At 42.9% G+C, this 72,089-nt stretch overlaps 1 protein-coding gene across 1 annotated transcript; it reads right to left on the bottom strand.

Moving 5' to 3' along the window:
• Positions 1–36,188: 36,188 nt before the first annotated feature.
• On the bottom strand, positions 36,189–38,405 carry LOC135551590 (protein FAM181B-like). Its single transcript, XM_064982791.1, has one exon. The coding sequence runs from the start codon at positions 38,055–38,057 to the stop codon at positions 36,678–36,680; it is 1,380 nt and encodes a 459-aa protein (XP_064838863.1). The 5' UTR covers positions 38,058–38,405; the 3' UTR covers positions 36,189–36,677.
• Between the last annotated feature and the right edge of the window lie 33,684 nt (positions 38,406–72,089).

The following is a 72,089-nucleotide window of genomic DNA, read 5'->3' as shown; positions in this document are numbered from 1 at the left end:
AGGAGAATGCACAACATGTGTTTTACTAGGTTCATAACCATGTGATTTACTGGGTTCATAACCATGTGATTTACTGGGTTTATAACCATGTGATTTACTGTGATTTACTGGGTTTATAACCATGTGATTTACTGGGTTTATAACCATGTGATTTACTGTGATTTACTAGGTTTATAACCATGTGATTTACTGGGTTCATAACCATGTGATTTACTGGGTTCATAACCATGTGATTTACTGGGTTCATAACCATGTGATTTACTGGGTTCATAACCATGTGATTTACTGTGATTTACTGGGTACATAACCATGTTATTTACTGGGTTCATAACCATGTGATTTACTGTGATTTACTGGGTTCATAACCATGTTATTTACTGTGATTTACTGGGTTCATAACCATGTTATTTACTGGGTTTATAACCATGTGATTTACTGTGATTTACTGGGTTTATAACCATGTGATTTACTGGGTTTATAACCATGTGATTTACTGTGATTTACTGGGTTTATAACCATGTGATTTACTGGGTTTATAACCATGTGATTTACTGTGATTTACTAGGTTTATAACCATGTGATTTACTGGGTTCATAACCATGTGATTTACTAGGTTCATAACCATGTGATTTACTGGGTTTATAACCATGTGATTTACTGTGATTTCCTGGGTTTATGACCATGTGATTAACTGTGATTTACTGGGTTTATGACCATGTGATTAACTGAGTTTATAACCATGTGATTTACTGGGTTTATAACCATGTAATTTATTGGGTTTATAACCATGTGATTTACTGGGTTTATGACCATGTGATTTACTGTGATTTACTGGGTTTATAACCATGTGATTTACTGGGTTTATAACCATGTGATTTACTGGGTTTATAACCATGTGATTTACTGGGTTTATGACCATGTGATTTACTGGGTTTATGACCATGTGATTTACTGGGTTTATAACCATGTGATTTACTGTGATTTACTGGGTTTATAACCATGTGATTTACTGTGATTTACTGGGTTTATAACCATGTGATTTACTGGGTTTATGACCATGTGATTAACTGTGATTTACTGGGTTTATGACCATGTGATTAACTGGGTTTATAACCATGTGATTTACTAGGTTTATAACCATGTGATTTACTAGGTTTATGACCATGTGATTAACTGGGTTTATAACCATGTGATTTACTAGGTTTATGACCATGTGATTAACTGGGTTTATAACCATGTGATTTACTAGGTTTATAACCATGTGTTTTACTAGGTTCATAACCATGTGATTTACTAGGTTTATAACCATGTGATTTACTAGGTTTATAACCATGTGATTTACTAGGTTTATGACCATGTGATTAACTGGGTTTATAACCATGTGATTTACTAGGTTTATGACCATGTGATTTACTAGGTTTATGACCATGTGATTAACTGGGTTTATAACCATGTGATTTACTGGGTTTATGACCATGTGATTAACTGGGTTTATAACCATGTGATTAACTGGGTTTATAACCATGTGTTCTCAGAAGCCCTTTACTGTACTCTACTGTAGGTGAATTGATAATAAAGCCATACTGAAATGACAAGGTGATAAGTGTCTACTTAATAGGTGTCCTTTAGATGCCTCCCAGACAACTATATGGACTCCCATCAAGAATGGTGTGTGTGTGTGTGTGTGTGTGTGTGTGTGTGTGTGTGTGTGTGTGTGTGTGTGTGTGTGTGTGTGTGTGTGTGTGTGTGTGTGTAGTGTGTGTGTGTGTGTGTGTGTGTGTGTGTGTGTGTGTGTGTGTGTGTGTGTGTGTGTGTGTGTGTGTGTGTGTGTGTGTGTGTGTGTGTGTGTGTGTGTGTGTGTGTGTGTGTGTGTGTGTGTGTGTCATGGCCGTCAGAAGGGATAGACTGACAATTATCAGGAGTGTGTGACAGTTAAGGGTGTTTCTGTCCGCTAGTCTGCTATAAGGATTATTCTGCCTCTCCAGAGAGGTGCAGCTGGCATAATACTTCTGCTATTCCTTCCAGGGATAAGGACTTAATTTATATCTTTAGATCTGATCTCGCCCACCCACACACACACACACACACACACACACACACACACACACACACACACACACACACTAAGACTGATACAGATGACGGCCGACAACCCCTCACGCAACGTTTTACCTCAGAACATCCTTGAACATTCGTTGGCGAGACATAATAATAATCCCAAAACGGTATCCTGTTCCCAAATACAGTGCGTTGCTTTTGAAAAGGTAGTGCTCTTTAAAAGGGAACAGGGTGCCCTTTGGGACGTAGCCCTTGAAGTCTTGGAGTTTTTTCGGGACATTATTACGCACGCTTTAAGACTGTTGAATAAAAGGATCATTAAGTTGTAAATCTGATGTAGGGTCAGTAGTTGAGTGAGAGAAAGGTTTGTCTACTGTCGGCAGCCACGGTCGTTGGGAATAGAAAACGTTAATAGAGGCTTTTTCTTTTCAGGTGAAGTGTGACACTGTCTTTTCTTTCTCTCACCATTTGCATAAAAAAGCGAATTGGTGGTTTAGACCCTTGTACATCCCAAATGGCAACCTAATCCCTTCATAGTACACTACTTTCGAACAGAGCCCTATCCTTGTTACATCCCAAATGGCAACCTAATCCCTTCATAGTGCACTACTTTCGAAACAGAGCCCTATCCTTGTTACATCCCAAATGGCAACCTAATCCCTTCATAGTACACTACTTTCGAACAGAGCCCTATCCCTGTACATCCCAAATGGCAACCTAATCCCTTCATAGTGCACTACTTTCAAACAGAGCCCTATCCTTGTTACATCCCAAATGGCAACCTAATCCCTTCATAGTGCACTACTTTCGAAACAGAGCCCTATCCTTGTTACATCCCAAATGGCAACCTAATCCCTTCATAGTACACTACTTTCGAACAGAGCCCTATTGACCCTGGTCAAAAGTAGTGCACTAGGAATGGAATAGGTTGCCATTAGGGAACCAGCCATTGTCCCTTGGGGGAAGAGAGAATGATTAATAGCTGTGGGAGAACGTTGATACGCTTTGTACAAATATATTCTGCTCCATTCAAACAGATGTTTTTCCACTGATACACCTACACACGTCCTGTATATAAATACTAACTTTTCAAAGGGACATGATATCTACCGGGCTATCTATAGAGCAAACAGGTAACATCAAATCACATTTTATTGGTCACATATGCACATGGTTAGCAGATGTTAATGCGACTGTAGCGAAATGCTTGTGCTTCAAGTTCCGACAGTGCAGTAATATATAACAAGTAATCTAAAAATTCCACAACAACTACCTTATACACTCAAATGTAAAAGGATGGAAAAATAATATGTACATTTCAATATAAGGATGAGCGAAGGCCGAGCGGCCGCGGCAAGATGCAATAGATGGTATAAAATACAGTATATACATATGAGATCTGTAATGTAAGATATGTAAACATTATTAAAGTGGCATTATTTGAAGTGACTAGTGAACCATTTTTTAAAGCGGACAGTGATTTGAGTCTGTATGTTGGCAGCAGCCTCTCTGTGTTAGTGGTGGCTGTTTAACAGTCTGATGGCTTTGAGATAGAAGCTGTTTTTCAGTCTCCCGGTCCCAGCTTGGATGCACCTGTACTGACCTCGCCTTCTGGATGATAGCGGGGTGAACAGGCAGTGGCTCGGGTGGATGTTGTCCTTGATGATCTATTTGGCCTTCCTGTGACATCGGGTGCTGTAGGTGTCCTGGAAGGCAGGCAGTGTGCCCCCTGTGCATTGGGCAGACTGCACCACCCTCTGGAGTGCCCTGCGGTTGAGGGCGGAGCATTTTCTGTACCAGGTGGTGTTATAGCCTGACAGGATGCTCTCAATTGTGCATCTGTAAAATATTGTGAGGGTTTTAGGTGACAAGCGAAATTTCTTCAGCCTCCTGCGGTTGAAGAGGCGCTGTTACGCCTTCTTCACCACACTAACTGTGTGAGTGGACCATTTCAGTTTGTCCGTGATGTGTACGCCGAGGAACTTAAAACTTTCTACCTTCTACACTATTGTCCCGTCGATGTGGATAGGGGATTGCTCCCTCTGCTGTTTCCTGAAGTCCACAGTCAACTCCTTTGTTTTGTTGACGTTGAGTGAGAGGTTGCTTTCCTGACACCACACTCCGAGTGCCCTCACCTCCTCCTTGTAGACTATCTCGTTGTTGTTGGTAATCAAGCCCTCTACTGTTGTGTCGTCTGTGAACCTGATGATTGAGTTGGAGGCGTGCATGGCCGCGCAGTCATGGGTGAACAGGGAGAACAGGAGGGGGCTGAGCACGCACACTTGTGGGGCCCCAGTGTTGAGGATCAGCGAAGTGGAGGTGTTGTTTCCTACCTTCACCACCTGGGGGCGACTCATTAGAAAGTCCAGGACCCAATTGCACAGGGCAGGGTTGAGACCCAGGGCCTCAAGCTTAATGATGAGCTTGGAGGGTACTATGGTGTTGAATGCTGAGCTGTAGTCAATGAACAGCATTCTTACGTAGGTATTCCTCTTGTCCAGATGGGACAGGACAGTGTGTAGTCTGATGGCGATTGCATCGTCTGTGGACCTGTTGGGGCGGTACGCAAACTGAAGTGGGTCCAGGGTGGCAGATAGGGTGGAGATGATATGATCCTTGACTAGTTTCTCAAAGCACTTCATGATGACAGAAGTGAGTGCTACGGGGCGATAGTCATTTAGCTCAGTTATCTTTGCCTTCCTGGGTACAGGAACAATGGTGGCAATCTTGAAGCATGTGGAGACAGCAGACTGGGATAGGGAGAGATTGAATATGTCCGTAAACACACCAGCCAGCTGGTCTGCGCATTCTCTGAGGACGCAGCTAGGGATGCTGTCTGGGCCGGCAGCCTTGCGAGAGTTAGCATGTTTAGATGTCTTACTCACGTCTGCCATGGAGAAGGAGAGGGGGGCCCGCAGTCCTTGGTAGCGGGCTGCATCGGTGGTCCTGTATTATCCTCAAAGCGGGCAAAAAGTAGGGGTTTAGTTTGTCTGGATGCAAGACGTCGGTGTCCGTGACGTGGCTGGTTTTCTTTTTGTAGTCCGTAATTGCCTGTAGACCCTGCCACATACGTCTCGTGTCTACGCCATTTTGTATTTTACGAGGCAAGTCAGTTAAGAACAAATTCTTATTTTCAATGACGGCCTAGGAACAGTAACTGCCTGTTCAGGGGCAGAACGACAGATTTGTACCTTGTCAGCTCAGGGGTTTTAACTTGCAACCTCAGCTCTAACCACTAGGCTACCCTGCCGCCTCTACACTCTAACCACTGGGCTACCCTGCCACCTCTACACTCTAACCACTAGGCTACCCTGCCGCCTCTACACTATAACCACTGGGCTACCCTGCCGCCTCTACACTCTAACCACTGGCCTACCCTGCCGCCTCTACACTCTAACCACTAGGCTACCCTGCCTCCTCTACACTATAACCACTAGGCTACCCTGCCGCCTCTACACTCTAACCACTGGGCTACCCTGCCGCCTCTACACTCTAACCACTAGGCTACCCTGCCGCCCATTGAATTGCGACTCCACTTTTTCCCTTTACCGGCATTTCGCTTGTTTGATTGCCTTGCAGAGGGAATATCTACACTGTTCATATTCGGCTATATTCCCAGACATCTTTCCATGGTTGAATGTGGTGGTTCGCGCTTTCAGTTTTGCGCAAATGCCGCCATCCTTCCATAGGGTAGGTTTAAATAGTCACAGTGGGTGTTAAGTCTGTCGTCAATTGAATGAGACCAAAGCACAGCGTGGAAAGTGTTCATCGTACTTTATTAAATGAACACCAAAAACAACACAAATATAAACGAGCGTAAAGCTCTGTAGCGCTAAGCAGCAACTATACAAAGACAAGATCCCACAAACTCAGGTGGAAAACAGGCTGCCTAAGTATGATTCCGAATCAGAGACAACGATAGACAGCTGCCTCTGATTGGGAACCATACCCGGCCAACAAAGAAATAGAAAACTAGAATGCCCACGCAAATTACACCCTGACCTAACCAAATAGAGAAATAAACAGGCTCTCTAAGGTCAGGAGGTACAACATCTAAAATGCAGTTCCTTATAAACTCACTCACAGAGTCAGCGTATAATTCAATGTTATTCTCTGAGGCTTCCCGGTACAATTCCCAGTCCACGTAATCATAAAATTCTTGAAGTGTGGATCCCGATTGGTCAGACCAGTGTTGAAGCCTTGTGTTAAGGAGCCTTGTTCTCAAATTAGCTTAGTTAAAATCCCCAGCTACAATAAATGCAGCCTCAGGATATGTGGTTTCCAGTTTACATAGAGTCCAGTGAAATTCCTTGAGGTCCGTCGAGGTATCTGCTTGTGGGGGGATATACATGGCTGTGACTATAACCTAAGAGAATTCTCTTGGGAGATAATGTTCAGCATTTGATTGTAAGGAATTCTAGGTCAGGTGAACAAAAGGACTTGAGGACCTATATGTTGTTATGATTACACCATGAGTCGTTAATCATGAAGCATTACCCTTCTTCTTCCCAGAGAGATGTTTGTTTCTATTAGGACGCTGGATTTCATTATTGGACTCCAAAACATATCCTGAGAGAGCCATGCCCTTCTTCTTCCCAGTTTTAACTGGACATTGCAATATTTTGTCACAAAAAAGATGCTGACCAGCAATGCATACCTCTCCTAATGTTGTTTTGGGTAGCTTCTGGGAATCCAGTGTCCTGGGTGGTGGTCAAACAAAGGATCTTCTTCGGGAAAGACGTGTCCAGAACTACGGGCCTAGAAGCATGTCATATCTTTGGGCCTTCTGGTAGCATGTCATATCTATTGGGCCTTCTGGTAGGATGTCATATCTATTGGGCCTACTGGTAGGATGTGATATCATTGGGCCTAGAAACATGTGATATCTATCGGGCCTAGAGGTAGGCTATTGGGCCTTCTGGAAATGATCGGGCCTAGAGATTTTTTGGGCCTAGGCATGTGATATCTCCATTGTCTCCTTATATGGCTGTGAATGCAAGAGAGGTAGTGTGATATCTATTGGGCCTTTCATGTGATTTCCTCACAGGTGTCTATTGGGCCTACAGGTAACATGTGATATCTATTGGGCCATTAGGTATTATCTATTGGGCCTAGGTAACATGTGATATCTATTGGGCCTAAGGTATGTGACCATCCGGCCTACAGGTAACATGTGATATCATTTACCAGGTGATATCTATTGGGCCATTAGGTGTGTGCGCCATGATATCTATTGGTAGAGGTAAAATGTGATATCTATTGGGCCCAGTATTTTTCCATACAGGTAACATGTGATTCAGAGGTAACATGTGATATCTATTGGGCCATTAGGTAGGATGTGATATCTATTGGGCCTACGGTAACATGTGATATCTATTGGGCCTAAGGTGATGTGATATCTATGGGCCTAAAAATATCTATTGGGCTTGAGGTATTGATTATTGGGCCTAAGGTAATGTGATATCTATTGGGCCTATAGTGTGATATCTATTCGGTCGATATTATGTAGTTATATCTCGGGCCTAAAAGTGTGATATCTATTGGGCCTACAGGTAGGATGTGTAGGTGACTGATATCTATTCCAGTATCTTTTGGATGTGATATCTATCGGGTAACATGCCATCTATTGGTATGCATATCTATCGGGCCTAAAACATGTGATATCTATTGATTTCTCCTACACACATGATATCTATCGGGCTACATGTAACATGTGAAAAACTATCGGGTCATGGTTGTGATATCTATTGGGCCTACAGGTAGAGATATCTATTGGGCCTACAGGTGACCTGGTGGGCATTCCAAGAAATCATTCAATTTCCTTTACAGTGTACTGTATAGCATATGGTTTTAGGTGGGACTAGTTTCTGTTTATTTCATCACCTGGTAATGTATTGATTTTTTTATTTATTTTGGTGTTTTATTGAACTGAACAGAATACCTTCCATTGTGATATAATATACAGTGCCTTGCGTATTCGCCCCTTGAAATGCTTTCAGGCTTCAAACATAAAGATATAAAACTGTATTTTTTTGTGAAGAATCAATAACAAGTGGGACACAATCATGAAGTGGAACATTTACTGGATATTTCAAACAACAAATCAAAAACTGAAAAATTGGGCTGCAAAATTATCTATGGTTCGCTTGGGGTATGTCTCTATCAGTTTTGCACATCGAGAGACTGACATTTTTTCCCATTCCTCCTTGCAAAACAGCTCTAACACTATAAGGACAAACAGATCTTACACTATAAGGACAAACAGCTCTTACACTATAAGGACAGACAGCTGCTACACTATAAGGACAAACAGCTCCTACACTATAAGGACAAACAGCTCTAACACTATAAGGACAAACAGCTCTTACACTATAAGGACAAACAGCTCTACCACTATAAGGACAAACAGCTCTACCACTATAAGGACAAACAGCTTTTACACTATAAAGGACAAACAGCTCTTACACTATAAGGACAAACAGCTCTAACACTATAAGTACAAACAGCTCTAACACTATAAGGACAAACAGCTCTAACACCACTATAAGGACAAACAGCTCTAACACTATAAGGACAAACAGCTCTACCACTATAAGGACAAACAGCTTTTACACTATAAAGGACAAACAGCTCTTACACTATAAGGACAAACAGCTCTTACACTATAAGGACAAACAGCTCTAACACTATAAGTACAGACAGCTCCTACACTATAAGGACAAACAGCTCTTACACTATAAGGACAAACAGCTCTAACACTATAAGGACAAACAGCTCTAACACTATAAGGACAAACAGCTCTTACACTATAAAGGACAAACAGCTCTTACACTATAAGGACAAACAGCTCTAACACTATAAGGACAGACAGCTCTTACACTATAAGGACAAACAGCTCTGACACTATAAGGACAAACAGCTCTAACACTATAAGGACAAACAGCTCTTACACTATAAGGACAAACAGCTCTACCACTATAAGGACAAACAGCTCTACCACTATAAGGACAAACAGCTCTTACACTATAAGGACATACAGCTCTAACACTATAAGGACAAACAGCTCTTACACTATAAGGACAAACAGCTCTTACACTATAAGGACAAACAGCTCTTACACTATAAGGACAAACAGCTCTAACACTATAAGGACAGCCAGCTCCCACACTATAAGGACAAACAGCTCTTACACTATAAAGGACAAACAGCTCTTATACTATAAAGGACAAACAGCTCTTACACTATAAAGGACAACCAGCTCTACCACTATAAGGACAAAATGCTCTTACACTATAAGGACAAACAGCTCTAACACTATAAGGACAAACAGCTCTTACACTATAAGGACAAACAGCTCTTACACTATAAGGACAAACAGCTCTTACACTATAAGGACAAACAGCTCTTACACTATAAGGACAAACAGCTCTACCACTATAAGGACAAACAGCTCTACCACTATAAGGACAAACAGCTCTTACACTATAAGGACAAACAGCTCTTACACTATAAGGACAAACAGCTCTAACACTATAAGGACAAACAGCTCTAACACTATAAGGACAAACAGCTCTTACACTATAAAGGACAAACAGCTCTTACACTATAAGGACAAACAGCTCTTACACTATAAAGGACAAACAGCTCTTACACTATAAAGGACAACCAGCTCTACCACTATAAGGACAAACAGCTCTTACACTATACGGGCAAACAGCTCTAACACTATAAGGACAAACAGCTCTAACACTATAAGTACAGACAGCTCCTACACTATAAGGACAAACAGCTCTAACACTATAAGGACAAACAGCTCTAACACTATAAGGACAAACAGCTCTTACACTATATAAGGACAAACAGCTCTAACACTATAAGGACAAACAGCTCTAACACTATAAGGACAAACAGCTCTACCACTATAAGGACAAACAGCTCTACCACTATAAGGACAAACAGCTTTTACACTATAAAGGACAAACAGCTCTTACACTATACGGACAAACAGCTCTAACACTATAAGTACAGACAGCTCCTACACTATAAGGACAAACAGCTCTACCACTATAAGGACATACAGCTCTTACACTATAAGGACATACAGCTCTAACACTATAAGGACAAACAGCTCTTACACTATAAGGACAAACAGCTCTTACACTATAAGGACAAACAGCTCTTACACTATAAGGACAAACAGCTCTTACACTATAAGGACAAACAGCTCTTACACTATAAGGACAAACAGCTCTACCACTATAAGGACAAACAGCTCTTACACTATAAGGACAAACAGCTCTAACACTATAAGGACAAACAGCTCTAACACTATAAGGACAAACAGCTCTTACACTATAAGGACAAACAGCTCTTACACTATAAGGACAAACAGCTCTTACACTATAAGGACAAACAGCTCTTACACTATAAGGACAAACAGCTCTAACACTATAAGGACAGCCAGCTCCCACACTATAAGGACAAACAGCTCTTACACTATAAGGACATACAGCGCTTACACTATAAGGACAAACAGCTCTTACACTATAAGGACAAACAGCTCTTACACTATAAAGGACAAACAGCTCTTACACTATAAGGACAAACAGCTCTAACACTATAAGGACAAACAGCTCTTACACTATAAGGACAAACAGCTCTTACACTATAAGGACAAACAGCTCTTACACTATAAGGACAAACAGCTCTAACACTACAAGGACAAACAGCTCTTACACTATAAGGACAAACAGCTCTAACACCACTATAAGGACAAACAGCTCTTACACTATAAGGACAAACAGCTCTAACACTATAAGGACAAACAGCTCTTACACTATAAGGACAAACAGCTCTTACACTATAAGGACAAACAGCTCTTACACTATAAGGACAAACAGCTCCTACACTATAAGGACAAACAGCTCTAACACCACTATAAGGACAGACAGCTCTTACACTATAAGGACAAATAGCTCTAACACTATAAGGACAAACAGCTCTACCACTGTAAGGGCAATCAGCTCTACCACTATAAGGATAAACAGCTCCTACACTATAAGGACAAACAGCTCTTACACTATACGGACAAACAGCTCTTACACTATAAGGACATTAGCATCCTTTTCACAAGTTCACAGTGTTATTCCAACCCCAGTGTGGAAATCTAAAACACAGGCAAATCCCATTTTTGACGACACTGGGCCTTTAAGGCGTAAGTAGGATAGGAGTTCTTTCAGGTTCTTTACTATTATAACCCCGGAGTTACTTCCTGTAAACATGTTTCATTGATTTGTTGTCTTAATATACAATGCAAGGCAGCTGTGTGTGTGTGTGTGTGTGTGTGTGTGTGTGTGTGTGTGTGTGTGTGTGTGTGTGTGTGTGTGTGTGTGTGTGTGTGTGTGTGTGTGTGTGTGTGTGTGTGTGTGTGTGTGTGTGTGTGTGTGTGTGTGTGTGTGTGTGTGCGTGCGTGTGTGTGTGTGCGTGCGTGCGTGCGTGTGTTGTATTGGGAGGTTGGATTGTGATAGGGATTTGCAGCGTGTGACACAGGCTGCTGGTATAGAGTGAAGGGATCCGTCAGCCGGGCTGGGAATGGCTTTTAGAATGAGATTTATTCACGGGATTTGCATGAGAGATTTGTGTCAGTCAATTTCAGAGGCATCTGCTGTACTTAAAGAATCTGAAGCTACACACCTCTTTGATCCGGAGATGATTCATGTCAACTGACAGCTTGCTATTGTTATCACAAAGTAAACAAACACACATTCATTTCACACAGTCACAAGTATGTGTGTCTAGGTTTCCTGCATGTACACACACCCACACAGAAAAATAAATTAACATTCTATCGCTGTTTACAACCGACTGCCATTTAACTGAATGTAATTTAACTTCATATTATGTTTTCAACTGTCTAGAGACGGCAGGAGTGGTAGAGATAGTCTTAATGATCGGCTATGAAAAGCCAACTGACATTTACTCCCGAGGTGCTGACCTGTTGCACCCTCGACAACCACTGTGATTATTATTATTTGACCCTGCTGGTAATTTATGAACATTTGAACATCTTGGCCATGTTCTGTTATAATCTCCACCCGACACAGCCAGAAGAGGACTGGCCACCCCTTATAGCCTGGTTCCTCTCTAGGTTTCTTCCTGGGTTCTGGCCTTTCTAGTGAGTTTTTCCTAGCTTCCATGCTTCTACACCTGCGTTGCTTGCTGTTTGGGGTTTTAGGCTGGGTTTCTGTACAGCACTTTGAGATATCAGCTGATGTAAGAAGGGCTTTATAAATAAATTGATTTATAATGTAACTGAATGTAATGTAACCTAATATAACCTAATGTAATGTAACCTAATGTAATGTAAATTAATGTAATGTAACCTAATGTAATGTAAATTAATGTTATGTAACCTAATGTAATGTAAATTAATGTAATGTAACTGAATGTAATGTAACTGAATGTAATGTAACCTAATGGTAATGTAACTGAATGTAACCTAATGTAATGTAACTGAATGTAATGTAACCTAATGTAATGTAAATTAATGTAATCAGTCAAAACATGTCAATAATTTTTGGGATTATATATATTCTTTATTTAACCTTTATTTAATCTAGGTAAGTCAGTAAAGAACAAATTCTTATTTACAAAGACGGCCTACCCCCGGCCAAACCCCGGACGACGCTGTGCCAATTGTGTGCCGCCCTGTGGGACTCCCAATCACGGCCAGTAGTGACAAGACATGGAATCGAACCAGGGTGTCTGTAGTGACGCCTCTAGCACTGAGATGCGGTGCCTTAGACCGCTGCGCCACTCGGCAACCCATTTCCTGTTCCTGTTGTTGGTAAATGTCTAATGCCGTGCAAACTTCTAAATAAAAGAGAGCCGCACGCTCTCGGAGCAAAACAACATTTTTTACCAATGTTTTTGACAGCCAAGATGTCTTCATCAGGGTATAATCACAAACACTGCGGGATGACTCGTTTATGTAGTGTCAAAAGACACAGGTGTCTGTAATCATGGCCAAGAGTGGCCTAATATCATTGGTTAATTCTCAAATATTAAAATGGCATACAAAGAACAGCATACAAACAACTAATGGATAGCATACGATCATAGATTCATTTTAGACTACACAAGCTTACAAACAATTACAATGGCAAAGTCACAATAATCACAAGAATGGCTTCAGATCAAAGTCTACGTTGTGTCTACGCTGAGACCGAAGGGAGCAAGGGTCTTTAAATTAAAGATCAAGGTAACCCCCTCTCCTTGGGAGGGTGACATGTTCGATGCCAATATAAAGCAGAGGAATCGAGTGGCCTGCCTCCAAGAAGTTTTTACACCTAATGGTGCTATGATGATACGTACTTTTAATTCACACTTTGTTTTACCCATCATCATTTTTACCACAAGGACAAGTTATAAGATAAATAACTGCCTTAGTGGAGCACGTAATAACACCTTTGATTGGGATCGATTTCCCTGTTTGTGGTAAGTCGCTCTGGATAAGAGCGTCTGCTAAATGACTTAAATGTAAATGTAAATCTACATTTATAAGTGCCATTGCATTGTGCACAGCCATTACACTTGTACTTTCCATCCAGGAGGGGCGTTGTTAGACGTTGTTCAGGAATATCTTGGGGTGGTAAATCAGAGTGTACCAACTGGTCTCTGAGATTTCTGCCCCGCGAGAATACGACCAAGGGAAGGTCCGAAAACACTTTAAGAGACGATCATCGGATTTTAGGATGTGTCAATGTTTCTGAACGATTCCCTTAATTTGTTCAGAACGCTTTGAATAGCGGGTAGTGAGAACACAAGAATGCGTTTTTTTTGCGAGACTGATCTTGAAAAAGGTCATGTCTCGTTTTGTTTTGAATTTTCTCTATGGCAATATTAATCTGATCATTCTTGTAGGCCCTCTCCTTGAACTTTCTTTGATTCTCGGCCAAACGAGTCATTCCGCAGTGTTTGTGATCATACGCTGATGAAGACAGCTTGGCTGTCGAAACGTTGGTAATAAATCTTTCTCATCTGAGCTCCTAGTGTGCAGCTCTCTTTAATTTTCAAGTTTTCGACTCCGCCAGCCAGCACCTCGTCTAAATAGGTGTTTCTTTTTCTTCTAGATAATCCAGTGCAAAAACATGCGACATGCAAAGTGTCTCACCGTCCTAACTCTGCTTTACACTGTCCTAACTCTGCTTTACACTGTCCTAACTCTGCTTTACACTGTCCAAACTCTGCTTTACACTGTCCTAACTCTGCTTTACACTGTCCTAACTCTGCTTTACACTGTCCTAACTCTGCTTTACACCGTCCTAACTCTGCTTTACACCGTCCTAACTCTGCTTTACACCGTCCTAACTCTGCTTTACACCGTCCTAACTCTGATTTACACCGTCCTAACTCTGATTTACACCGTCCTAACTCTGCTTTAAACCGTCCTAACTCTGCTTTAAACCGTCCTAACTCTGCTTTACACCGTCCTAACTCTGCTTTACACCGTCCTATCTCTGCTTTACACCGTCCTAACTCTGATTTACACTGTCCTAACTCTGCTTTACACTGTCCTAACTCTGCTTTACACTGTCCTAACTCTGCTACAGCTTAACACTGTCCAAACTCTGGTTTACACTGTCCAAACTCTGCTTTACACTGTCCTAACTCTGCTTTACACTGTCCTAACTCTGCTTTACACTGTCCTAACTCTGCTTTACACTGTCCTAACTCTGCTTTACACTGTCCTAACTCTGCTTTACACTGTCCTAACTCTGCTTTAAACTCTGCTTTACACTGTCCTAACTCTGCTTTACACTGTCCTAACTCTGCTTTACACTGTCCTAAATCTGCTTTACACTGTCCTAACTCTGCTTTTACACTGTCCTAACTCTTCTGCTGCTTTACACTGTCCTAACTCTGCTTTACACTGTCCTAACTCTGCTTTACACTGTCCTAACTCTGCTTTACACTGTCCTAACTCTGCTTTACACTGTCCTAACTCTGCTTTACACTGTCCTAACTCTGCTTTACACTGTCCTAACTCTGCTACTGCTTTACACTGTCCTAACTCTGCTACAGCTTTACACTGTCCTAACTCTTCTGCTGCTTTACACTGTCCTAACTCTGCTTTACACTGTCCTAACTCTGCTTTACACTGTCCTAACTCTGCTTTACACTGTCCTAACTCTGCTTTACACTGTCCTAACTCTGCTACTGCTTTACACTGTCCTAACTCTGCTACAGCTTTACACTGTCCTAACTCTGCTGCTGCTTTACACTGTCCTAACTCTGCTTTACACTGTCCTAACTCTGCTTCAGCTTTACACTGTCCTAACTCTGCTATAGCTTTACACTGTCCTTACTCTGCTTTACACTGTCCTAACTCTGCTACAGCTTTACACTGTCCTAACTCTGCTTTACACTGTCCTAACTCTGCTACAGCTTTACACCGTCCTAACTCTGCTTTACACCGTCCTAACTCTGCTACAGCTTTACACTGTCCTAACTCTGCTTTACACAGCTTTACACTGTCCGAACTCTGCTTTACACTGTCCTAACTCTGCTTTTACACTGTCCTAACTCTGCTACTGCTTTACACACCTAACTCTGCTTTACACTGTCATAACTCTGCTACAGCTTTACACTGTCCTAACTCTGCTACACTGTCTTTACACTTTATACCGTCCTAACACTGCTTTACACCGTCCTAACTCTGCTACAGCTTTACACTGTCCTAACTCTGCTACAGCTTTACACTGTCCGAACTCTGCTTTACACTGTCCTAACTCTGCTTTACAGTCCTAACTTTTTACACTGTCCTAACTCTTCTTTACACTGTCCTAACTCTGCTTTTACACTGTCCTAACTCTGCTTGCCTTACACATGTCCTAACTCTGTTCTGTCCTAACTCTGTTCAGCACACTGTCCTAACTCTGCTACAGCTTTATCCTACTGCTTTACACTGTCCTAACTCTGCTAAGCTTTACACTGTCCTAACTCTGCTTTACACTGTCCTAACTCTGCTACAGCTTTACACCGTGAGAACAGGAGCACACTGTCCTAACTCTGCTAAAAACAAGGTTATCAGAGTGTCCTATCTGCTTTACACATGTCCTAACGCTGGAAAACACTTACACTGTCCTAACTTGTTATGTTTGACTTGAAACTAAACTCTGCTGTATATTCATTAAATAACTCTGCTGTATACAGAACTTGAGTTTAACTCTGCGTGGATTCTTTACACTGTCCTAACTCTGCTACTTCTTTACACTGTCCTAACACTGCTACAGCTTTACACCGTCCTAACTCTGATTTACACTGTCCTAACACTGCTTTACACTGTCCTAACACTGCTACAGCTTTACACAGTCCTAACTCTGATTTACACTGTCCTAACTCTGATTTACACTGTCCTAACTCTGCTACAGATTTACACTGTCCTAACTCTGCTACAGCTTTACACTGTCCTAACTCTGCTACAGATTTACACTGTCCTAACACTGCTACTGCTTTACCCTGTCCTAACTCTGCTACTGCTTTACACTGTCCTAACACTGCTACAGCTTTACACTGTCCTAACTCTGCTACAGATTTACACTGTCCTAACTCTGCTACAGATTTACACTGTCCTAACTCTGCTACAGATTTACACTGTCCTAACTCTGCAATTGCTTTACACTGTCCTAATTCCTTGGACACATCCACTGTTCTGCAGGTTCACATCCCACCTGGACACATCCACTGTACTCCAAAAAAGTGACTATGCATAGATAATAAACAGTGAGAACAGGAGCAGTGTAAAAACAAGGTTATCAGAGTGTGCATCTGAACATTGTACGCTGGAAAACACTTTGGATTGTTATGTTTGATTGAAACTAAAGCGATATTCATTAAATACGAATACAGAACTTGAGTTTTTGCGTGGATTCTGCGACGAGGTTATCTTTTTAACAGCAAGGATCGCTATTTTCTTGTCCTGGAATCCCGCTTATTAACATACAGGTTGAAGCCTGCTGGACAGAGACGCTAAGCTGCTAGCCATCAAGCTAATGAAGTTGGTCCCAGATGAGTTTTCCTCTTTGTCTGGAGAGGTAAAGGACTGGTTCCAGAGCTTTGGTTTCGGGTCAAACCGGATCACTCAGAGTTCCACTGGATTATAGGTTTGAGGTGGCTTTGTTTCCGGGTCAAACCGGATCACTCAGAGTTCCACTGGATTATAGGCTTGAGGTGGCTTTGTTTCAGGTCAAACCGGATCACTCAGAGTTCCACTGGATTAATGGCTTGAGGTGGTTTTGTTTTTGGGTCAAACCGGATCACTCAGAGTTCCAATGGATTATAGGCTTGAGGTGGCTTCATTGATCATGCAGGTCGCCAGCCTACGTAAGAAACTGGGGGAAACGCAGAGCGGAATGATTACATTTTCTATGCCGGTGGCTGGACTTGTTGGATGCATCTCCGCCTTGTCATGTGTCGTTATCCAACTGGCCGGTGTTGCCCGGAGCTCCCCCATCTGATAGCGAAGTAGAAGGAGCTCGGCAAGAGGAGCAAGGCAATCAACGTTGCGTGTCACGAGCCGTAAAAGCAGAAGACTTCCCGCGAAGCAGTCTACACTCCCAACGAGAGGCCCGGATAGGATACAAACAAAAAATAGTTTTGCCGCCCTGGAGCCTGATCTTCCTGCACCTTCATCGCTGGGGGTACCTGTGTCTGTTTCCGCTGTGCCTACAACTACGAAGTCGACATGGACAACCTCCCATCCCTGTTCTGGATCGAGCAGGGCATCTCCATCTGTCAGAGGCCTACATCAGTTACCACAGGCCTGCATCAGGCACCGGGAACAGCGGGTTCAAGTTATCATGCCTATCGTCCATCCATAAAGGGTTCTCCGAATCCTTAGAAGTTTGAGAGTGGGCGGATTTCCTCGTCCTTCTAGCCAGCCGTGATCCTGGACAGCTCTATGGTAAGAAATGTGACCGTTCCTGGTGCAAAACAATGTCTTATCCCGGAGTTTGAGTAAATGACACTACTAATCTGCTCCCGAATACACTATGTCAGGACATGGACATTGATTCTATCGCAGTCCATGTGGGTTTTTAATTACATTATGAAGGGAAGCTCTGAACAGTTGAAACTGGATTTTAAAAGAGTTGATTGACTCTCTGCTAAACACTAACGAAAGACCCATCATATCTGGCCCCGTACCCTCTCTGAATCGCGGCATTAAATGCTTTAGCAGGATTCTTTCTCTTCACAACTGGCTACGTGATTATTGCAGCTCAATGGGTGTAACGTTTCTTGACCATTTCGACACCTTTTAGAAACAAAACAGGTTTTATAAGGAAGATGGGATCCACCCAAATCCTGTGGGCGCCTGGATCCTTTCACAGCATTATAAGGCTGTGTTGAGACAATGACTTATCAATGACCCAAGCTCAGCTCAGTTAATCTCTACCATTGTGACGCAGAGTTGTCATAATGCTTCAGCAAATGTACATTACACCAGGGGCATTGGTAGACACAATATAAGTAATCTAATTTATGTCCCTCTATCTGCCCTGAATGCCTCTACTGATCTTACAGCTGTTGTCTGCAGTAATCATGTGCCTACGAACCACATTTATGCTGTTAGCACCAAGCCAGTGTGCCCTAGGAGGAAGTCCAATGTGAACAGCTCACCTTGCACTAACATAAAGAGCATGAGCATGTCTACTGCTGCTAAGTTTCCCAGCAAAGCAATGAAAGCAATCAAGCATCCCGGAAGAAAAGTGCTCAAAATAGCCCACGTTAATACAGTTGAAGTCGAAAGTTTACATCCACCGTCGCCAAATACATTTAAACTCAGTTTTTCACAATTCCTGACATTTAATCCTACTAAAAATCCCTGTCTTAGGTCAGTTAAGATCACCACTTCATTTAAAAAATGTGAAATGTCAGAATAATAGAAGAGATAATGATTTATTTCAGCTTTTATTTCTTTCATCACATTCCCAGTGGGTCAGAACTTGACATACACTCAATTAGTATTTGGTAGCATTGCCTTTACATTGTTTAAGAAACAAGGTTCCTGAAATCAATCATTTGCTAGTAACAGATGACATCCATATTCTGACTATCTCTGAAACTCACTTAGATAACACCTTTGATAATAAAGTCATAGCAATACAAGGTTATAACATCTGCAGAAAAGACAGAAATGCCAAAGGTGGAGGTGTTGCTGTTTATATTCACAACCATATTCCTGTAAAGCCTAGAGAGGATCTCATGTTAAATACTGTTGAAGTAATATGGCTACAGGTTCATCTGCCTCACCTAAAGCCCATTCTGTTGGGAAGCTGCTATAGACCACCAAGTGCTAACAGTCAGTATCTGGATAATGTTAAATACTGTTGTCGTAATATGGCTACAGTTTCATCAGATGCTGCTGGTCTGTGGTGTGTAATGAGGAGCAACCAGACGCTGCTGGTCTGTGGTGTGTAATGAGGAGCAACCAGACGCTGCTGGTCTGTGGTGTGTAATGAGGAGCAACCAGACGCTGCTGGTCTGTGGTGTGTAATGAGGAGCAGCCAGACGCTGCTGGTCTGTGGTGTGTAATGAGGAGCACCCAGACGCTGCTGGTCTGTGGTGTGTAATGAGGAGCAACCAGACGCTGCTGGTCTGTGGTGTGTAATGAGGACCAACCAGACGCTGCTGGTCTGTGGTGTGTAATGAGGAGCAACCAGACGCTGCTGGTCTGTGGTGTGTAATGAGGAACAACCAGACGCTGCTGGTCTGTGGTGTGTAATGAGGAGCAACCAGACGCTGCTGGTCTGTGGTGTGTAATGAGGAGCAACCAGACGCTGCTGGTCTGTGGTGTGTAATGAGGAGCAACCAGACGCTGCTGGTCTGTGGTGTGTAATGAGGAGCAACCAGACGCTGCTGGTCTGTGGTGTTTAATGAGGAGCAACCAGACGCTGCTGGTCTGTGGTGTGTAATGAGGAGCAACCAGACGCTGCTGGTCTGTGGTGTGTAATGAGGAGCAACCAGACGCTGCTGGTCTGTGGTGTGTAATGAGGAGCAACCAGACGCTGCTGGTCTGTGGTGTGTAATGAGGAGCACCCAGACGCTGCTGGTCTGTGGTGTGTAATGAGGAGCACCCAGACGCTGCACTTGACACATTTATGAAATTGCTTATTCCAGTTACTAATAAACATGCACCCATTAAGAAAATGACTGTAAAAACTGTTAAATCCCCTTGGATTGATGAGGAATTAAACATTGTATGGTTGAGAGGGATGAGGCAAAATGAATGGCAAATAAGTCTGTCTGCACAACCGATTGGCAAACGTACTGCAAACTGAGAAATCATGTGACCAAACTGAATAAAAAGAAGAAGAAACTACACTATGAAACAGAGATAAATGAAATAAGGAATGATAGTAAAACACTTTGGAGCACATTGCATGAAATTCTGGGGAAAAAGGCAAACTCAGCTCCTTCATTCATTGAATCAGATGGCTCATTCATCGCAAAACCAACTGATATTGCCAAATATTTTAAGTATTTTTCATTGGCAAGATTAGCAAATTTAGGCATGACATGCCAGCAACAAATGCTGACACTACACATCCAAGTATATCTGACCAAATTATGAAGGACAAGCATTGTCATTTTATATTCAGTCAGTGTGGATTGTGGAGTAGTCCAGGTGCGACAAAACTAGGGCCTGTAGGACCTGTTGACCGTGGTGTCAAAAAGGTAGAGCAGCGTCTTATCATAGACAGGCAACATTCTGGATCAGTGCTACTCTAACATCCGTGACGCATACAAAGCCCTCCCCTCCCTCCTTTCGGAAAATCTGACCACGACTCCATTTTGTTGCTCCCAGCCTATAGACAGAAACTAAAGCAGGAAACGCCCATGCTCAGGTCTGTTCAACGCTAGTCCGACCAATCGGATTCCACACTTCAAGATTGCTTCGATCACATGGACTGGGATATGTTTTGGATAGCCTCAGAAAACAACATTGATGTATACGCTGACTCGGTGAGCGAGTTTATTAGCAAGTGCATCGGTGATGTTGTACCCACAGTGACTATTAAAACCTTCCCTAATGAGAAACCGTGAATTGATGGCAGCAATCGCGCAAAACTGAAAGCACGAACCACTGCTTTTAATCATGGCAAGGCGACCGGAAACATGACCGAATACAAACAGTGTAGTTATTCCCTCCGCAAGGCAATCAAACAAGCTAAGCGTCAGTATAGAGACAAAGTAGATTCGCAATTCAACGGCTCAAACACGAGACATATGTGGCAGGGTCTACAGTCAATCACGGACTACAAAAAGAAACCCAGCCCTGTCGCAGACATCGTTGTCTTGCTCCCAGACAAATTAAACAACTTCTTTGCTTGCTTTGAGGACAATACAGTGCCACTGACAAGGCCCGCTACCAAAGTCTGTGGGCTTTCCTTCACCGTGGCCAATGTGAGAAAAACATTTAAATGTGTTAACCCTCGCAGGGCTGTTTGCCCAGTCGGCATCCCAAGCCGCATCCTCAGAGCATGCGCATACCAGCTGGGTGGTGTGTTTATGGACATCTTCAATCAATCCCTATCCCAGTCTGCTGTTCCAACATGCTTCAAGAGGGCCACCATTGTTCTTGTCCCCAAGAAAGTCATCATGAAGTGCTTTGAGAGACTAGTCAAGGACCATATCACCTCCACCCTACCTGACACCCTAGACCCACTCCAATTTGCCTACCACCCCAAAAGGTCCACAGACGACGCAATCACACTCACAATTACGCTGGCCTAACCCATCTGGACAAGAGGAATACCTATGTGAGAATGCTAACACCATAGTGTTATCAAGCTGGAGACCCTGGGTCTCGACCCCTTGACCCCGCCCTGTGCAACTGGGTCCTGGACTTTCTGACAAGCCGCCCCCAGGTGGTGAGGGTACGAACCAACATCTCTACTCTGCTGATCCTCAACACTGGGGCCCCAGAAGGGTTTGTTCTCAGCCCCCTCCAGTACTCCCTGTTCAACCACGACTGCGTGGCCATGTACGCCTCCAACTCAATCATCAAGTTTGCAGACGACACTACAGTGGTAGGCCTGATTACCAACAACAACAAGACAGCCTGCAGGGACGAGGTGAGGGCCCTTGGAGTGTGATGTCAGGAAAATATCCTCACACTCAACGTCAACAAATCAAAGGAGATGATCGTGGACTTTAGGAAACAGCAGAGGGAGCACCGCCCTATCCACATCAACTGGACAGTAGTGGAGAAGGTGGAAAGTTTTAAGTTCCTCGGCGTACACATCACGGACAAACTGAATTGGTCCACCCACAAGGACAACATGGTGAAGAAGGCACAACAGCGCCTCTTCAACCTCAGGAGGCTGAAGAAATTTGTCTTGTCACCTAAAACACTCACTAACTTTTATAGATGCACAATTGAGAGCATCCTGTCGGGCTGTATCACCGCCTGGTACGGCAACTGCTCCGCCCACAACCGTAAGGCTCTCGAGAGGGTGGTGCAGTCTGCACAACGCATCACCGGGAGGAAACTACCTGCCCTCCAGTCACGTTCTGACCTTAGTTTCTTTTTTATGTCTTTGTGTTAGGTTGGTCAGGGCGTGAGTTGGGGTGGGTAGTCTATGTTCTTTTTTCTATGTTGTTATATTTCTATGTGTTTGGCCTAGTATGGTTCTCAATCAGAGGCAGGTGTCATTCGTTGTCTCTGATTGAGAATCATACTTAGGTAGCATGTTTTCCCCATTTTGGTTGTGGGTGTTCAATATCTGTTTAGTGTCTGTTCACCTGGCAGAACTGTTTGGTTTTTCCTCTTTGTTGTTATTTTGTGTAGTGTTCAGTTTTTTTCAATTAAAATATGACGAACACTTACCACGCTGCGTTTTGGTCCTCCTCTCCTTCTAAGCGTTACAGATTGCACGATAGACATGTAAGGTCATTTCCCATTGAGCTGACATCTGCAGTGTTTACCGTGAGTGCAGTCTCTGCTAACAGGGAACATTGCTTGAACAATGAACCTCCGTGGTACAGATTGAATAGGGCTCTTAAAATGATGCCTGCTGAGTAGCTTACGATGCGTACTCACATAAAGCTCGTTATGATGGGCTACTACATTTAGTGTAATGGGGGGAGGGGTTACTACATCTAGTGTGATGGGGGGAGGGGTTACTACATTTAGTGTAATGGGGAGGGGTTACTACATTTAGTGTAATGGGGGGAGGGGTTACTACATTTAGTGTAATGGGGAGGGGTTACTACATTTAGTGTAATGGGGGGAGGGGCTACTACATTTAGTGTAATGGGGAGGGGTTACAACATTTTGTGTAATGGGGGGAGGGGTTACTACATTTAGTGTAATGGGGGAGGGGTTACTACATTTAGTGTGATGGGGGAGGGGTTACTACATTTAGTGTAATGGGGGGGGAGGGGTTACTACATTTAGTGTAATGGGGGGAGGGGTTACTACATTTAGTGTAATGGGGGAGGGGTTACTACATTTAGTGTAATGGGGGAGGGGTTACTACATTTAGTGTAATGGGGGAGGGGTTACTACATTTAGTGTCATGGGGGGAGGGGTTACTACATCTAGTGTGATGGGGGAGGGTTACTACATTTAGTGTAATGGGAGGGGTTACTACATGTAGTGTAATGGGGGGTTACTACATTTACTACATTTAGTGTAATGGGGGGTTACTACATTTAGTGTAATGGGGGGTTCTAGTGTAATGGGGGTGTAATGGGGGAGGGGTTATTTAGTGTAATGGGGGGGGTTACTACATTTAGTGTAATGGGGGGTTCTACATTTAGTGTAATGGGGGTTACTACATTTAGTGTAATGGGGGGTTCTACATTTAGTGTAATGGGGGTACTACATTTAGTGTAATGGGGGTACTACATTTAGTGTAATGGGGGTACTACATTTAGTGTAATGGGGGTGTAATGGGGGGGGGTACTACATTTAGTGTAATGGGGGGTTACTACATTTAGTGGAATGGGGGGAGGTTACTACATTTAGTGTAATGGGGGGTTCTACATTTAGTGTAATGGGGGGGTTACTACATTTACTGTAATGGGGGTTACTACATTTAGTGTAATGGTGGGGTACTACATTTAGTGTAATGGGGGGGTTCTACATTTAGTGTAATGGGGTTACTACATTTAGTGTAATGGGGTTACTACATTTAGTGTAATGGGGGGAGGTTACTACATTTAGTGTAATGGGGGGTACTACATTTACATTTAGTGTAATGGGGTTACTACATTTAGTGTAATGGGGGGTTCTACATTTAGTGTAATGGGGTTACTACATTTAGTGTAATGGGGGAGGTTACTACATTTAGTGTAATGGGGGGGGTTACTACATTTAGTGTAATGGGGGGTACTACATTTAGTGTAATGGGGGGTTCTACATTTAGTGTAATGGGGGGTTCTAGTGTAATGGGGGGTTACTACATTTAGTGTAATGGGGTTACTACATTTAGTGTAATGGGGGAGGTTACTACATTTAGTGTAATGGGGGGAGGTTACTACATTTAGTGTAATGGGGTTACTACATTTAGTGTAATGGGGGGGTTACTACATTTAGTGTAATGGGGGGGTACTACATTTAGTGTAATGGGGGTTACTACATTTAGTGTAATGGGGGGATTCTACATTTAGTGTAATGGGGGGTTTCTACATTTAGTGTAATGGGGTTACTACATTTAGTGTAATGGGGGAGGGGTACTACATTTAGTGTAAATGGGTTACTACATTTAGTGTAATGGGGGGTACTACATTTAGTGTAATGGGGGGTTACTACATTTAGTGTAATGGGGGGTTACTACATTTAGTGTAATGGGGTTACTACATTTAGTGTAATGGGGGGTACTACATTTAGTGTAATGGGGGTTCTACATTTAGTGTAATGGGGGTTACTACATTTAGTGTAATGGGGGGTTCTACATTTAGTGTAACGGGGGTTCTACATTTAGTGTAATGGGGGTTACTACATTTAGTGTAATGGGGGAGGTTACTACATTTAGTGTAATGGGGGGGTTCTACATTTAGTGTAATGGGGGGGTTCTACATTTAGTGTAATGGGGTTACTACATTTAGTGTAATGGGGTTACTACATTTAGTGTAATGGGGTTAATACATTTAGTGTAATGGGGTTACTACATTTAGTGTAATGGGGGGTACTACATTTAGTGTAATGGGGGGAGGTTACTACATTTAGTGTAATGGGGGGAGGTTACTACATTTAGTGTAATGGGGGGAGGTTACTACATTTAGTGTAATGGGGGAGGTTACTACATTTAGTGTAATGGGGGGAGGTTACTACATTTAGTGTAATGGGGGAGGTTACTACATTTAGTGTAATGGGGGAGGTTACTACATTTAGAGTAAAGGGTGGGCTAATACACACACACAGGTACACACACACACAAATGTGCATGATCAGATGAGTGCAGCCTACAGATTAAGTCGTAAGCACGAGCCAATATGGTGGTGTATCAGACAAACCAAAACAATATCTTGGCACGTGCACGGTAAACAGACAGAGATAATCTGTTTTATCGCCGAGCAGACACAGTCTGATGGTGGCAGATATCTATTGGACACACAACAGTATCGTACAGTGATGTGTGGAGTATTGCAGTGCCACTGTTTGTCAAAGAGATTACCAAGATTTCCATTGGCACAGACTGGAATACCAAAAGCCAGATATGCAAGTGAGCAAGAAGATGAGGTAGGTACAGCAGGAGGCTTGTTGCATTGCGGTGTGTATGCATGTAACCTTTATTTAACTAGACGACTCAGCTAAGAACTCATTCTTATCTTCAATGGACGGCCCAACCCTGGGAGACGTTGCACCAATGGGACTCCCAATCACGGCCGGATGTGATACAGCCTGGAATCGTACCAGGGACTGTAGTGACGCCTCTTGCGCTGAGATGCAGTGCCATAGACCCCTGTGGCACTCTGGAGCATGTACCGGGTGGGATGTGAACCTGCAGAACAGTGGATGTGTCCGGGTGGGATGTGAACCTGCAGAACAGTGGATGTGTCCGGGTGGGATGTGAACCTGCAGAACAGTGGATGTGTCCGGGTGGGATGTGAACCTGCAGAACAGTGGATGTGTCCGGGTGGGATGTGAACCTGCAGAACAGTGGATGTGTCCAGGTGGATGTGTCCGGGTGGGATGTGAACCTGCAGAACAGTGGATGTGTCCGGGTGGGATGTGAACCTGCAGAACAGTGGATGTGTCTGGGATGGGATGTGAACCTGCAGAACAGTGGATGTGTGGGATGTGAACCTGCAGAACAGTGGATGTGTCCGGGTGGGATGTGAACCTGCAGAACAGTGGATGTGTCTGGGTGGGATGTGAACCTGCAGAACAGTGGATGTGTCCGTGTGGGATGTGAACCTGCAGAACAGTGGATGTGTCTGGGTGGGATGTGAACCTGCAGAACAGTGGATGTGTCCGTGTGGGATGTGAACCTGCAGAACAGTGGATGTGTCTGGGTGGGATGTGAACCTGCAGAACAGTGGATGTGTCCGGGTGGGATGTGAACCTGCAGAACAGTGGATGTGTCCGTGTGGGATGTGAACCTGCAGAACAGTGGATGTGTCCGGGTGGGATGTGAACCTGCAGAACAGTGGATGTGTCCGTGTGGGATGTGAACCTGCAGAACAGTGGATGTGTCCGGGTGGGATGTGAACCTGCAGAACAGTGGATGTGTCCGGGTGGGATGTGAACCTGCAGAACAGTGGATGTGTCCGGGTGGGATGTGAACCTGCAGAACAGTGGATGTGTCCGGGTGGGATGTGAACCTGCAGAACAGTGGATGTGTCCGGGTGGGATGTGAACCTGCAGAACAGTGGATGTGTCCGGGTGGGATGTGAACCTGCAGAACAGTGGATGTGTCCGGGTGGGATGTGAACCTGCAGAACAGTGGATGTGTCCGGGTGGGATGTGAACCTGCAGAACAGTGGATGTGTCCGGGTGGGATGTGAACCTGCAGACCAGTGGATGTGTCCGGGTGGGATGTGAACCTGCAGAACAGTGGATGTGTCCGGGTGGGATGTGAACCTGCAGAACAGCGGATGTGTCCGGGTGGGATGTGAACCTGCTGAACAGCGGATGTGTCCGGGTGGGATGTGAACCTGCAGAACAGTGGATGTGTCCGGGTGGGATGTGAACCTATATTTGTATTTGTTATGTATCCCCATTAGCTGCTGCCAAGGTACAACAGTAGCTAAGATGGAGAGAAGTATGTCAAATCAAATCTAATGTTATTGGTCACGTACACTATGGTTAGCAGATGTTAATGCGAGTGTAGCGAAATGCTTGTGCTTCTAGTTCCGACAATGCAGTAATATCTAACAATTCCCCAACAACTACCTAATACACACAAATGTAAAGGGGTGAATATATGTACGAAGATATATGGATGAGTGATGGTCGTGCGGCATAGGCAAGATGCAGTAGATGGTATAGAGTACAGTATATACATATGAGATGAGTAATGTAGGTTATGTAAACGTTATATAGAGCGTCTGCCAAATGACTTAAATGTAAATGTAAACATCGCCCCAAATCTGGCTGAAAGACGAAAAACACCGACAGGTTTTTATTTTAATAAAATTATTTACATTTAAACCTTTTTATTTAACGAGGTCAGTAAGACAAACAAATACTTATTTACAATGACGGCCTACGTCCCAGCCAAACCCGGACGGCGCTGGACTCCCAGCCAAACCCGGACGGTGCTGGACTCCCAGCCAAACCCGGACGGCGCTGGACTCCCAGCCAAACCCGGACGGCGCTGGACTCCCAGCCAAACCCGGACGGCGCTGGACTCCCAGCCAAACCCGGACGGCGCTGGACTCCCAGCCAAACCCGGACGGCGCTGGGCCAGTTGTGTGCCACCCTATGGGACTTCCAATCACGCCCGGATGTGATACAGGCTGGATCATGAAGCCATTTATTAATTTAATCACAATGACTCAATTGGTCACATTGTATTTTAAAAACGGGTAGACAACCTATATATCTCTCTGATTTAAGTGGAGAAAATGCATCCGTTTTCCTCCATGATGTTGAAGATGATTCTACATGCGTGACTGAAGCCGTCTGGTTTGGAGTGGCAACGCTGCCATCTAGTGGCAGAGTGGTGATACTAGACAGGTGTTGGTAGATATAACATAGCAGAGTGGTGATACTAACTAGACAGGTGTTGGTAGATATAACATAGCAGAGTGGTGATACTAACTAGACAGGTGTTGGTAGATATAACATAGCAGAGTGGTGATACTAGACAGGTGTTGGTAGATATAACATAGCAGAGTGGTGATACTAGACAGGTGTTGGTAGATATAACATAGCAGAGTGGTGATACTAGACAGGTGTTGGTAGATATAACATAGCAGAGTGGTGATACTAGACAGGTGTTGGTAGATATAACATAGCAGAGTGGTGATACTAGACAGGTGTTGGTAGATATAACATAGCAGAGTGGTGATACTAACTAGATAGGTGTTGGTAGATATAACATAGCAGAGTGGTGATACTAACTAGACAGGTGTTGGTAGATATAACATAGCAGAGTGGTGATACTAACTATGTTCATGCCAGTCACCATGTCCTCCTACGTTCATGCCAGTCACCAGGTCCTCCTATGTTCATGCCAGTCACCATGTCCTCCTATGTTCATGCCAGTCACCATGTCCTCCTATGTTCATGCCAGTCACCAGGTCCTCCTATGTTCATGCCAGTCACCATGTCCTCCTATGTTCATGCCAGTCACCATGTCCTCCTATGTTCATGTCAGTCACCATGTCCTCCTATGTTCATGTCAGTCACCATGTCCTCCTATGTTCATGTCAGTCACCATGTCCTCCTATGTTCATGCCAGTCACCATGTCCTCCTATGTTCATGCCAGTCACCATGTCCTCCTACGTTCATGCCAGTCACCATGTCCTCCTACGTTCATGCCAGTCACCATGTCCTCCTACGTTCATGCCAGTCACCATGTCCTCCTACGTTCATGCCAGTCACCATGTCCTCCTACGTTCATGCCAGTCACCATGTCCTCCCAAGTTCATGCCAGTCACCATGTCCTCCTACGTTCATGCCAGTCACCATGTCCTCCTACGTTCATGCCAGTCACCATGTCCTCCTATGTTCATGCCAGTCACCATGTCCTCCTATGTTCATGCCAGTCACCATGTCCTCCTATGTTCATGCCAGTCACCATGTCCTCCTATCATGTCACCATGTCCTCCTACGTTCATGCCAGTCACCATGTCCTCCTATGTTCATGCCAGTCACCATGTCCTCCTACGTTCATGCCAGTCACCATGTCCTCCTACCAGTCACCATGTCCTCCTATGTTCATGCCAGTCACCATGTCCTCCTATGTTCATGCCAGTCACCATGTCCTCCTATGTTCATGCCAGTCACCATGTCCTCCTACCATGTTCATGCCAGTCACCATGTCCTCCTATGTTCATGCCAGTCACCATGTCCTCCCTATGTCCTCATGCCAGTCACCATGTCCTCCTATGTTCATGCCAGTCACCATGTCCTCCTATGTTCATGCCAGTCACCATGTCCTCCTATGTTCATGCCAGTCACCATGTCCTCCTATGTTCATGCCAGTCACCATGTCCTCCTATGTTCATGCCAGTCACCATGTCCTCCTATGTTCATGCCAGTCACCATGTCATGCCAGTCACCATGTCCTCCTATGCCAGTCACCATGTCCTCCTATGTTCATGCCAGTCACCATGTCCTCCTAGTTCATGCCAGTCACCATGTCCTCCTACGTTCATGCCAGTCACCATGTCCTCCTACGTTCATGCCAGTCACCATGTCCTCCTCCCATGTCCTCCTACGTTCATGCCAGTCACCATGTCCTCCTATGTTCATGCCAGTCACCATGTCCTCCTACGTTCATGCCAGTCACCATGTCCTCCTACCATGTCACCATCCTATGTTCATGCCAGTCACCATGTCACCATGTCCACCATGTCCTCCTATGTTCATGCCAGTCACCATGTCCTCCTATGTTCATGCCAGTCACCATGTCCTCCTATGTTCATGCCAGTCACCATGTCCTCCTATGTTCATGCCAGTCACCATGTCCAGTCATGCCAGTCATGTCCTCCTATGTTCATGCCAGTCACCATGTCCTCCTATGTTCATGCCAGTCACCATGTCCTCCTATGTTCATGCCAGTCACCATGTCCTCCTATGTTCCAGTCACCATGTCCTCCTACGTTCATGCCAGTCACCATGTCCTCCTATGTTCATGCCAGTCACCATGTCCTCCTATGTTCATGCCAGTCACCATGTCCTCCTATGTTCATGCCAGTCACCATGTCCTCCTATGTTCATGCCAGTTCATGCCAGTCACCATGTCCTCCCATGTCCTCCTATGTTCATGCCAGTCACCATGTCCTCCTATGTTCATGCCAGTCACCAGTCCTCCTACCATGCCAGTCACCATGTCCTCCTATGTTCATGCCAGTCACCATGTCCTCCTATGTTCATGCCAGTCACCATGTCCTCCTATGTTCATGCCAGTCACCATGTCCTCCTACGTTCATGCCAGTCACCATGTCCTCCTATGTTCATGCCAGTCACCATGTCCTCCTACGTTCATGCCAGTCACCATGTCCTCCTACGTTCATGCCAGTCACCATGTCCTCCTATGCCAGTCACCATGTCCTCCTATATTCATGCCAGTCACCATGTCCTCCTATGTTCATGCCAGTCACCATGTCCTCCTACGTTCATGCCAGTCACCATGTCCTCCTACGTTTAGAACCGTCAGTCATCTAGTCATAATGTTTCTGATCGCTATAAAGAGATGCCTTCCTATATTTACACTTTGTTGTTCAGAGATTCAGAAAAAGACTAGCATACTATACTATACACTGTTCGTCTTGACTGGCATCCGTGTTCGTCTTGACTGGCATCCGTGTTCGTCTTGACTGGCATCCGTGTTCGTCTTGACTGGCATCCGTGTACGTCTTGACTGGCATCCGTGTACGTCTTGACTGGCATCCGTGTTCATCTTGACTGGCATCCGTGTTCGTCTTGACTGGCATCCGTGCACGTCTTGACTGGCATCCGTGCACGTCTTGACTGGCATCCGTGCACGTCTTGACTGGCATCCGTGCTCGTCTTGACTGGCATCCGCGTTAGAAAGTAAAATGAGTGTTAAATCCACACTAGCCTTGTGCGGCCAGTAGAGGGGGGTATTGTCGCAGCCTCTATGGTTTAGGGACTTTCTTGATAAAGCTTCTCAGGGTAAGAGTGCTGATCTAGGATCAGGTCAATCCCACCCTACCCCCCCCCCCCTGTCCATTCATCATTATCTTGAAAGCAAAAACTAATCTTGATACCTTTTGTACATGTGAGTAAATGATAGGTGTACGATATTGTTTTTCAGCTATCTTAAAGAGAAGCAAGTCATCACGTCTAGTTATGGTTAGGCCTTAAGTCTTTAACTTTACATGAAATTGTGTTTCAAAATCTTTCAAGTGTATTTTTTATTTTATTCACAAGATACACTGTTTATCCAACAACTGTGATGCTCAATTAACTTAATTTGTTCTGACAGCAAATAATGTAGAAGGTAGAGGTGGCAGGGTAGCCTAGTGGTTAGAGTGTAGAGGAGGCAGGGTGGCCTAGTGGTTAGAGTGTAGAGGAGGCAGGTAGACTAGTGGTTAGAGTGTAGAGGTGGCAGGTAGACTAGTGGTTAGAATGTAGAGGAGGCAGGTAGCCTAGTGGTTAGAGTGTAGAGGAGGCAGGGTAGCCTAGTGGTTAGAGTGTAGAGGAGGCAGGGTGGCCTAGTGGTTAGAGTGTAGAGGAGGCAGGGTGGCCTAGTGGTTAGAGTGTAGAGGAGGCAGGGTAGCCTAGTGGTTAGAGTGTAGAGGAGGCAGGGTGGCCTAGTGGTTAGAGTGTAGAGGAGGCAGGGTGGCCTAGTGGTTAGAGTGTAGAGGAGGCAGGGTGGCCTAGTGGTTAGAGTGTAGAGGAGGCAGGGTAGCCTAGTGGTTAGAGTGTAGAGGAGGCAGGGTGGCCTAGTGGTTAGAGGAGGCAGGGTGTGGTTAGAGAGGTGGCAGGGTTAGAGCCTAGTGGTTAGAGTGTAGAGGAGGCAGGGTGGCAGTGGTTAGAGTGTAGAGGAGGAAGGTAGCCTAGTGGTTAGAGTGTAGAGGTGGCAGGTAGCCTAGTGGTTAGAGTGTAGAGGTGGCAGGTAGCCTAGTGGTTAGAGTGTAGAGGAGGCAGGTAGCCTAGTGGTTAGAGTGTAGAGGTGGCAGGTAGCCTAGTGGTTAGAGTGTAGAGGAGGCAGGGTGGCCTAGTGGTTAGAGTGTAGAGGTGGCAGGGTAGCCTAGTGGTTAGAGTGTAGAGGAGGCAGGTAGCCTAGTGGTTAGAGTGTAGAGGTGGCAGGTAGACTAGTGTTTAGCGTGTAGAGGAGGTAGGGTAGCCTAGTGGTTAGAGTGTAGAGGAGGCAGGGTAGCCTAGTGGTTAGAGTGTAGAGGAGGGGGTAGCCTAGTGGTTAGAGTGTAGGAGGAGGTAGGTAGCCTAGTGGTTAGAGTGTAGAGGTGGCAGGTAGACTAGTGGTTAGAGTGTGGAGGAGGCAGGGTGGCCTAGTGGTTAGAGTGTAGAGGAGGCAGGTAGCCTAGTGGTTAGAGTGTAGAGGAGGCAGGGTAGCCTAGTGGTTAGAGTGTAGAGGTGGCAGGGTAGCCTAGTGGTTAGTGTGTAGAGGAGGTAGGGTAGCCTAGTGGTTAGAGTGTAGAGGTGGCAGGGTAGCCTAGTGGTTAGAGTGTTGTACTAGTAACCGGAAGGTTGCAAGTTCAATCCCCCGAGCTGACAAGGTACAAATCTGTCGTTCTGCCCCTGAACAGGCAGTTAATCCTCTGTTCCTAGGCTGTCATTGACAATAAGAATTTGTTCTTAACTGACTTGCTGAGTTAAATTTAAAAAATACATTTTTTTTTTTTTTTTACATCTTTTTAAACATATTCTGTTTTCATTAAGAAGTGTGGTGATTCTAGTATTTCAACACTTCACGATATATTCACAGTGTCGACTAATTTAACCTATTTGCGAATCACTCAACTCTCACACTAACTAGTCTGTCTGCACACAGAAAACAACTAGCCAGAGTGACTGTACCAATGAAGGACAACCATAGAGGGACCTAGCAGAATGGGGAACGCCAAATAGCTACCATTCTATTCTCTCACTTAAACCAACGATAGTTTCAAACTGAGACGTCACCCCTTTCATTGTTTTATGAATGACTGAGAAATCACAGTATATGGTTTGAATACTGTAGACTGGTGATGGTCATCAACCAGAGGTTTGAATACTGTAGACTACCTGGTGATGGTCATCAACCAGAGGTTTGAATACTGTAGACTGGTGATGGTCATCAACCAGAGGTTTGAATACTGTAGACTGGTGATGGTCATCAACCAGAGGTTTGAATACTGTAGACTACCTGGTGATGGTCATCAACCAGAGGTTTGAATACTGTAGACTGGTGGTGATGGTCATCAACCAGAGGTTTGAATACTGTAGACTACCTGGTGATGGTCATCAACCAGAGGTTTGAATACTGTAGACTGGTGATGGTCATCAACCAGAGGTTTGAATACAGTAGACTGGTGATGGTCATCAACCAGAGGTTTGAATACTGTAGACTACCTGGTGATGGTCATCAACCAGAGGTTTGAATACTGTAGAGTACCTGGTGATGGTCATCAACCAGAGGTTTGAATACTGTAGAGTACCTGGTGATGGTCATCAACCAGAGGTTTGAATACTGTAGACTACCTGGTGATGGTCATCAACCAGAGGTTTGAATACTGTAGACTACCTGGTGATGGTCATCAACCAGAGGTTTGAATACTGTAGACTGGTGATGGTCATCAACCAGAGGTTTGAATACTGTAGAGTACCTGGTGATGGTCATCAACCAGAGGTTTGAATACTGTAGAGTACCTGGTGATGGTCATCAACCAGAGGTTTGAATACTGTAGAGTACCTGGTGATGGTCATCAACCAGAGGTTTGAATACTGTAGACTACCTGGTGATGGTCATCTTGAACCTCAAAAGGAAATGAATTGGCTTTGAACAAAATGTCAGAACACTTATCAACCACGTTTCAGAGTTCTGATCCAAGTTAAGATCCAGGAGATAATAATAATATATAATAATATATAATAATATATAATAATATAATAATAATTACAAAAATGTATAACATGTTCAAGGGCTTTGTGACACTGTTTAATAATATTCAGATGTGACATTAAAACTGGATTCTTATAATCTTGGACTCTTTTAATTGAGCGTAATATGTGTTGTTTTTAAAGTATGGTCTTGTCCACTGTGAGCATGAATGAAATCAAATCAAAACACATTGAAATTGTCTGGCTGGGTAAATACGGTTTGTTTCATTAGGGGTGAATTACCTTTCACTTTTACGAGCATTAGAGTACATGAGCAAACCAAATCTATACATTTCTTCTTATTCGCCACACTGAAAGATCGCCAAGGACTGTTTTACCATCTGGCAAGCGGTGTCGGAGTGTCTCGTCTCGGACCAACAGGCTCAGAGACAGCTTCTACCACCAGGCCACCAGACTGCTGAAAAGTTCAACCTAGCCGTCTCCCTGCACAGATCTGCACTTAAGAGACTATATGCACCATAGATATAATTTGCACCGACTACCAACACAATCAACCCACACAAACAAACAGACACACAAGCACACAGTCTTGTTTTACAAACCTTGTGGAGAGACACAATTGATTCCCATTCAAAATCATATTTTCCCTAACCCTAAACCTTACCCTAACCCCTAAACTTTACCCTAACCCTAACCCCCTAAACCTTACCCTAACCCCTAAACTTTACCCTAACCCTAACCCCTAAACCTTACCCTAACCCCTAACCCTAAACCTTACCCTAACCCCTAACCCTAAACCTTACCCTAACCCTAAACCTAACCCTAAACCTTACCCTAACCCCTAACCCCTAAACCTTACCCTAACCCCTAACCCCTAAACCCCTTAACCCCTAAACCTTACCCTAACCCCTAACCCTAAACCTTACCCTAACCCCTAAACCTTAAACCTAAACCTTACCCTAACCCCTAACCCCTAAACCTTACCCTAACCCCTAAACCTAACCCCTAAACCTTACCCTAACCCCTAAACCTTACCCTAACCCTAACCCCCTAAACCTTACCCTAACCCCTAACCCTAAACCTTACCCTAACCCCTAAACCTTACCCTAACCCCTAAACCTTACCCTAACCCTAAACCTTACCCTAACCCCTAACCCTTACCCTAACCCTAAACCTTACCCTAACCCTAAACCTTACCCTAACCCCTAACCCTAAACCTTACCCTAACCCTAAACCTTACCCTAACCCCTAACCCTAAACCTTACCCTAACCCCTAACCCTAAACCTTACCCTAACCCCTAACCCTAAACCATACCCCAACCCTAAACCTTACCCCAACCCTAAACCTTACCCTAACCCCTAAACCTTACCCTAACCCCTAACCCTAAACCTTACCCTAACCCCTAACCCTAAACCTTACCCTAACCTTAAACCTTACCTCAACCCTAAACCTTACCCCAACCCTAAACCTTACCCCAACCCTAAACCTTACCCTAACCCCTAACCCTAAACCTTACCCCAACCCTAAACCTTACCCTAACCCTAAACCTTACCCTAACCCTAAACCTTACCCTAACCCTAAATCTTACCCTAAACCTTACCCTAAACCTTACCCTAACCCTAAACCTTACCCTAACCCTAAACCTTACCCTAACCCTAAACCTTACCCTAACCCCTAAACCTTACCCTAACCCCTAAACCTTACCCTAACCCTAAACCTTACCCTAACCCTAAACCTTACCCTAAACCTTACCCTAACCCTAAACCTTACCCTAACCCTAAACCTTACCCTAACCCCTAAACCTTACCCTAACCCCTAAACCTTACCCTAACCCCTAAACCTTACCCTAACCCCTAACCCTAAACCTAACCCCTTAACCCTAACCCCTTAACCCTAAACCCTTAACCCTAAACTTAATTCCATCCCTAATAATATCATTTTTCCTTGTGGGGACCAGCAAAATGTCCCGAGTTGGTCAACTTTTAGTTTGTTTACTATTCTTGTGGCTCCATGTCCACACTCACACACATATATATACGCACACACACACACACACACACACACACACACACACACACAGTCAATGCTACTGTTTTATTATATACTATAAATTCCACTACCCACTTTATATTTGTAAATACCGATCCTGATCAATATGCATACCACCTGGTCTATTACTTCTACTACTTGTTATTACATGATTATTGATGAAATGTTCCGCGTTGTCGAAGGTCGAGCTCTAACACGAGTATTTCATTGTACTTTTTAAAAAAAGTGTACGTTACAAATACGATTAGATTAGACAGTATCTCAATCTGTAGCTCTGGTCAATAGCAAGTCACACTAACATTCTGGAGCAGAACTACTCAACTTGTAGTCTCAGACAGGGAAGCGACGTCGTATCAGAGAGAAGAGAAACCCTTTGTGTTGTAACCACCACAACTCAGACCATACGAGACCTGAGACGCAGGGCAGTCTGGGAAAAAGTTGGAAAAGGTCAGAGTGCACAGTGAGTTACTATCCTCTGTAGACCCTGTCGCAGAGGAGTCAGACACAGAGTGACAGTACAGGGGTGTCTGTGTTCCTGGGCCCGTCCGTACGCCCTCTCCTGATTGGCAGTACAGGGGTGTCTGTGTTCCTGGGCCCGTCCGTACGCCCTCTCCTGATTGGCAGTACAGGGGTGTCTGTGTTCCTGGGCCCGTCCGTACGCCCTCTCCTGATTGGCAGTACAGGGGTGTCTGTGATCCTGGGCCCGTCCGTACGCCCTCCCCTGCCTTCTTAGAAGGAGAAGAGGTACTCCAAGGCTCTGTATACAAGAATCCTCCCACTAGATGGTGAGGGTCGTAGGGCGATACCTGGTCTGTTATGTCCTGAGTCTGCTGGTGCTGGAGGATCCTACTGGGCAGGCCCCGTGTCTGAAACATGTCCTGGTCGATGATCCTACTGGGCAGGCCCCGAGTCTGAAACATGTCCTGGTCGATGATCCTACTGGGCAGGCCGCGTGTCTGAAACATGTCCTGGTCACTGAGCATGTTACTGTAGTCCGGTCCCAGCAGGTCAAAGAAGTCCGGGTTCCCCCCTCCCCGTTCCAGATCACCCAGGAACATGCCCGAGGTGGACGTGACTCGAGAGGTGGTGGTAGTGTTGGCCGGCTCAGTGAAAAAGGATGGGGGAAGGTTACGGTGCCTCAGGGGAGGCTTCTTGGCTCTCTCCCCCTTGACAGGCTCCTTGACAGAGTTAAAGAGGGCAGCCAGGCTCTTGGTCTGGAGGTTGGCCTGTAGCCCATCCCGCTTGTGGACGGGTTTGCCTTGCTGGAATGGGCTGGGCTGGGTCTGAAGCTGGGTCTGAGGCTGGGTCTGGGTCTGGGTCTGGGTGGGAAAGCCAGAGCCTTTTCTCTTGTTGGCCCCTGGAGCTGCTGCTGGGTTCCCTGTTGGACTGATGAAGCCTGTACATCTCTTGATCTGCTTCTGCAGGTACTTGCGGTGGTTGACTTTCCTTTTGGACTTGACTGGCTTGTCCAAAGCCAGTTTGATGTTGCTGGAGGCTGAGTCTATGAAGCTGAGCAGATTCCTGGTAGTTTCCCTGTAATCTCCTCTCTCCTCACTCTCCTCCAGCGGACTCCCGTCCAGACTTCTGGTGGTTTCCCTGTAATCTCCTCTCTCCTCACTCTCCTCCAGCGGACTCCCGTCCAGGCTCTGACCCATGTCATACTCCATCATGACCGACCCAGGGAAACAGAAGTTTACGAACGGAGAGTTCATGATTGCAGTTTGAACAGCCATTCCAATTGTGTTTCTAAACACTGCGGCGTCAGTGGCCTCGTCCTCAGCATCCGCTGCTGCTGCTAATCCAAATTATAAAGAGCCGCTTCCTCGTCACAGCATGTCTTCTTGTCCTGTGTCTGGGTAATGTTGGCACCTACAAGAAGCAAATCGGATATTCGAATTTCAGACTCTCACAAGAGAGTAGTCCCAGGGTAGCTTCCCAGTGTGCAAAAAAATGGTTGAGAATATACGTCTTTTCAACCAAAGATGTGTCTTTTCAGCGTCTTTTTGCTCATAGGGTTGTTCCAAACCCCTTGGTCCTTAAGCTAGTTGTGAGGCTTAGACATGCAGCTCCTGTGAATTCCACTCTTCCACTCCACAGTAGAACACAACAGAGACTGAACTGAGGGAACAGACACTTGTTGTTTGTGGAAAGCAAATCTGACGGAGAGAGAGAGAGAGAGAGAGAGAGAGATCTTTCAAGGGGCGGGGCTAGATGATGTCAGAACATCAAAGGGGAGGGGCAGAGAGACCCCGGGACTTAACTCTTTGCTTACGCCTGACCACCTGCAACTAAGAGAGATTTGTCTGAGCTTCTCCTCTGTGTCTCAAGACAATAGCCAGTGGTTGGATCCCTCTCCCTCCTCCTTTCACTGTTCCTGTGTGCTGTGAACCCAAAGCGGTCTTATGAAACGTGAATATGTCGGGCTACTATGGAGGTGAAACTAGAATATCACTTTCAGAGCAACGTGATTCTTTGGAAATTAGTTCTTATGTTGTTTTATAATAGTTAGTTAAAATTTAAAAGATTTCATTTCTAAAAAACATTGTCCCTGTGTTATGTAGAGATTATTTATCTTGTGTTCTTAAAAAAAATATATATATATATATATATTGACATTATTTAAATGTCTTTATTCATACCAGCTTGATTGTTGGGGTTACAGACAGGACTTGCTACTTCTACCATCTCATCCCATACAGAGAACACACCAAACTATGTCATCAAGACCCTACCGTTTACCATTATCTTTTCAGAAAGGCTTTTTCTCCATGGGGAAATCCTGGTGCCCAAACAGGTATCTCTATAGTATCTAGGATCACTGATAACTAATCCTGGTGCCCAAACAGGTATCTCTATAGTATCTGGGATCACTGATAACTAATCCTGGTGCCCAAACAGGTATCTCTATAGTATCTGGGATCACTGATAACTAATCCTGGTGCCCAAACAGGTATCTCTATAGTATCTGGGATCACTGATAACTAATCCTGGTGCCCAAACAGGTATCTCTATAGTATCTAGGATCACTGATAACTAATCCTGGTGCCCAAACAGGTATCTCTATAGTATCTAGGATCACTGATCACTGATAACTAATCCTGGTGCCCAAACAGGTATCTCTATAGTATCTGGGATCACTGATAACTAATCCTGGTGCCCAAACAGGTATCTCTATAGTATCTAGGATCACTGATAACTAATCCTGGTGCCCAAACAGGTATCTCTATAGTATCTAGGATCACTGATAACTAATCCTGGTGCCCAAACAGGATCATAGTATCTGATCAATAACTAATCCTGGTGCCCAAACAGGTATCTCTATAGTATCTAGGATCACTGATAACTAATCCTGGTGCCCAAACAGGTATCTCTATAGTATCTGGGATCACTGATAACTAATCCTGGTGCCCAAACAGGTATCTCTATAGTATCTGGGATCACTGATAACTAATCCTGGTGCCCAAACAGGTATCTCTATAGTATCTGGGATCACTGATAACTAATCCAAACAACAGGTATCTCTATAGTATCTGGGATCACTGATAACTAATCCTGGTGCCCAAACAGGTATCTCTATAGTATCTGGGATCACTGATAACTAATCCTGGTGCCCAAACAGGTATCTCTATAGTATCTGGGATCACTGATAACTAATCCTGTAAACAGGTATCTCTATAGTATCTGGATCACTGATAACTAATCCTGGTGCCCAAACAGGTATCTCTATAGTATCTGGGATCACTGATAACTAATCCTGGTGCCCAAACAGGTATCTCTATAGTATCTGGGATCACTGATAACTAATCCTGGTGCCCAAACAGGTATCTCTATAGTATCTGGGATCACTGATAACTAATCCTGGTGCCCAAACAGGTATCTCTATAGTATCTGGGATCACTGATAACTAATCCTGGTGCCCAAACAGGTATCTCTATAGTATCTGGGATCACTGATAACTAATCCTGGTGCCCAAACAGGTATCTCTATAGTATCTGGATAACTAATCCTGGTGCCCATCACTGATAACTAATCCTGGTGCCCAAACAGGTATCTCTATAGTATCTGGGATCACTGATAACTAATCCTGGTGCCCAAACAGGTATCTCTATAGTATCTAGGATCACTGATAACTAATCCTGGTGCCCAAACAGGTATCTCTATAGTATCTGGGATCACTGATAACTAATCCTGGTGCCCAAACAGGTATCTCTATAGTATCTGGGATCACTGATAACTAATCCTGTGCCCAAACAGGTATCTCTATAGTATCTGGGATCACTGATAACTAATCCTGGTGCCCAAACAGGTATCTCTATAGTATCTGGGATCACTGATAACTAATCCTGGTGCCCAAACAGGTATCTCTATAGTATCTGGGATCACTGATAACTAATCCTGGTGCCCAAACAGATATCTCTATAGTATCTGGGATCAATTGTATCTCTATAGTATCTGGGATCAATTATAACTAATCCTGGTGCCCAAACAGGTATCTCTATAGTATCTAGGATCACTGATAACTAATCCTGGTGCCCAAACAGGTATCTCTATAGTATCTGGGATCAATTGTATCTCTATAGTATCTGGGATCAATTCCCAAATATAACTCTACTACTTAAGATAACCTTCCTGCTTGTTCTGTGTCTTAATCTGCTCGTGGAACTAAAGTTGGAAGTTGATTTCTTGTTGGTGCATGGTCATGTTGGTGAATTCCCAGAACAGTGGGAATTTTTGCTCGGTCCTGACAACTATTATAGCCGGGTCTTTGACATACAGCCCTACAGAGTCTAAAGAGCCTCTATTCTCCCCCAGCCTCTGAAAGGGAGCTTTGTGCCAGAGATTCATTAAAGTGCACCTCACAGCCCCACAGTAAAATAGCCCCCCCCCCCCCCCCTCCTCCCTCTCAATAATGAACAGTCGATTTAACTGGAAAAGCTGGCGGGGTTGTTAAATTAAAAGGGGAAAATAAAGTGTTGGTTCAAGCTCGGTGAAGAAGAAGAAATGTTGACCTTAAGAAATACAGCCCCGGTATGAAACCGCTTGCTGTACCCTGCTTTCTGCGCCTGCTTTTACCGCTGTAAACAATAATACTTTTACGGGAAGTCTCTTGGCTGACGGTGAATAGTGAATACCCAGAACACACTGAGAGGTGCAGTATGGGTTCTAGGTCTGCCTGGGAGTTTCACTGTGCCAAAGCTTGATCCTGATTTAAGTGTGTGTGTGTGAGGGGGGGGAGCTGAAAGGAGGAAATAGTATCAGGGCTGGTGAGAGAGGGAAGATGGAGGAAATAGTATCAGGGCTGGTGAGAGAGGGAAGATGGAGGAAATAGTATCAGGGCCGGTGAGAGAGGGAAGATGGAGGAAATAGTATCAGGGCCGGTGAGAGAGGGAAGATGGAGGAAATAGTATCAGGGCCGGTGAAAGAGGGAAGATGGAGGAAATAGTATCAGGGCCGGTGAGAGAGGGAAGATGGAGGAAATAGTATCAGGGCCGGTGAGAGAGGGAAGATGGAGGAAATAGTATCAGGGCCGGTGAGAGAGGGAAGATGGAGGAAATAGTATCAGGGCCGGTGAGAGAGGGAAGATGGAGGAAATAGTATCAGGGCCGGTGAGAGAGGGAAGATGGAGGAAATAGTATCAGGGCTGGTGAGAGAGGGAAGATGGAGGAAATAGTATCAGGGCCGGTGAGAGAGGGAAGATGGAGGAAATAGTATCAGGGCTGGTGAGAGAGGGAAGATGGAGGAAATAGTATCAGGGCTGGTGAGAGAGGGAAGATGGAGGAAATAGTATCAGGGCCGGTGAGAGAGGGAAGATGGAGGAAATAGTATCAGGGCCGGTGAAAGAGGGAAGATGGAGGAAATAGTATCAGGGCTGGTGAGAGAGGGAAGATGGAGGATAGATTATTCACACAGTAAAAAAAAAGGGATGTACCTATTTTGAAGATATTTCCATACACTGCCTCGATTGGCTGATAGGATGGTCTAGAGCCCACCCACTTACCCAGAAGAACAGTCATTGGTCTATTATAAACAGATCACATAGAGACGTCATGATGTGGGCCAAACCTTCCACTTGAACAGGCTGAAATTCCAGGCATATTTTATTTTTAACAACCCTTACAACAAAAAGGCCACTATTATCACTTTCACAATTTCAGTGTTATTTCACCTCATAGTGTTTAAATATAATAATAACATTTTATTTTTTAACTGCACTGCCCCTTTAAATCATTTGTGCTTTTATGAAATAATGTTGGAGATCTGGCTTATGTTATTGCATTTTACAGCCTACACTCTCAGAGCTCTCTCCTCTCAGCTCTCTCCTCTTAGCTCTCTCCTCTTAGCTCTCTCCTCTCAGCTCTCTCCTCTTAGCTCTCTCCTCTTAGCTCTCTCCTCTTAGCTCTATCCTCTTAGCTCTCTCCTCTTAGCTCTCTCCTCTTAGCTCTCTCCTCTTAGCTCTCTCCTCTTAGCTCTCTCTTCTCAGCTCTCTCTTCAAGCTCTCTCTTCTCAGCTCTCTCTTCTCAGCTCTCTCTTCTCAGCTCTCTCCTCTCAGCTCTCTCTTCTCAGCTCTCTCTCTCAGCTCTCTCCTCTCAGCTCTCTCCTCTCTCCTCTCAGCCTGGTCTGAGGCTCAGTTGGTATAGCTGTTTTTGGTCCTTGCAACAGAATTCCCAAGAATGGATTCTTTCTTTTCCCTGGTCTGAGGCTCAGATGGTATAGCTGTTTTTGGTCCTTGCAACAGAATTCCCAAGAACGGATTCTTTCTTTTTCCCTTTTCTTGAAAGTGCATTTTAAGGCAGTGAATCATTTAGAGCTGGGAGACGGAGAGGAGGGAGAGAGAGAGAGGTTCTGAGCTCTTTGAAAGAAGAAGGGTCCATCGAGAAACTGTTATTCTCATGTAAATTGGTGCGGACGGGGAAAAGGGGGGACAGTGAAAGTGATAGTACTGATCTAATTATCTGTGGCCCCAACACCCGGTCTGAATGAGACGCTCAGAATAACTGCTGACATGGAAGCACAATAAACAGGACAACGTAGAGCTTCTGTAAAAACAAAACACGTTTTTCTCTTCAGGCCTTTATGGGGGTGTTTTCTTTCTCTCTCTCTGTCTCTGTCTCTGTCTCTCTCTCTCTGTCTCTCTCTCTCTGTCTCTCTCTGTCTCTCTCTATGTCTCTCTCTGTCTTTCTCTCTCTCTCTTCTCTCCCTCTTCTCTCTCCCTCTTCTCTCTCCATCTTCTCTCTCCCTCTATCCACTCTCCCTCTATCCACTCTCTCGCTCCCCCTCTTCTCTCTCTCTCTCTCTCTCTCTCTCTCTCTCGCCCTCTCTCCACTCTCTCGCTCCCTCTCTCCACTCTCTCTCTCTCCACTTGGTCTCTCCCTCTTCTCTCCTCTCTCTCTCTCCACTCCATCTCTTCCTCCCCCCACTCCTCCTCCCCTCTCTCTCTCTCTTTTCCTCCTCTCCCCCTCCTCCTCCCCTCTCTCCCTTTCTTTTCTCTCTCTCTTTACAAAAAAAGCAGGGTATTTAAAAGAGATATTGATAGCATCTCGCACCTCTATTCTTAAATGTCGACAGCAGCAGGCGAGAAAAAGAGTCAACAGAAATAAATGAATATGACATGATAATTAGGTCACATACAGTATCCGCATTCATGGATCCACTCTCTGGTTCTTTTTTCTAGCACTTCTATCAAACATCAGACAACAATGCCAACAACTTTGTAGTGCACTATCTCGGGTGTCATTTGGGACAACCGTTGCGGAGGGAGGATATACCCCCACCCACCCCCTCCGCCGTCTAACTCCCAAGCCTTGGTTTTTGTTCTGGCCGGTCATTCAGAGCTCCCGGCCTGAAGCTCTGATTCCAGAAACCACACTCTATAGACACGTTAAAGGAGAGAGGATGAGAGGTTAACTTGTTAACTTGCTGAGATGCAAGACTGCCCAATAACCCGCATTTACTGTATGGAGGACACAAATACTTAGTGATTACTTATTTTGATGCACAGTGACTTAACAGTGTGTTATTACATAGAAACAGCCTGTTAGTGTTATTACATAGAAACAGTCTGTTAGTGTTATTACATAGAAACAGTCTGTTAGTGTTATTACATAGAAACAGTGTGTTAGTGTTATTACATAGAAACAGAAACAGCTGTTAGTGTTATTATATAGAAACAGCCTGTTAGTGTTATTACATAGAAACAGTCTGTTAGTGTTATTACATAGAAACAGTCTGTTAGTGTTATTACATAGAAACAGCCTGTTAGTGTTATTACATAGAAACAGTCTGTTAGTGTTATTACATAGAAACAGTGTGTTAGTGTTATTACATAGAAACAGTCTGTTAGTGTTATTACATAGAAACAGTCTGTTAGTGTTATTACATAGAAACAGTCTGTTATTACATAGAAACAGCTTGTTAGTGTTATTACATAGAAACAGTCTGTTAGTGTTATTACATAGAAACAGCCTGTTAGTGTTATTACATAGAAACAGTCTGTTAGTGTTATTACATAGAAACAGTCTGTTAGTGTTATTACATAGAAACAGTCTGTTAGTGTTATTACATAGAAACAGTCTGTTAGTGTTATTACATAGAAACAGTCTGTTAGTGTTATTACATAGAAACAGTCTGTTAGTGTTATTACATAGAAACAGTCTGTTAGTGTTATTACATAGAAACAGTGTGTTAGTGTTATTACATAGAAACAGTGTGTTATTACATAGAAACAGTCTGTTAGTGTTATTACATAGAAACAGTCTGTTAGTGTTATTACATAGAAACAGTCTGTTATTACATAGAAACAGTCTGTTAGTGTTATTACATAGAAACAGTGTGTTAGTGTTATTACATAGAAACAGTGTGTTATTACATAGAAACAGTCTGTTAGTGTTATTACATAGAAACAGTCTGTTATTACATAGAAACAGTGTGTTAGTGTTATTACATAGAAACAGTGTTATTACATAGAAACAGTGTTATTACATAGAAACAGTGTGTTATTACATAGAAACAGTCTGTTAGTGTTATTACATAGAAACAGTCTGTTAGTGTTATTACATAGAAACAGTCTGTTAGTGTTATTACATAGAAACAGTCTGTTAGTGTTATTACATAGAAACAGTCTGTTATTACATAGAAACAGTGTGTTATTACATAGAAACAGTCTGTTAGTGTTATTACATAGAAACAGTCTGTTAGTGTTATTACATAGAAACAGTCTGTTAGTGTTATTACATAGAAACAGCCTGTTAGTGTTATTACATAGAAACAGTCTGTTAGTGTTATTACATAGAAACAGTGTTAATACATAGAAACAGTCTGTTAGTGTTATTACATAGAAACAGTCTGTTAGTGTTATTACATAGAAACAGTCTGTTAGTGTTATTACATAGAAACAGACTGTTAGTGTTATTACATAGAAACAGTCTGTTAGTGTTATTACATAGAAACAGTCTGTTAGTGTTATTACATAGAAACAGCCTGTTAGTGTTATTACATAGAAACAGTCTGTTAGTGTTATTACATAGAAACAGTGTTAATACATAGAAACAGTCTGTTAGTGTTATTACATAGAAACAGTCTGTTAGTGTTATTACATAGAAACAGTCTGTTAGTGTTATTACATAGAAACAGTCTGTTAGTGTTATTACATAGAAACAGCCTGTTAGTGTTACTACATAGAAACAGTCTGTTAGTGTTATTACATAGAAACAGTCTGTTAGTGTTATTACATAGAAACAGTCTGTTAGTGTTATTCCATAGAAACAGTCTGTTAGTGTTATTACATAGAAACAGTCTGTTAGTGTTATTACATAGAAACAGTCTGTTAGTGTTATTACATAGAAACAGCCTGTTAGTGTTATTACATAGAAACAGTCTGTTAGTGTTATTACATAGAAACAGTCTGTTAGTGTTATTACATAGAAACAGTGTTAATACATAGAAACAGCCTGTTAGTGTTATTACATAGAAACAGACTGTTAGTGTTATTACATAGAAACAGTCTGTTAGTGTTATTCCATAGAAACAGTCTGTTAGTGTTATTACATAGAAACAGTCTGTTAGTGTTATTACATAGAAACAGTCTGTTAGTGTTATTACATAGAAACAGCCTGTTAGTGTTATTACATAGAAACAGTCTGTTAGTGTTATTACATAGAAACAGTCTGTTAGTGTTATTACATAGAAACAGTCTGTTAGTGTTATTACATAGAAACAGTCTGTTAGTGTTATTACATAGAAACAGTGTTAATACATAGAAACAGTGTGTTATTACATAGAAACAGTCTGTTAGTGTTATTACATAGAAACAGTCTGTTATTACATAGAAACAGCCTGTTAGTGTTATTACATAGAAACAGTGTGTTAGTGTTATTACATAGAAACAGTCTGTTAGTGTTACTACATAGAAACAGTCTGTTATTACATAGAAACAGCCTGTTAGTGTTATTACATAGAAACAGTGTGTTAGTGTTATTACATAGAAACAGTGTGTTAGTGTTATTACATAGAAACAGTCTGTTAGTGTTATTACATAGAAACAGTCTGTTAGTGTTATTACATAGAAACAGTCTGTTAGTGTTACTACATAGAAACAGTGTTATTACATAGAAACAGTCTGTTATTACATAGAAACAGTCTGTTAGTGTTATTACATAGAAACAGTCTGTTAGTGTTATTACATAGAAACAGTCTGTTAGTGTTATTACATAGAAACAGTCCGTTATTACATAGAAACAGTCTGTTATTACATAGAAACAGCCTGTTAGTGTTATTACATAGAAACAGTGTGTTAGTGTTATTACATAGAAACAGTCTGTTAGTGTTATTACATAGAAACAGTCTGTTAGTGTTATTACATAGAAACAGTCTGTTAGTGTTATTACATAGAAACAGTCTGTTAGTGTTACTACATAGAAACAGTCTGTTAGTGTTATTACATAGAAACAGTCTGTTATTACATAGAAACAGCCTGTTAGTGTTATTACATAGAAACAGTGTGTTAGTGTTATTACATAGAAACAGTGTGTTAGTGTTATTACATAGAAACAGTCTGTTAGTGTTATTACATAGAAACAGTGTGTTATTACATAGAAACAGTCTGTTAGTGTTATTACATAGAAACAGTCTGTTAGTGTTATTCCATAGAAACAGCCTGTTAGTGTTACTACATAGAAACAGTCTGTTAGTGTTATTACATAGAAACAGTCTGTTAGTGTTATTACATAGAAACAGTGTGTTATTACATAGAAACAGCCTGTTATTACATAGAAACAGTCTGTTAGTGTTATTACATAGAAACAGTCTGTTAGTGTTATTACATAGAAACAGTCTGTTAGTGTTATTACATAGAAACAGTGTGTTATTACATAGAAACAGCCTGTTAGTGTTATTACATAGAAACAGCCTGTTATTACATAGAAACAGTCTGTTAGTGTTATTACATAGAAACAGTGTGTTATTACATAGAAACAGTCTGTTAGTGTTATTACATAGAAACAGTGTTATTACATAGAAACAGCCTGTTAGTGTTATTACATAGAAACAGTGTTATTACATAGAAACAGCCTGTTAGTGTTATTACATAGAAACAGCCTGTTAGTGTTATTACATAGAAACAGTCTGTTAGTGTTATTACATAGAAACAGCCTGTTAGTGTTATTACATAGAAACAGTGTGTTATTACATAGAAACAGCCTGTTAGTGTTATTACATAGAAACAGCCTGTTAGTGTTATTACATAGAAACAGTCTGTTAGTGTTACTACATAGAAACAGCCTGTTAGTGTTACTACATAGAAACAGTCTGTTAGTGTTATTACATAGAAACAGTCTGTTAGTGTTATTACATAGAAACAGCCTGTTAGTGTTATTACATAGAAACAGTGTGTTATTACATAGAAACAGCCTGTTAGTGTTATTACATAGAAACAGCCTGTTAGTGTTATTACATAGAAACAGTCTGTTAGTGTTACTACATAGAAACAGCCTGTTAGTGTTACTACATAGAAACAGTCTGTTAGTGTTATTACATAGAAACAGCCTGTTAGTGTTACTACATAGAAACAGTCTGTTAGTGTTATTACATAGAAACAGTCTGTTAGTGTTACTACATAGAAACAGCCTGTTAGTGTTACTACATAGAAACAGTCTGTTAGTGTTATTCCATAGAAACAGCCTGTTAGTGTTATTCCATAGAAACAGTCTGTTATTACATAGAAACAGTCTGTTAGTGTTATTCCATAGAAACAGTCTGTTAGTGTTATTCCATAGAAACAGTCTGTTAGTGTTATTCCATAGAAACAGTCTGTTATTACATAGAAACAGTCTGTTAGTGTTATTACATAGAAACAGTGTGTTAGTGTTATTACATAGAAACAGTGTGTTAGTGTTATTACATAGAAACAGTCTGTTAGTGTTACTACATAGAAACAGTGTGTTAGTGTTATTACATAGAAACAGTGTGTTAGTGTTATTACATAGAAACAGTCTGTTAGTGTTATTACATAGAAACAGTCTGTTAGTGTTATTACATAGAAACAGTCTGTTAGTGTTACTACATAGAAACAGTGTTATTACATAGAAACAGTCTGTTAGTGTTATTACATAGAAACAGTCTGTTAGTGTTATTACATAGAAACAGTCCGTTATTACATAGAAACAGTCTGTTATTACATAGAAACAGCCTGTTAGTGTTATTACATAGAAACAGTGTGTTAGTGTTATTACATAGAAACAGCCTGTTAGTGTTATTACATAGAAACAGTGTGTTATTACATAGAAACAGCCTGTTAGTGTTATTACATAGAAACAGCCTGTTAGTGTTATTACATAGAAACAGTCTGTTAGTGTTACTACATAGAAACAGCCTGTTAGTGTTACTACATAGAAACAGTCTGTTAGTGTTATTACATAGAAACAGCCTGTTAGTGTTACTACATAGAAACAGTCTGTTAGTGTTATTACATAGAAACAGTCTGTTAGTGTTACTACATAGAAACAGCCTGTTAGTGTTACTACATAGAAACAGTCTGTTAGTGTTATTACATAGAAACAGTCTGTTAGTGTTATTACATAGAAACAGTCTGTTAGTGTTATTCCATAGAAACAGCCTGTTAGTGTTATTCCATAGAAACAGTCTGTTAGTGTTATTCCATAGAAACAGTCTGTTAGTGTTATTCCATAGAAACAGTCTGTTATTACATAGAAACAGTCTGTTAGTGTTATTACATAGAAACAGTGTGTTAGTGTTATTACATAGAAACAGTGTGTTAGTGTTATTACATAGAAACAGTCTGTTAGTGTTACTACATAGAAACAGTGTGTTAGTGTTATTACATAGAAACAGTGTGTTAGTGTTATTACATAGAAACAGTCTGTTAGTGTTATTACATAGAAACAGTCTGTTAGTGTTATTACATAGAAACAGTCTGTTAGTGTTACTACATAGAAACAGTGTTATTACATAGAAACAGTCTGTTAGTGTTATTACATAGAAACAGTCTGTTAGTGTTATTACATAGAAACAGTCCGTTATTACATAGAAACAGTCTGTTATTACATAGAAACAGCCTGTTAGTGTTATTACATAGAAACAGTGTGTTAGTGTTATTACATAGAAACAGTCTGTTAGTGTTACTACATAGAAACAGTCTGTTAGTGTTATTACATAGAAACAGTCTGTTATTACATAGAAACAGCCTGTTAGTGTTATTACATAGAAACAGTGTGTTAGTGTTATTACATAGAAACAGCCTGTTAGTGTTATTACATAGAAACAGTGTGTTATTACATAGAAACAGTCTGTTAGTGTTATTCCATAGAAACAGTCTGTTAGTGTTATTCCATAGAAACAGTCTGTTATTACATAGAAACAGTCTGTTAGTGTTATTACATAGAAACAGCCTGTTAGTGTTATTACATAGAAACAGTGTGTTATTACATAGAAACAGTCTGTTAGTGTTATTCCATAGAAACAGTCTGTTAGTGTTATTCCATAGAAACAGTCTGTTATTACATAGAAACAGTCTGTTAGTGTTATTACATAGAAACAGTCTGTTAGTGTTATTACATAGAAACAGCCTGTTAGTGTTATTCCATAGAAACAGTCTGTTAGTGTTATTCCATAGAAACAGTCTGTTAGTGTTATTCCATAGAAACAGTCTGTTAGTGTTATTCCATAGAAACAGTCTGTTATTACATAGAAACAGTCTGTTAGTGTTATTACATAGAAACAGTGTGTTAGTGTTATTACATAGAAACAGTGTGTTAGTGTTATTACATAGAAACAGTCTGTTAGTGTTACTACATAGAAACAGTGTGTTAGTGTTATTACATAGAAACAGTGTGTTAGTGTTATTCCATAGAAACAGCCTGTTAGTGTTATTACATAGAAACAGTCTGTTAGTGTTATTACATAGAAACAGTCTGTTAGTGTTATTACATAGAAACAGCCTGTTAGTGTTATTCCATAGAAACAGCCTGTTAGTGGTATTACATAGAAACAGTCTGTTAGTGTTATTACATAGAAACAGTCTGTTAGTGTTATTACATAGAAACAGTCTGTTAGTGTTACTACATAGAAACAGTGTTATTACATAGAAACAGTCTGTTAGTGTTATTACATAGAAACAGTCTGTTAGTGTTATTACATAGAAACAGTCCGTTATTACATAGAAACAGTCTGTTATTACATAGAAACAGCCTGTTAGTGTTATTACATAGAAACAGTGTGTTAGTGTTATTACATAGAAACAGTCTGTTAGTGTTACTACATAGAAACAGTCTGTTAGTGTTATTACATAGAAACAGTCTGTTATTACATAGAAACAGCCTGTTAGTGTTATTACATAGAAACAGTGTGTTAGTGTTATTACATAGAAACAGTGTGTTAGTGTTATTACATAGAAACAGTCTGTTAGTGTTATTACATAGAAACAGTGTGTTATTACATAGAAACAGTCTGTTAGTGTTATTACATAGAAACAGTCTGTTAGTGTTATTACATAGAAACAGTCTGTTAGTGTTATTACATAGAAACAGTCTGTTAGTGTTATTCCATAGAAACAGCCTGTTAGTGTTACTACATAGAAACAGTATGTTAGTGTTATTACATAGAAACAGTCTGTTAGTGTTATTACATAGAAACAGTGTGTTATTACATAGAAACAGCCTGTTATTACATAGAAACAGTCTGTTAGTGTTATTACATAGAAACAGTCTGTTAGTGTTATTACATAGAAACAGTCTGTTAGTGTTATTACATAGAAACAGTGTGTTATTACATAGAAACAGTCTGTTAGTGTTATTACATAGAAACAGTGTTATTACATAGAAACAGTCTGTTAGTGTTATTACATAGAAACAGTCTGTTAGTGTTATTACATAGAAACAGTGTGTTATTACATAGAAACAGCCTGTTAGTGTTATTACATAGAAACAGCCTGTTATTACATAGAAACAGTCTGTTAGTGTTATTACATAGAAACAGTGTGTTATTACATAGAAACAGTCTGTTAGTGTTATTACATAGAAACAGTGTTATTACATAGAAACAGCCTGTTAGTGTTATTACATAGAAACAGTGTTATTACATAGAAACAGCCTGTTAGTGTTATTACATAGAAACAGCCTGTTAGTGTTATTACATAGAAACAGTCTGTTAGTGTTATTACATAGAAACAGCCTGTTAGTGTTATTACATAGAAACAGTCTGTTAGTGTTATTACATAGAAACAGTGTGTTATTACATAGAAACAGCCTGTTAGTGTTATTACATAGAAACAGCCTGTTAGTGTTATTACATAGAAACAGTCTGTTAGTGTTACTACATAGAAACAGCCTGTTAGTGTTACTACATAGAAACAGTCTGTTAGTGTTATTACATAGAAACAGCCTGTTAGTGTTATTACATAGAAACAGTCTGTTATTACATAGAAACAGTCTGTTAGTGTTATTCCATAGAAACAGTCTGTTAGTGTTATTCCATAGAAACAGTCTGTTAGTGTTATTACATAGAAACAGTCTGTTATTACATAGAAACAGTCTGTTAGTGTTATTCCATAGAAACAGTCTGTTAGTGTTATTCCATAGAAACAGTCTGTTAGTGTTATTACATAGAAACAGTCTGTTAGTGTTATTCCATAGAAACAGTATGTTAGTGTTATTACATAGAAACAGTCTGTTATTACATAGAAACAGCCTGTTAGTGTTATTACATAGAAACAGTCTGTTATTACATAGAAACAGTCTGTTAGTGTTATTCCATAGAAACAGTCTGTTAGTGTTATTACATAGAAACAGTCTGTTATTACATAGAAACAGTCTGTTAGTGTTATTCCATAGAAACAGTCTGTTATTACATAGAAACAGTCTGTTAGTGTTATTACATAGAAACAGTGTGTTAGTGTTATTACATAGAAACAGTGTGTTAGTGTTATTACATAGAAACAGTCTGTTAGTGTTATTACATAGAAACAGTCTGTTAGTGTTATTACATAGAAACAGTCTGTTAGTGTTACTACATAGAAACAGTGTGTTAGTGTTATTACATAGAAACAGTGTGTTAGTGTTATTACATAGAAACAGTCTGTTAGTGTTATTACATAGAAACAGTCTGTTAGTGTTATTACATAGAAACAGTCTGTTAGTGTTACTACATAGAAACAGTGTTATTACATAGAAACAGTCTGTTAGTGTTATTACATAGAAACAGTCTGTTAGTGTTATTACATAGAAACAGTCCGTTATTACATAGAAACAGTCTGTTATTACATAGAAACAGCCTGTTAGTGTTATTACATAGAAACAGTGTGTTAGTGTTATTACATAGAAACAGTCTGTTAGTGTTACTACATAGAAACAGTCTGTTAGTGTTATTACATAGAAACAGTCTGTTATTACATAGAAACAGCCTGTTAGTGTTATTACATAGAAACAGTGTGTTAGTGTTATTACATAGAAACAGTGTGTTAGTGTTATTACATAGAAACAGTCTGTTAGTGTTATTACATAGAAACAGTGTGTTATTACATAGAAACAGTCTGTTAGTGTTATTACATAGAAACAGTCTGTTAGTGTTATTACATAGAAACAGTCTGTTAGTGTTATTACATAGAAACAGCCTGTTAGTGTTATTACATAGAAACAGTCTGTTAGTGTTATTCCATAGAAACAGTCTGTTAGTGTTATTCCATAGAAACAGCCTGTTAGTGTTACTACATAGAAACAGTATGTTAGTGTTATTACATAGAAACAGTCTGTTAGTGTTATTACATAGAAACAGTGTGTTATTACATAGAAACAGCCTGTTATTACATAGAAACAGTCTGTTAGTGTTATTACATAGAAACAGTCTGTTAGTGTTATTACATAGAAACAGTCTGTTAGTGTTATTACATAGAAACAGTGTGTTATTACATAGAAACAGTCTGTTAGTGTTATTACATAGAAACAGTGTTATTACATAGAAACAGCCTGTTAGTGTTATTACATAGAAACAGTGTTATTACATAGAAACAGCCTGTTAGTGTTATTACATAGAAACAGCCTGTTAGTGTTATTACATAGAAACAGTCTGTTAGTGTTATTACATAGAAACAGCCTGTTAGTGTTACTACATAGAAACAGTCTGTTAGTGTTATTACATAGAAACAGCCTGTTAGTGTTATTACATAGAAACAGTCTGTTAGTGTTATTACATAGAAACAGTGTGTTATTACATAGAAACAGCCTGTTAGTGTTATTACATAGAAACAGCCTGTTAGTGTTATTACATAGAAACAGTCTGTTAGTGTTACTACATAGAAACAGCCTGTTAGTGTTACTACATAGAAACAGTCTGTTAGTGTTATTACATAGAAACAGCCTGTTAGTGTTACTACATAGAAACAGTCTGTTAGTGTTATTACATAGAAACAGTCTGTTAGTGTTATTACATAGAAACAGCCTGTTAGTGTTATTACATAGAAACAGTCTGTTAGTGTTATTACATAGAAACAGTCTGTTAGTGTTATTACATAGAAACAGCCTGTTAGTGTTATTACATAGAAACAGCCTGTTAGTGTTATTACATAGAAACAGCCTGTTAGTGTTATTACATAGAAACAGTCTGTTAGTGTTATTACATAGAAACAGTCTGTTAGTGTTATTACATAGAAACAGTCTGTTAGTGTTATTCCATAGAAACAGTCTGTTAGTGTTATTACATAGAAACAGTCTGTTAGTGTTATTACATAGAAACAGCCTGTTAGTGTTATTACATAGAAACAGTGTTATTACATAGAAACAGTCTGTTAGTGTTATTACATAGAAACAGCCTGTTAGTGTTATTACATAGAAACAGTCTGTTAGTGTTATTACATAGAAACAGTCTGTTAGTGTTATTACATAGAAACAGTCTGTTAGTGTTATTACATAGAAACAGTCTGTTAGTGTTATTACATAGAAACAGTGTTAATACATAGAAACAGTGTGTTATTACATAGAAACAGTCTGTTATTACATAGAAACAGTCTGTTATTACATAGAAACAGCCTGTTAGTGTTATTACATAGAAACAGTGTGTTAGTGTTATTACATAGAAACAGTCTGTTAGTGTTACTACATAGAAACAGTCTGTTAGTGTTATTACATAGAAACAGTCTGTTATTACATAGAAACAGACTGTTAGTGTTATTACATAGAAACAGTGTGTTAGTGTTATTACATAGAAACAGTGTGTTAGTGTTATTACATAGAAACAGTCTGTTAGTGTTATTACATAGAAACAGTCTGTTAGTGTTATTACATAGAAACAGTCTGTTAGTGTTACTACATAGAAACAGTGTTATTACATAGAAACAGTCTGTTATTACATAGAAACAGTCTGTTAGTGTTATTACATAGAAACAGTCTGTTAGTGTTATTACATAGAAACAGTCCGTTATTACATAGAAACAGTCTGTTAGTGTTATTACATAGAAACAGTCTGTTAGTGTTATTACATAGAAACAGTCCGTTATTACATAGAAACAGTCTGTTATTACATAGAAACAGCCTGTTAGTGTTATTACATAGAAACAGTGTGTTAGTGTTATTACATAGAAACAGTCTGTTAGTGTTACTACATAGAAACAGTCTGTTAGTGTTATTACATAGAAACAGTCTGTTATTACATAGAAACAGCCTGTTAGTGTTATTACATAGAAACAGTGTGTTAGTGTTATTACATAGAAACAGTGTGTTAGTGTTATTACATAACACTAACAGACTGTTTCTATGTAATAACACTAACAGACTGTTTCTATTACATAGAAACAGTGTGTTATTACATAGAAACAGTCTGTTAGTGTTATTACATAGAAACAGTCTGTTAGTGTTATTACATAGAAACAGTCTGTTAGTGTTACTACATAGAAACAGCCTGTTAGTGTTATTACATAGAAACAGTCTGTTAGTGTTATTACATAGAAACAGCCTGTTAGTGTTATTACATAGAAACAGTCTGTTAGTGTTATTCCATAGAAACAGTCTGTTAGTGTTATTACATAGAAACAGTCTGTTAGTGTTATTCCATAGAAACAGCCTGTTAGTGTTAAACAGTCTGTTAGTGTTATTACATAGAAACAGTCTGTTAGTGTTATTACATAGAAACAGTGTGTTATTACATAGAAACAGCCTGTTATTACATAGAAACAGTCTGTTAGTGTTATTACATAGAAACAGTGTGTTAGTGTTATTACATAGAAACAGTCTGTTAGTGTTATTACATAGAAACAGTGTGTTATTACATAGAAACAGCCTGTTAGTGTTATTACATAGAAACAGCCTGTTATTACATAGAAACAGTCTGTTAGTGTTATTACATAGAAACAGTGTGTTATTACATAGAAACAGTCTGTTAGTGTTATTACATAGAAACAGCCTGTTAGTGTTATTACATAGAAACAGTGTTATTACATAGAAACAGCCTGTTAGTGTTATTACATAGAAACAGACTGTTAGTGTTATTACATAGAAACAGTCTGTTAGTGTTATTACATAGAAACAGTCTGTTAGTGTTATTACATAGAAACAGCCTGTTAGTGTTATTACATAGAAACAGTCTGTTAGTGTTATTACATAGAAACAGTGTGTTATTACATAGAAACAGCCTGTTAGAAATAGAAACAGCCTGTTAGTGTTATTACATAGAAACAGTCTGTTAGTGTTATTACATAGAAACAGTCTGTTAGTGTTATTACATAGAAACAGCCTGTTAGTGTTATTACATAGAAACAGTGTGTTAGTGTTATTACATAGAAACAGTGTTAATACATAGAAACAGTCTGTTAGTGTTATTCCATAGAAACAGTCTGTTAGTGTTATTACATAGAAACAGTCTGTTAGTGTTACTACATAGAAACAGTCTGTTAGTGGTATTACATAGAAACAGTCTGTTATTACATAGAAACAGCCTGTTAGTGTTATTACATAGAAACAGTGTGTTAGTGTTATTACATAGAAACAGTGTGTTAGTGTTATTACATAGAAACAGTCTGTTAGTGTTATTACATAGAAACAGTCTGTTAGTGTTATTACATAGAAACAGTCTGTTAGTGTTACTACATAGAAACAGTGTTATTACATAGAAACAGTCTGTTAGTGTTATTACATAGAAACAGTCTGTTAGTGTTATTACATAGAAACAGTCCGTTATTACATAGAAACAGTCTATTACATAGAAACAGCCTGTTAGTGTTATTACATAGAAACAGTCTGTTAGTGTTATTACATAGAAACAGTCTGTTAGTGTTATTCCATAGAAACAGTCTGTTAGTGTTATTACATAGAAACAGTCTGTTATTACATAGAAACAGCCTGTTAGTGTTATTACATAGAAACAGTGTGTTAGTGTTATTACATAGAAACAGTCTGTTAGTGTTATTACATAGAAACAGTCTGTTAGTGAAACAGTGTGTTATTACATAGAAACAGTCTGTTAGTGTTATTACATAGAAACAGTCTGTTAGTGTTATTACATAGAAACAGTCTGTTAGTGTTATTACATAGAAACAGTCTGTTAGTGTTATTACATAGAAACAGCCTGTTAGTGTTATTACATAGAAACAGTGTGTTAGTGTTATTACATAGAAACAGTCTGTTAGTGTTATTACATAGAAACAGTGTGTTATTACATAGAAACAGCCTGTTAGTGTTATTACATAGAAACAGTCTGTTAGTGTTATTACATAGAAACAGTCTGTTAGTGTTATTACATAGAAACAGTCTGTTAGTGTTATTACATAGAAACAGTGTTAATACATAGAAACAGTGTGTTATTACATAGAAACAGCCTGTTAGTGTTATTACATATAAACAGTCTGTTAGTGTTATTACATAGAAACAGTCTGTTAGTGTTATTACATAGAAACAGTCTGTTAGTGTTATTACATAGAAACAGTGTTATTACATAGAAACAGTCTGTTAGTGTTATTACATAGAAACAGTCTGTTAGTGTTATTACATAGAAACAGTCTGTTAGTGTTATTACATAGAAACAGTCTGTTAGTGTTATTACATAGAAACAGTCTGTTAGTGTATTACATAGAAACAGTCTGTTAGTGTTATTACATAGAAACAGCCTGTTAGTGTTATTACATAGAAACAGTCTGTTAGTGTTATTACATAGAAACAGTCTGTTATTGTTATTACATAGAAACAGTCTGTTAGTGTTATTACATAGAAACAGTCTGTTAGTGTTATTACATAGAAACAGTCTGTTAGTGTTATTACATAGAAACAGTGTGTTATTACATAGAAACAGTCTGTTAGTTTATTACATAGAAACAGTCTGTTAGTGTTATTACATAGAAACAGCCTGTTAGTGTTATTACATAGAAACAGTCTGTTAGTGTTATTACATAGAAACAGTCTGTTAGTGTTATTACATAGAAACAGTCTGTTAGTGTTATTACATAGAAACAGTCTGTTAGTGTTATTACATAGAAACAGTCTGTTAGTGTTATTAGATAGAAACAGCCTGTTAGTGTTATTACATAGAAACAGCCTGTTAGTGTTATTACATAGAAACAGTCTGTTAGTGTTATTACATAGAAACAGTCTGTTAGTGTTATTAGATAGAAACAGCCTGTTAGTGTTATTACATAGAAACAGTCTGTTAGTGTTATTACATAGAAACAGTGTTAATACATAGAAACAGTCTGTTAGTGTTATTACATAGAAACAGTCTGTTATTACATAGAAACAGTCTGTTAGTGTTATTACATAGAAACAGTCTGTTAGTGTTATTACATAGAAACAGTCTGTTAGTGTTACTACATAGAAACAGTCTGTTAGTGTTATTACATAGAAACAGTCTGTTAGTGTTATTACATAGAAACAGTCTGTTAGTGTTATTACATAGAAACAGTCTGTTAGTGTTATTACATAGAAACAGTCTGTTAGTGTTACTACATAGAAACAGTGTGTTATTACATAGAAACAGTCTGTTAGTGTTATTACATAGAAACAGTCTGTTAGTGTTATTACATAGAAACAGTCTGTTAGTGTTATTACATAGAAACAGTCTGTTAGTGTTATTACATAGAAACAGTCTGTATTTACATAGAAACAGTCTGTTATTCAAGACTGCTTTGATCACGTGGACTGGGATATGTTCCGGGTAGCCTCAGACCACAACATTGATGTATACGCTGACTCGGTGAGCGAGTTTATTAGCAAGGGCATCGGTGATGTTTTATCCACTGTGACGATTAAAACCCTTCCTAATCAGAAACCGTGGATTGATTGCAGCATTCGCACAAAACTGAAAGTGCGAACCACTGCTTATAATCATGGCAAGGCGACCGGAAACACGACCGAATACAAACAGTGTAGTTATTCTCTCCACAAGGCAATCAAACAAGCTAAGCGTCAGTATGGAGACAAAGTAGAGTCGCAATTCAACGGCTCAGACACGAGAGGTATGGTACAGTTAATCACGGACTATAAAAAGAAAACCAGCCCTGTCGTGGACCAGGATGTCTTGCTCCCAGGCAGACTAAACAACTTCTTTGCTCACTTTGAGGACAATACAGTTCCACCGACACGGCCGCTACCAAAACATGCGGTCTCTCCTTCACTGCAGCCGAGGTGAGTAAAACATTTAAACGTGTTAACCCTCGCAAGGCTGCAGGCCCAGACGGCATCCCCAGCCGCGCCCTCAGAGCATGTGCAGACCAGCTGGCTGGTGTGTTTACGGACATATTCAATCAATCCCTATCACAGTCTGCTATGCCCACATGCTTCAAGAGGGCCATCATTGTTCCTGTTCCCAAGAAAGCTAAGGTAACTGAGCTAAACGACTATCACCCCGTAGCACTCACTTCCGTCATCATGACGAGACTAGTACTTTGCGAGACTAGTCAAGGATCGAATCACCTCAACCCTACCTAGACCCACTCCAATTTGCCCACCCTGTGCAACTGGGTCCTGGACTTTCTGGGTCCTGGACTTTCTGGGTCCTGGACTTTCTGGGTCCTGGACTTTCTGACGGGCCGCTCCCAGTTGTGAGTGTAGGAAACAACATCTCCACCTCAACACTGGGGCCCCACAAGGGTGCGTTTTCAGCCCTCTCCTGTACTCAGCGTGGTGAAGAAGGCGCAACCCCGCCTCTTCAACCTCAGGAGGCTGAAGATATTTGGCTTGTCACCCTAACAAACTTCTACAGATGCACAATCGAGAGCATCCTGTCGGGCTGTATCACCGCCTGGTACGGCAACTGCACCGCCCACAACCGTAAGGCTCTCCAGAGGGTAGTGAGGTCTGCACAACGCATCACCGGGGGCAAACTACCTGCCCTCCAGGACACCTAGAGCACCCGATGTCACAGGAAGGCCAAAAAGATCATCAAAGCTGGGACCGAGAGACTGAAAAACAGCTTCTATCTCAAGGCTATCAGACTGTTAAACAGCTTCTATCTCAAGGCCATCAGGTCAGTTAAAAACAAATTATTATTTTCAATGACAGCCTATGAACAGTGGGGTAACTGCCTGTTCAGGAGCAGAACGACAGATTTGTACCTTGTCAGCTCGGGGGTTCGAACTTGCAACCTTCCGGTTACTTCCGGTTACTAGTCCAACGCTTTAACCACTAGGCTACCCTTCCGCCCCACATTGAGTGGCTGCTGCCAACATACTGACTCAACTCCAGCCACTCTAATAATAAGAAATTGGAAGTAATAAATGCATCACTAGCCACTTTAAACTATGCCACTTAATATAATGTTTACATACCCTACATTACTCATCTCATATGTATATACTGTACTCTATATCATCTACTGTATCTTGCCTATGCTGCTCTGTACCATCACTCATTCATATATCCTTATGTACATATTATTATTCATTCCTTTACACTTGTGAATATTAGGTCATTGTTGTGAAATGGTTAGATTACTTGTTAGATATTACTGCACGGTCGGAACTAGAAGCACAAGCATTTCGCTACACTCGCATTAACATCTGCTAGCCATGTGTATGTGACCGATAAAATTGTATTTGATTTGACATAGAAACAGCAATAATATGTAATAACACAGAAAAATCGGCCAAAACTAATATATCAAGGTGAACATCACCAAATGAATAAAACTGACAAACGGGAAACATTGGATGAATCCAACCCTTTTCTGTGTCCATTGCTACTAACTAGCCCATAGGTGAGCAAGAATACAGTGCCTTGCGAAAGTATTCGGCCCCCTTGAACTTTGCGACCTTTTGCCACATTTCAGGCTTCAAACATAAAGATAAAAAACTGTATTTTTTTGTGAAGAATCAACAACAAGTGGGACACAATCATGAAGTGGAACGACATTTATTGGATATTTGAAACTTTTTTAACAAATCAAAAACTGAAAAAATTGGGCGTGCAAAATTATTAAATGTGGCAAAAGGTCGCAAAGTTCAAGGGGGCCGAATACTTTCGCAAGGCACTGTACTTGCTTTCCCCAGTACACAGTTCCATATTGTCTGGATATTGTTAAACATTGGCTCTTCCCTTGGAATGTACTTACACAGCAACCACCCTGACCCCCTCCCCACCAAGCCCTCCTCAGGGCGATGTGATGCGACACCCATAGCCCTAATCTCCTCCCAGTAGTGGGTGGTCCCTGCCTGCTCTATGACACACTCAGAGCCCAAAGGTCAGGCCCACACTAAGAACACAGTTGATTGATGGGAGTGTCAGGGGCAACAGAAAAGGGTCAGCCCAAATTAATGACTGTGAGTTGCTGTTCAGAGGAGAAAAGCTAAGGATCTGTTAGCAAGGGGAGCGAGGGGACCTCCTCGTCTGTGGTTAGGTCATTTCTGAGATGGGGTTTCAATACCAGGGAGGGACGTCTGAGATTTGGACAAAATGGCATGGAAGTCTGGCTTTGCGTCTCTCAATACTGTCACATTCTGACCTTTATTTCCTTTGTTTTGTATTTATTTAGTATGGTCAGGGCGTGAGTTGGGGTGGGCAGTCTATGTTTGTTTGTTCTATATTTTGGGTATTTCTATGTTCGGCCTAGTATGGTTCTCAATCAGAGGCAGGTGTCATTATTTGTCTCTGATTGAGAATCATACTTAGGTCGCCTGGGTTTCACTGTGTGTTTGTGGGTGATTGTTCCTGTCTCTGTGTCTGCACCAGATAGGACTGTTTGGGGTTATTCACATTTCTTGTTTTTGTAGTCAGTTGTTCATGTGTACCTTTACGTATTAAAAAGAACCATGGACACTTACCACGCTGCATATTGGTCCTCTGATCCTTTCTTCGGAACAAATACACTGATTAACAACATACTAAATATCAAGCTCTACACTCTCACCGAAAAATTCCAACTAAATAATGTAGCAAACCTTGTCGAAGAAAGACTGCTTTATTTACAATGGACCTCTGATAGTCGGACAAGTGAGACAAGGGCCAAGATCCGATCAGAACAAGCGCTAACCGTTGACAGTCGACACCCACATAGCTCCACCCCCCCTAGATACAATCAGAACAAGCGCTAACTGTTGATAGTCAACACCCACATATTATTCGACCATGCTGGTCATTTATGAACATTTGAACATCTTGGCCATGTTCTGTTATAATCTCCACCCGGCACAGCCGGAAGAGGACTGGCCACCCCACATATGCTCTCTCTAATTCTCTTTCTTTCTCGCTCTCTCGGAGGACCTGAGCCCTAGGACCATGCCCCAGGACTACCTGACATGCTGACTCCTTGCTGTCCCAAGTTCACCTGGACGTGCTGCTGCTCCAGTTTCAACTGTTCTGCCTTATTATTATTCGACCATGCTGGTCATTTATGAACATTTGAACATCTTTGCCATGTTCTGTTATAATCTCTACCCGGCACAGCCAGAAGAGGACTGGCCACCCCACATAGCCTGGTTCCTCTCTAGGTTTCTTCCTAGGTTTTGGCCTTTCTAGGGAGTTTTTCCTAACCACCGTGCTTCTACACCTGCATTGCTTGCTGTTTGGGGTTTTAGGCTGGGTTTCTGTACAGCACTTTGAGATATCAGCTGATGTTCGAAGGGCTATATAACTAAATTTGAATTGATTTGATTTGACATAGCTCCACCCCCCTAGATCCAATCAGAACCAGCGCTAACCGGTGATAGTCGACACCCACATAGCTCCACCCACCCTAGATCCAATCAGAACAAGCATCAAGACTAAGGAGATGATTGTGGACTACAGGAAAAGGAGGGCCGAGCACACCCCCATTCTCATCGACGGGGCTGTAGCTTCAAATTCCTTGGCGTCCACATCAACAACAAATCAACATGGTCCAAGCACAACTTTCCCCCTCAGGAGACTGAAAACATTTGTCATGGGTCCTCAGATCCTCAAAAGGTTCTACAGCTGCACCATCGAGAGCATCCTGACTGGTTACATCACTGCCTGGTATGGCAACTGCTCGGCCGAGGCCAGTGGGTACTGCGTACAGCCCAGTACTTCACTGGGGCCAAGCTTGCTGCCACCCAGGACCTCAACACAAGACGGTGTCAGAGGAAGGCCCTAAAAAATGTCAAAGACTCCAGCCACCCTAGTCATTAACTGTTCTCTCTGCTAACGCACGGCAAGCGGTACCGGAGCACCAAGTCTGGGTCCAAGAGGCTTCTAAACAGCTTCTACACCAAACCAAAAGACTACTGAACATCTAATAAGATGGCCACCCAGACTATTTTAACTCCCTACCACCTTTACGCTGCTGCTACTCTCTGTAATTATCTATGCATAAGTCACTTCAATAACTCTACCAACATGTACATACAGTGGGGCAAAAAAAATTTTTTCTTCTCATTTTGTCTGTGAACCAGTACCCCCTGTATATAGTCTCCACATTGACTCTGTACCGGTACCCCCTGTATATAGCCTCCACATTGACTCTGTACCGGTACCCCCTGTATATAGCCTCCACATTGACTCTGTACCGGTACCCCCTGTATATAGCCTCCACATTGACTCTGTACCGGTACCCCCTGTATATAGTCTCCTGTACCGGTACATTGACTCTGTACCGGTACCCCCTGTATATAGCCTCCACATTGACTCTGTACCGGTGCCCCCTGTATATAGCCTCCATATTGACTCTGTACCGGTACCCCCTGTATATAGCCTCCACATTGACTCTGTACCGGTACCCCCTGTATATAGCTTCCACATTGACTCTGTACTGGTACCCCCTGTATATAGCCTCCACATTGACTCTGTACCGGTACCCCCTGTATATAGTCTCCACATTGACTCTGTACCGCTACCCCCTGTATATAGCCTCCACATTGACTCTGTACCGGTACCCCCTGTATATAGCCTCCACATTGACTCTGTACCAGTACCCCCTGTATATAGCCTCCACATTGACTCTGTACCAGTGCCCCCTGTATATAGCCTCCACATTGACTCTGTACCAGTACCCCCTATCAATAGCCTCCACATTGACTCTGTACTGGTACCCCCTGTATATAGCCTCCACATTGACTCTGTACCAGTACCCCCTGTATATAGCCTCCACATTGACTCTGTACCGGTGCCCCCTGTATATAGCCTCCACATTGACAAGGTACCGGTACCCCCTGTATATAGCCTCCACATTGACTCTGTACCGGTACCCCCTGTATATAGCCTCCACATTGACTCTGTACCGGTAGCTAGCCAGCTATTGTCGTTCTTTTAAGGTAACGTAACGCAATCAACCTGCTAGCTAGCCAGCTAGCCCCCGAATAGCAGCACTGTAGAAACTATTACACTCGACGGAACGACTTGATTAGTGTAGTGTCAACATCGCAGCCACTACCAGCTAGCCTACAAAGTCAACAACGCAGCCACTGCCAGCTAGCCTACTCCAGCAGTACTGTAGCATTTCAATCATTTTAGTCAATAAGATTCTTGCTACGTAAGCTTAACTTTCTGAACATTCGAGACGTGTAGTCCACTTGTCATTCCAATCTCCTTTGCATTAGCGTAGCCTCTTCTGTAGCCTGTCAACTATGTGTCTATCTATCCCTGTTCTCTCCTCTCTGCACAGACCATACAAACGCTCCACACCGCGTGGCCGCGGCCACCTAATCTGGTGGTCCCAGCGCGCACGACCCACGTGGAGTTCCAGGTCTCCGGTAGCCTCTGGAACTGCCGATCTGCGGCCAACAAGGCAGAGTTCATCTCAGCCTATGCCTCCCTCCAGTCCCTCGACTTCTTGGCACTGACGGAAACATGGATCACCACAGATAACACTGCTACTCCTACTGCTCTCTCTTCGTCCGCCCACGTGTTCTCGCACACCCCGAGAGCTTCTGGTCAGCGGGGTGGTGGCACCGGGATCCTCATCTCTCCCAAGTGGTCATTCTCTCTCTCTCCCCTTACCCATCTGTCTATCGCCTCCTTTGAATTCCATGCTGTCACAGTTACCAGCCCTTTCAAGCTTAACATCCTTATCATTTATCGCCCTCCAGGTTCCCTCGGAGAGTTCATCAATGAGCTTGATGCCTTGATAAGCTCCTTTCCTGAGGACGGCTCACCTCTCACAGTCCTGGGCGACTTTAACCTCCCCACGTCTACCTTTGACTCATTCCTCTCTGCCTCCTTCTTTCCACTCCTCTCCTCTTTTGACCTCACCCTCTCACCTTCCCCCTACTCACGAGGCAGGCAATACGCTCGACCTCATCTTTACTAGATGCTGTTCTTCCACTAACCTCATTGCAACTCCCCTCCAAGTCTCCGACCACTACCTTGTATCCTTTTCCCTCTCGCTCTCATCCAACACTTCCCACACTGCCCCTACTCGGATGGTATCGCGCCGTCCCAACCTTCGCTCTCTCTCCCCCCGCTACTCTCTCCTCTTCCATCCTATCATCTCTTCCCTCTGCTCATACCTTCTCCAACCTATCTCCTGATTCTGCCTCCTCAACCCTCCTCTCTTCCCTTTCTGCATCCTTTGACTCTCTATGTCCCCTATCCTCCAGGCCGGCTCGGTCCTCCCCTCCCGCTCCGTGGCTCGATGACTCATTGCGAGCTCACAGAACAGAGCTCCGGGCAGCCGAGCGGAAATGGAGGAAAACTCGCCTCCCTGCGGACCTGGCATCCTTTCACTCCCTCCTCTCTACATTTTCCTCCTCTGTCTCTGCTGCTAAAGCCACTTTCTACCACTCTAAATTCCAAGCATCTGCCTCTAACCCTAGGAAGCTCTTTGCCACCTTCTCCTCCCTCCTGAATCCTCCTCCCCCTCCCCCCTCTCTGCAGATGACTTCGTCAACCATTTTGAAAAGAAGGTCGACGACATCCGATCCTCGTTTGCTAAGTCAAACGACACCGCTGGTTCTGCTCACACTGCCCTACCCTGTGCTCTGACCTCTTTCTCCCCTCTCTCTCCAGATGAAATCTCGCTTCTTGTGACGGCCGGCCGCCCAACAACCTGCCCGCTTGACCCTATCCCCTCCTCTCTTCTCCAGACCATTTCCGGAGACCTTCTCCCTTACCTCACCTCGCTCATCAACTCATCCCTGACCGCTGGCTACGTCCCTTCCGTCTTCAAGAGAGCGAGAGTTGCACCCCTTCTGAAAAAAACCTACACTCGATCCCTCCGATGTCAACAACTACAGACCAGTATCCCTTCTTTCTTTTCTCTCCAAAACTCTTGAACGTGCCGTCCTTGGCCAGCTCTCCCGCTATCTCTCTCAGAATGACCTTCTTGATCCAAATCAGTCAGGTTTCAAGACTAGTCATTCAACTGAGACTGCCCTTCTCTGTATCACGGAGCGCTCCGCTCCGCACTGCTAAAGCTAACTCTCTCTCCTCTGCTCTCATCCTTCTAGACCTATCGGCTGCCTTCGATACTGTGAACCATCAGATCCTCCTCTCCACCCTCTCCGAGTTGGGCATCTCCGGCGCGGCCCACGCTTGGATTGCGTCCTACCTGACAGGTCGCTCCTACCAGGTGGCGTGGCGAGAATCTGTCTCCTCGCCACGCGCTCTCACCACCGGTGTCCCCCAGGGCTCTGTTCTAGGCCCTCTCCTATTCTCGCTATACACCAAGTCACTTGGCTCTGTCATAACCTCACATGGTCTCTCCTATCATTGCTATGCAGACGACACACAATTAATCTTCTCCTTTCCCCCTTCTGATGACCAGGTGGCGAATCGCATCTCTGCATGTCTGGCAGACATATCAGTGTGGATGACGGATCACCACCTCAAGCTGAACCTCGGCAAGACGGAGCTGCTCTTCCTCCCGGGGAAGGACTGCCCGTTCCATGATCTCGCCATCACGGTTGACAACTCCATTGTGTCCTCCTCCCAGAGCGCTAAGAACCTTGGCGTGATCCTGGACAACACCCTGTCGTTCTCAACCAACATCATGGCGGTGGCCCGTTCCTGTAGGTTCATGCTCTACAACATCCGCAGAGTACGACCCTGCCTCACACAGGAAGCGGCGCAGGTCCTAATCCAGGCACTTGTCATCTCCCGTCTGGATTACTGCAACTCGCTGTTGGCTGGGCTCCCTGCCTGTGCCATTAAACCCCTACAACTCATCCAGAACGCCGCAGCCCGTCTGGTGTTCAACCTTCCCAAGTTCTCTCACGTCACCCCGCTCCTCCGCTCTCTCCACTGGCTTCCAGTTGAAGCTCGCATCCGCTACAAGACCATGGTGCTTGCCTACGGAGCTGTGAGGGGAACGGCACCGCAGTACCTCCAGGCTCTGATCAGGCCCTACACCCAAGCAAGGGCACTGCGTTCATCCACCTCTGGCCTGCTCGCCTCCCTACCACTGAGGAAGTACAGTTCCCGCTCAGCCCAGTCAAAACTGTTCGCTGCTCTGGCCACCCAATGGTGGAACAAACTCCCTCACGACGCCAGGACAGCGGAGTCAATCACCACCTTCCGGAGACACCTGAAACCCCACCTCTTCAAGGAATACCTAGGATAGGATAAGTAATCCTTCTCACCCCCCCTTAATGATTTAGATGCACTATTGTAAAGTGGCTGTTCCACTGGATGTCAGAAGGTGAATTCACCAATTTGTAAGTCGCTCTGGATAAGAGCGTCTGCTAAATGACTTAAATGTAAATGTAAATGTACCCCCTGTATATAGTCTCCACATTGACTCTGTACCGGTACCCCCTGTATATAGCCTCCACATTGACTCTGTACCAATACCCCTGTATATAGCCTCCACATTGACTCTGTACCGGTACCCCCTGTATATAGCCTCCACATTGACTCTGTACTGGTACCCCCTGTACATAGCCTCCACATTGACTCTGTACCGGTACCCCCTGTATATAGCCTCCACATTGACTCTGTACCGGTACCCCCTGTATATAGCCTCCACATACACATTATCCACACACATATATTATACAACACAATACATAAACCCTCCTTATACAACACAATACATGAACCCCCCTTATACAACACAATACATAAACCCTCCTTATACAACACAATACATGAACCCCCCTTATACAACACAATACATGAACCCCCCTTATACAACACAATACATGAACCCTCCTTATACAACACAATACATGAACCCTCCTTATACAACACAATACATGAACCCTCCTTATACAACACAATACATGAACCTCCTTTTAGAACACCACAATAACTGACAAGTTCAGGATAATTTTCCAACTAAATAATGTAGAAAACCATCACAGAAGAAGACTCCAAATGAAAACCAAGTCGGTACCACTGATAAAGCTGGTCGCTGCGAATGTTGACCCATGTTCTCAACTACAAGGTCTGAATAGTTGTGTGTAACAACAAAGGAAGACTGTCAAGACTTTCAACTTCCTCGACACAACTCTGAGAGCAGTGACTTTACTGTGAACCGCAAAAACCCATCAACTCTCCTTCCCTCCCTCTGCACCCCCTGCCTCTCTCCTTCTCTCCCTCTGTACCCCCTGCCTCTCTCCTTCCCTCCCTCTGCACCCCCTGCCTCTCTCCTTCCCTCCCTCTGCACCCCCTGCCTCTCTCCTTCCCTCCCTCTGCACCCCCTGCCTCTCTCCTTCCCTCCCTCTGCACCCCCTGCCTCTCTCCTTCCCTCCCTCTGCACCCCCTGCCTCTCTCCTATCCTTCCCTCCCTCTGTACCCCCTGCCTCTATCCTTCTCTCCCTCTGTACCCCCTGCCTCTCTCCTTCCCTCCCTCTGTACCCCCTGCCTCTCTCCTAACCTTCCCTCCCTCTGTACCCCCTGCCTCTCTCCTTCCCTCCCTCTGTACCCCCTGCCTCTCTCCTAACCTTCCCTCCCTCTGTACCCCCTGCCTCTCTCCTTCCCTCCCTCTGTACCCCCTGCCTCTCTCCTAACCTTCCCTCCCTCTGTACCCCCTGCCTCTCTCCTTCCCTCCCTCCCTCTGTACCCCCTGCCTCTCTCCTAACCTTCCCTCCCTCTGCACCCCCTGCCTCTCTCTAACCTTCCCTCCCTCTGTACCCCCTGCCTCTCTCCTAACCTTCCCTCCCTCTGTACCCCCTGCCTCTCTCCTTCCCTCCCTCTGTACCCCCTGCCTCTCTCCTTCCCTCCCTCTGTACCCCCTGCCTCTCTCCTAACCTTCCCTCCCTCTGTAACCCCTGCCTCTCTCCTAACCTTCCCTCCCTCTGTACCCCCTGCCTCTCTCCTAACCTTCCCTCCCTCTGTACCCCCTGCCTCTCCCTTCCCTCCCTCTGTACCCCCTGCCTCTCTCCTAACTTTCCCTCCCCTCCCTCCCTCTCTCCTTCTCTCCCTCTGTACCCCCTGCCTCTCTCCTAACCTTCCCTCCCTCCCTCTCTCCTTTCCTCCCTCTGTACCCACTGCCTCTCTCCTAACCTTCCTTCCCCTCCCTCCCTCTCTCCTTCCCTCCCTCTGTACCCCCTGCCTCTCTCCTAACCATCCCTCCCTCCCTCCTTCCCACCCTAGCCCTCCCTCCCTCCTTCCCACCCTGGCCCTCCCTCCCTCCTTCCCACCCTGGCCCTCCCTCCCTCCTTCCCACCCTAGCCCTCCCTCCCTCCTTCCCACCCTGGCCCTCCCTCCCTCCTTCCCACCCTGGCCCTCCCTCCTTCCCACACTCCCTCTCTCCTTCCCACCCTAGCCCTCTCTCCTTTCCACCCTAGCCCTCCTTCCCACCCTGGCCCTCCCTCCTTCCCACCCTAGCCCTCTCTCCTTCCCACCCTAGCCCTCCCTGCTTCCCACCCTGGCCCTCTCTCCTTCCCACCCTAGCCCTCTCTCCTTCCCACCCTGGCCCTCTCTCCTTTCCACCCTAGCCCTCCCTGCTTCTAGCCCTCCCTCCATCCTTCCCACCCTGGCCCTCCCTCCTTCCCTCCCTTCCTCCTTCCTACCATGGCCTTCCCTCCCTCCCTCATTCCCACCCTAGCCCTCCCTCCCTCGTTCCCTCGTTCTCACCCTAGCCCTCCCTCCCTCGTTCCCACCCTAGCCCTCCCTCCCTCCCTCATTCCCACCCTAGCCCTCCCTCCCTCATTCCCACCCTCGTTCCCTCCCTCCCTCCATCATTCCCTCGTTCCCACCCTAGCCCTCCCTCCCTCCTGCAAACCAAGGCCCTCCCTCCATCCCACCCTCTCTGGCCCCGAATGTGCAGTAGTAATAATATTGCTAGCAGGGGTTAACTGACGGGGGACCGTGGCCCGTCTTAGGTACAGCAATTTAAAAAGCTTTGAGGTTCCCAGCTGTATGAATCTGTTCCAGGGGGAATCCCACAGGCTGGTCTGCATGGGGTTAGGGTCAACACTCCCTGCATCCCAAATGGTACCCTATTGCCTATATATAGTGTACAACTTGAGTCCTGGTCTAAAAGTCGTGCACTATATAGGCAATAGGGTACCAATTGGGACGCAAGCCTGTGACTTTACCCCACCAACCTCGATCACCTCCCACCAGCACCGTTATTGGTCTCCTCCGATTTGGCTTTCTATGCGTTATTATTAAATCACTGCTACTGCTGTGATTGGCAACAGAATGAATATATACACTGAGTGAACAAAACATTAGGAACACTTTCCTAATATTGAGTTGCACCCCCTCCCCCCTTTTGCCCTCAGAACAGCCTCGATTCGTCGGGACAAGGACTCTACAAGGTGTCGAAAGCAGTTCCACAGTGATTCTGGACCATGTTGATTCCAGTTGAACCCCCCCCATGTTGACTCCAATGCTTCCCACAGGGAGGCTGGCCCAGTTCTCACAGTGATTCTGGACCATGCTTCCCACTGATTCCAGTTGAACCCCCCATGTTGACTCCAATGCTTCCCACTGGGAGGGAGCTTCTGGCCCATGTTGACTCCAATGCTTCCCACTGGGAGGCTGGACCATGTTGACTCCAATGCTTCCCACTGGGAGGCTGGCCCATGTTGACTCCAATGCTTCCCACTGGGAGGCTGGACCATGTTGACTCCAATGCTTCCCACTGGGAGGCTGGCCCATGTTGACTCCAATGCTTCCCACTGGGAGGCTGGCCCATGTTGACTCCAATGCTTCCCACTGGGAGGCTGGCCCATGTTGACTCCAATGCTTCCCACTGGGAGGCTGGCCCATGTTGACTCCAATGCTTCCCACTGGGAGGCTGGCCCATGTTGACTCCAATGCTTCCCACTGGGAGGCTGGCCCATGTTGACTCCAATGCTTCCCACTGGGAGGCTGGCCCATGTTGACTCCAATGCTTACCCACAGTTGTAGCAGTGTGAACAGACAACACAGAGTTACTGGATAAACAATTAACAAGTCAATAACACAGTTCTATATACAATGTGTGCAAAAGGCATGAGGAGGTGGAACAATATTGCAGATTAACACTGGATTGATAAATGCTCATGTACACAAAAGGCAAAAAGTAAATAAATAAAAACTGTGGGGATGAGGTAGGTGAAAATGGGTGGGTTATTTACCAATAGATTATGTACAGCTGCAGCGAGGTTAGTTGCTCAGATAGCTGATGTTTGAAGTTGGTGAGGGAGATAAAGGTCTCCAACTTCATCCGGCCGAATGAGGTGTTGGCTTTATGATCAGTGAGATACACCTGCTGGAGCGCGCGTGCTACGGATGGGTGTTGCCATCGTGACCAGTGAACTGAGATAAGGCGGAGCTTTACCTAGCATGGCCTTGTAAAAGCCAGTGGGTCTTGCGACGAATATGTAGCGAGGGCCAGCCGACTAGAGCATACAAGTCCAGTGGTCTTTAACCTGCCTTTGCCTCCCCAATGCTTCCCACTGGGAGGCTTCATCTTCCCACTGGGAGGCACCAATGCTTACCACTGGGATTGAAGTGACA

The sequence above is a fragment of the Oncorhynchus masou genome, chromosome 13 (genome assembly GCF_036934945.1).
Source record: "Oncorhynchus masou masou isolate Uvic2021 chromosome 13, UVic_Omas_1.1, whole genome shotgun sequence".
Taxonomy (NCBI): domain Eukaryota; kingdom Metazoa; phylum Chordata; class Actinopteri; order Salmoniformes; family Salmonidae; genus Oncorhynchus; species Oncorhynchus masou.
The sequence above is the reverse complement of the archived record's forward strand: the minus strand, read 5'-3'. Positions and strand labels throughout refer to the sequence as shown.

Bases quoted from the DNA above. Each gene is read 5' to 3' on its own strand.
- LOC135551590 (XM_064982791.1), bottom strand. From the start codon at position 38,057: ATGGCTGTTCAAACTGCAATCATGAACTCTCCGTTCGTAAACTTCTGT.